This window comes from Lactuca virosa, chromosome 8 (assembly GCF_052849685.1).
Source record: "Lactuca virosa cultivar CGN04683 chromosome 8, Lactuca_virosa_CGN04683_v6, whole genome shotgun sequence".
NCBI lineage: Eukaryota > Viridiplantae > Streptophyta > Magnoliopsida > Asterales > Asteraceae > Lactuca > Lactuca virosa.
In genome coordinates this window covers 42766053-42838141 of record NC_136433.1, presented here as the reverse complement: position 1 = coordinate 42838141, position 72089 = coordinate 42766053, and the positions used below count along the sequence as shown (strand labels likewise).

Here is a 72089-nt window from a genome sequence, read left to right as displayed (position 1 = left end):
CCACCAAATCATGTCGTGACCGTTCCTTGTTCTGGGAAGTTTAGTCACAAAATCCATGGTAATGTCCTCCCATTTACCCATGGGTACAGGTAAAGGTTCTAAACTCCCATACGGTTTCTGATGTTGTGCGTTAACCCTAGCACATGTTACACACTCGGCCACATACTTAGCAACATCGAGCTTCATCGTCGGCCACCAGTAATAGGGTTTTAGATCCCTATACATTTTCGTACTGCCGGGATGAATCGAGTACATGGTTTTGTGAGCTTCTTCCATCAGAAGACCTCTTACTCCTCCTGTCTTAGGTACCCAAATCCTATCTTTGAATACCTTCAATCCTTGACCGTTTATATCAAACACCAACGTTTTTCCCAAACGTTCCTCCTTCCGGTCATTTTTCTCCAAAGCTTCCTCCTGAGCTTTCTTTATACTTTCCACGATTGTCGAGACGACTTCAATTCTCAGCGCTCTTGGCCTCTTCTTTTCAAGATTTACCTTCCGACTGAGAGCATCAGCAACAATGTTTGCTTTACCAGGGTGGTAAAGTATCTCACAGTCGTAGTCCTTGAGTAGTTCTAGCCAGCGTCGCTGCCTCATGTTCAGTTCCTTCTTATTAAAAAGATATTGAAGACTCTTATGATCAGTGAAAAGTTTGCATTTGGTACCATAAAGGTAATGCCTCCATATCTTCAAAGCGAATACTACCGCTGCCAACTCCAGATCATGAGTGGGGTAGTTCTTTTCATGCTCTTTCAATTGCCTCGATGCATTCTCTATCACTTTATCCCTTTGGGTCAGAACACATCCTAACCCAACTCCAGAGGCATCCTTATAAACTGCGAAGTCATCAACTCCTTCAGGTAACGAAAGAATCGGTGCTTCACACAATCTCTTCTTTAACTTTTCAAAGGCCTCCTCATGCTTTTCATTCCAAGCATAAGTAGCTCCTTTGTGGGTCAAAGCTGTTAATGGCGTAGCGATCGAAGAAAAGCCTTGGATAAATCGGCGATAATATCCGGCTAATCCTAAAAAACTTCGAATCTCCGTAGGACTTTTTGGTTGTTCCCACTTCATTACAGCTTCAATCTTTGCTGGGTCAACCATTATTCCATCTTGGTTAACCACATGACCTAAAAATTGGACTTCTTGAATCCAAAATTCACATTTGGAGAACTTTGCATACAGTTTCTCCTTTTTCAGAACTTCTAGCACTTCACGCAGATGCTTTTCATGCTCCTGCTTGCTTTTCGAATAGATCAAGATATCGTCTATGAATACTATCACGGATTTATCAAGGTATGGTTTACAAACCCTGTTCATCAAATCCATGAAAGCTGCTGGGGCATTGGTTAGTCCGAACGACATAACCAAAAATTCATAGTGTCCATATCTTGTTCTGAACACAGTCTTTTCGATATCCTGCTCTCTCACCTTTAGTTGATGGTATCATGACTTAAGATCGATCTTCGAGAAATAGCTCGAACCTTGCAACTGGTCGAACAGGTCATCGATCCTCGGCAACGGATACTTGTTCTTTATGGTCGCTTTATTCAGATCTCTGTAATCGATGCACATTCTCATGCTCCCGTCTTTCTTCTTTACAAATAACACAGGGGCTCCCCAGGGTGATGAACTAGGTCGAATGAAACGTTTTTCCGAAAACTCCTGAAGTTGTGTCATAAGTTCTTTCATCTCGGTTGGTGCTAATCGATACGGTGCTTTTGCTATCAGCGTCGTTCCTGGTAACAAGTTGATACGAAATTCTACTTGTCGATCAGGGGGCAATCCGGGAAGATCTTCGGGAAAGACTTCCGGGAACAAGTTGATACGGTGCTTTTGCTATCAGCGTCCTCACTTTACGTCCCTAAACACCTAACACAAGGGACCTAGCCTAAGGAATATCATCGGGATGGACACTACTGCTAAGGGGACTCCTCAGCCATACATGTCCTAAAGGCAACCATGAGGGGGATTAGAGTACGCCAATGAACATTTAGTTCATCAACACCTACAAGTTGCGAACTTGCTAGTGTACCACTGGACTGTCTAGAAAGGTCCGTGATCGTCATCTCTACTCCGCTAGACGACTACAACAACAACAACAACAACAACATCGAGGCCTCTCATCATTTTAACACCCATCGACTATTTCGTCTACCCATGTTCTACCCAAAATATTTGTAGATAAAATACATATACAGTTTAAAACTTGTATAAAACATCTATTCAACAGTCACCTCAAATAAACAATTAATATATTTACACATAGCACGTATTTTAAGGTAAATACTTCATATCTATGTGTAAAGTGAAAGTAACTACACACTCACATGATTTGATGATAATCGGGCAGCAATTCGTTTCCTAAAACGTTTGTTTCTAATAAAACCGGGAGTTTTATTCAGAAACCGGGCTCTGCGAGGGTCGGGCTTCGAAACCGAAAAGATAAATTTTCCGGGCTTCTCGGGTTCTTCGTAGCGTATTTCGGGGGTTATAATCGATATCGGGGCTTTGGGGGAAGTTGGAATGAAAAAAATATGGGTTTAGGGGCTAAAAGTGTCACTTTTCCAAAATATACCCGGGAGGTCTCGCACCCTCCTATTTATAGGTGCGAGCCTTTTTATCCAACGGTTGAGAAGCCTCCAGGTGGCATCAGATGAGAGAAGGGGTCACATGGGCTGCGCATGCGAGGGCCTCGCTGGCAGCCTCTGATTGGACCGAAGTCCGGGTCCGAGGAGGGGGGGGGGGGCTCGTGGCTTCTGCGTGGCTCGGATGCACGAGGGAAGGGGGCACGCGTCGCCTTCTCACTGGACCACTTCGGATGACTCAGCAGCTCGGATGACTCAGTAAAATTTCGGACAGGTGTCGGATGCGAGGCGAGGACACGTGGCCGAAGTCCACGTATGCGAGATTTCTCGGTTTTGACAATATTTCTCGATTTTCGCGCCAAAACTTTTAAAATCCATAACTTTCGCATACGAGCTCCGGTTTTGACGTTCTTTATATGCACGCGTAGGTAAAATTACACTCTACAACTTTCATTTAGACTTCGTCGGCTAATTTTGACTTTAATTTTTATATTATTATTTTTAACAGACCGGGACAGGAAATTCGTTAAAAATTCATAACTTCTTCATCCGACGTCCGTTTTCGTCTGTCTTTTTACCGTTGTGCTACTATTGACGAGACCTTCGATTGTCGTTTAGGTCGTGTCGGCTAAAAATCACTCGATCTAAAATTCGAGTTTTTAGCTGTCTACTGCTAAGCTGAAACTTCGAAAAATCATAACTTCCTCATACGAAGTCAGATTTGGGCGTTCTTTTTATACCTACTCGCGGTTTAACGAACACTACGAGTTTCGTTTAGATCACTAAGGCTAAAAAGTAGTTTATCAAAAACTCACTTTTTACGGCATTCAGCACCGTGCCAGTTTTGTCGTGAAACTTCGACAGGTCATAACTTCTTCGTTATAACTCGGATTTTGGTATTCTTTGTATATCCGTAATCCTTGTCACGACTACTACAACTTTCTTAATAGATATCGGCTTTATCTAATATTTATTTTCGACGCTCATTTTTTACTCTTAATTAATTAACTCGTAGTAATTAAGCATAAAACACATAAAACACATAATATTCAAATAATTCCTTTTTCATTTCTTCAAAATGAGTTACAAAAGTTAAACTAGACTATCACATCAATATTAATGCCCAGCCTAGAAACACGAGTGTTACATATTATCAAATCATTTCCGAAGAAATGTATTTTATTTATGTTAAAACATTGGTATTTCATCATTAATACAGGAACATAAGCATAACGAAATATTAGAAGCCTTATAATAATTAAACTAATAGCCTAATACTCCTTGAATCTCTCAGCAGAATGTATCTTTCGTATAGCCACATGTGATACAATAAACTGAGTGCGTCATGTTGGGAAACATGGTGAGTACATAGAGATTTCAATCCCACATTGTGATAATAATGTATATCTCAAACCTGCAAAACCAACTATTATCATTAACACAAATATATAATATCTCTAAAACAATTTATCTCATCCCGTCGATTCCCACGTATAGATCATCTACAATGATCTTACAAGATCTAGCCTAAAGGATCAATATGAACAACAAATTGACGACGCTACTTCGGAAATTCCCTGGCAGCAAACGAGGATTAATAAATACATCAAATGAGGGGAATGGAATAAGTTTCACCACAAACCACCATTCGTAAAACAACAAGACAATTAAGTCAGGGGTGGTTATTTAGATAACTGTGCCTAGCAGTGGTTTGACACTGTAATGTATTTTACCCCTAGACTCACCCTATCCAGCAATACAACATCAGATATACCTAGTAGTGGTCTATTACTGACACACTCTATTAGGCAGTTACGAAGTTCCCTCAATTACTTCATCAAAGGAAATGCTGACACACAAAGCTCATCAAAAGAAAAGTATGGGGAAATACTAATAAAGTACCCCCGTACGCTCCCATACTTTGACACACAATAGTGTCAAATTTGTACATGATAGTACTTCTGGCACATTATAATACTCTGGTATGGATAGGAATCGTACCCCAGAACATAATAATACCCGACAAAAGCAGCACCTGAGAAACAGAGATTTGAAAAAGACTTAGTACATAGAAAGTACTTTTGTAAGTAGGACATACTCGATCGATCATCAATCTCCTCGAATAGAGTTTCTACTCTCTATTCTGATCACACACGTACCCTTAATAAGACGTTACCCAATTTCCAACCTTAATTGAACTAAGCATCTCTTTTAAGTCTTATTTCATCACTAGCCAAGCCTACAATGCTTATAATCAACTTTCAATATCAACTCTATTTCGGCAACACTATCCTAATTTAGTGTAATAGTTTACACAAAGTATTAAGTATTAACATACATTTATCTTCTCATTTATAATACTTCTATTATTATTATCATGTAAATGCATCTTAACACATATAGAACCGTGTCTGGTTTGCATATCGTATATCATCAAATATACATATAACACATATTTCCAGATAATAATCATATAACTCACATATAAACTTTCAACATATATTTAATACTTTTATTAATACTTTTATTAATACTTGTATTAAAATCATATTCATGAAAGGAACTATGCACTCACTTGTTAAAGTGACGACTTAAAATTTGGCCAGTGCTTCGCTTCTAGCAACTGTCTTTTCCTTTGACATTACCTTAGCATTATTATCTCTAAGTTTTACTCTAATATTTACTGCGACTAATTATTAGTCTAGATTCATCATTAACTCAAAGTCTACTTTCATGATCTATCAAGTAAGGAACAACCAGGTAGGATCATATTGGAGGTAGGGTCTGTGTGGTATACGAAGTATACTGTTTGGAAATCTCACTTTAAATACCTCATTAAATCATAGCCTAGACATCATCCCCGTAAGTAGATCAATTAGTATAATGACTTGGAATCATTGATAAATCTTGTTTGTAGGTTCATAATAACGATAATGAACTTAAACATAAGTTATACTTAAAGTATGGTAAACATAACTCACTTACAATGGGGTTTAGTGAGAAACCGGGATCTGTGCGGGCAGAACTTTTGAGCCGAAATCTCTTCTTCTCGGGGCCTTCTGGCACTCTGGGACTCGCTACTAACACCTAAGAGGTGCTACATAAAAGATTAGAGGGTTTGGGGGTGTTTGAGAGAGAATGGATTAGAAAGGTGTGAGGAATTAAGTGATTTGCGCCTTCTATTTATAGAATGTCCAGGTGCACTTCACGTTGTGACATTTACCTTCTCGCCGTGACCTTGCGTAGGCACCAAGGCTTCGCCCGGTGCTAACACGTGGTGTAGGACGCATGTAAAACAACCATTATTAAAACGTTCATAACTTTCATATACGAGCTCCGATTTTGACGTTCTTTATATCCACGCGTAGGTATTGACAAGATCTACATCGTTCATTTAGACTTTATTTTGACTTTATTTTCAAAGTTATATTTTAACAGCCTTAGACAGTTAAAGTCCGATAAAAATTCATAACTTTGTCGTCAGATGTCCGTTTTCGACTGTTTTTATATCGTTGAGCTACTATTAACGAGATCTTCAATTCTGGTTTAGTTTGTGTCGGCTAAAAATCGATCGATCTAAAATTCGATTTCCGGGCTGTGTACTGCTACGCTAAATCTTAGAAAATTCATAACTTCCTCAAATAACGTCATATTTGGATGTTCTCTATATGCACGCTCTCGGTTTAACATATACTTCGACTCTTGTTTAGATCGCTAAGGCTAAAAATTATTTTGTCAAAAATTCACTTTTTCCGATACGCAGAGTCGTGCTGGTTTAATCGCAAAACTTCGACGGGTCATAACTTCTTCTTTATAAGTCAGACTTCAACGTTCTTTATAAATACGAAATCCTTGTGCCATATAATATAACTTTGGTTAAGATTATTTATCCTAAATAATATCCTATCAAAAAGTCATTTTTAACGCTTGTTATCTCTAAATTGACTAGCCCGAATCTGCGGGCGTTACAATTAACTCCCCCTTTGGATGATTACATCCCAGAATCATCAACAAAACAGGGATTGTATAATGACTCCATAAGCTATATTTTCATCCTATTTAATAACTGTAACTCTTATGTCTTTTCTAACGAGTTTCTAACTCTTGGACTTCTAGACTGCTGGCGATGCTCAATCTTGCACCCGCTCTTTATACTATGTTGGACTTTCAATCATAACCTTCGAGTTACAAAGTCGAGCCTTATTGGAGACTCCTGCTCCTTCTTAAACAAAATTAACTTAAGATAAGTTCTTTACTTTGATTATCGTAACCCGATGGATCATGTTCTAATGACCTCTCATTGTATGAAGTAATGCTTAGACTCAGGTCTTTTAGAGCCAAATTCCAGAATGGAAGATACCTTCCTTCATGTTCTAATGTGATATAATCACATTCTAGCATGTATCATTTCTAGCTACAGGCTCTTACTTTAACAGTGATCGCGATACTTCTATTGATCGCTTCGATTATCTTTCACTTAAATCTTCTAGCTTAAGTCGGATACTACATCGAACTTGTTTCACTAAGCCACGTAACATACTTATCTTAGTCAGACTCGATTTGATATAACCACTAGGTTCGCAAAAATAATCATCTTCTTAGTCATTACCGAAACGATGGTAACGACAAACATGAACAAAACGGAATCAATTACTAGCGCCTTGGTAACCTCGTGACTTTCCTTGATCCAAGTGTGAGTCCTGTGTTTCCAGTAGTATAGGCCTCTACTACCTTTCACACCTACTCATACTCGTCCCAAGTATTGTCTCCCAGTTCTCCAAGTCACCACACAAGAAAAATCATATAGCAACTTAACACATCAGATAACATAACCAAGGTTTACATTATTTCTTAAAACGATTACATAGATGTTCAAGTTCACCCTACACTAGGCCTCTTATAATAGGCTACACCACATGATACTATCTACATGGCTACTTTATATCTTGATCTTCGGATATATAGATCCTTAATCCTGGTCCATCGCATCCTCACCTGCTTCATTAAGGATCATCTGGAATGCTCTTTCCTTTGGCTTTGGTGGTACGTTTATCTTTGTAGCTCCTTCCCTCTTTGGTCAGTCTTGCTTGAAGTGTCCTTTTTCACGACACTTAAATCAGATTTCTCTCTTGGTCGTGCTTCGTTGGCATAGTGACCAGTCTTCCCGCATTTGAAGCCGGTCACCTCTTTAGAGCATCTCCCAATGTGCTTCCTTCTGCACTTGTCACACCACTTTTCATCATTGCTATCCCCATACCTCTTGTTGTTGGGGTTAGATTTTGGGAACCTATTTTTCTTTTCGGATATTAAAGACCCCTCAAATTTCCTCTTCTCGTCAACTTCAACCTTATTGGTGGTTCTGCCTTTGATCATTTCTTCAACAGACTTAGCAGCCTAGATGGCCGTCTTAAGAGTAGGTGTCTGGCATACTGGCACAGTGTACTCCCATGGTAGTCCCTTTGTATACTTATCGATTTTTGTTAGCTCATAAGGGACGATGCGCAAAGAAAACTCCATCTTGTCCATGAAGGCATTGGTATACTCATCAATGCACATGTTACCCTTTTTCAGTGTCAGAAACTGGTTCTCCAGCTCTAGCATGTTTTGGGCTGAGCAGAACTTGTGTTTAAAGTGTATTGTGACATCCCCTAATTTCTCGGCCAGAAAAGACCTATTTAATTTATGCTTTTAAAATAAAATTAGAGAAATTCTTTTAAAAGATGTTGCGGAATTGGTCCCCAAAACAAAACATGATAAAAGTTTATTAAAACCTTTCTTTAAGAAATATATAATTTCCTTTTATATCAAAACCTCGGGATGTCATGTTCCGATACAGATCAAAAGCATAAACAAGACATTATAAGCCTTACAACAGTTATTTACAACTACTGGCCTATAATCCAAAAATATCTCATCATCATCCGACTATGCTCGGGGTCCACTACCTGTAATAATAAAAAGCTGAGTGGGTCAGGCTTGGGAGCCTGGTGAGCATATAGGGTTTTCAACCCACAATAAATAAATTTATTATGCTTAAACATCAAACAATCAACCAAATTACCCCAACCCCATTATTTATTTCTTAAGGATTTACCCTAAGAATCAACTATCACTCATTCCTAAGGATTCATCCTAAGGAATAGGCACGAAGTCACATCGTCGCCGGGGTTTATACAACAGGCACTAAGTCTATAGCTGTCGGGGTTTAAACAACATGTGCTAAGTCCATAACTCTTATTTATCGACAGTATTATTCACGGGAATCCCCCCCTGTAATACATGCCAATGGGTTTTTAGAGTACAACTGATGAACATATAGTTCACACACTTACAGGTTGCGAGCCTGCTAATGTTCCACAGATCATCTAGAATAGTCCATGGTTGTCATCCATACTATGCTGAATGACGGGGGCCAACGTTTGGGTAAGTGATTCTCTCATAATTCACCACTCACCCTCAACTCATGATCTATATCACTTATCATCTCATTTATCCAACTCATCTTCCATCACACACCCACTATTTCATCTACCTATGTTTTACCCAACATTTTTGTAGATAAAAATACATATACAGTTTAAATTATTTAAAAACCTGTGTAAATCATTCCTTCAACATCCATCTCAAATAAACAAACAATATATATTCATACAACACGTATTTTATATAAAATACTTCATATCTATGTGTAAGGTGAAAGTAACTACACACTCACATGATTTAATGATAATCGGGCAGCACTTCGTTTCCTAAAACGATCGTTTCTAATAAAACCGAGAATTTTATTGAGAAACCGGGCTCTGCGAGGGTCGGGCTTCGAAACCGAAAAGATAAAATTTTCGGGCTTCTCGGGAACTTCGGGACGTGTTTCGGGTGCTATAATTGATACCGGGGCTTCGGGGGATGTCAAAATAGTGAAAATATTGAAAAAGGGGTGAAAAGGGCAAAATCTCCAAAACTACCCGGGAAGGCTCGCAAGCCTTGTATTTATAGGGGAGGTTCGGAGGTCGGTCGAGAGGAGTGAGTCAGCAGCGAGGGCACGAGGCAGCAGGAGGCGAAGGCACGTGGCTCGGACAGATGGCGCGCATGCGAGGTGCCAGCGCTTCGGACACGTCATCGGTTTCGGACACCTGTGTGACACGCGTCGCTCCTCGGACGCGCCACGACGCGGATGACGCAGCTGCTTCGGATACGTGGCCAGCTCGGAGCGAGGGTGACGTGGTTGGTCCGGATGAAGCTTATCCATGCGAATATTCTCGAAAATTGTGCCCAATCTTCTAAAATTCATAACTTTCGCAAACGAGCTCCGTTTTTGACGTTCTTTATATGCACGCGTAGGTAAAATTACGCTCTACAACTTTCGTTTAGACTTCGTCGGCTAATTTTGAATTTAATTTTTATATTATTATTTTTAACAGACCGGGACAGGAAATCCGTTAAAAATTCATAACTTCTTCATCCGACGTCCTTTTTCATCTGTCTTTTTACCGTTGTGCTACTATTGACGAGACCTTCGATTTTCGTTTAGGTCGTGTCGGCTAAAAATCACTCGATCTAAAATTCGAGTTTTTAGTTGTCTACTGCTAAGCTGAAACTTAGAAAAATCATAACTTCCTCATACGAAGTCAGATTTGGGCGTTCTTTTTATACATACTCTCTGTTTAACGAACACTACGACTTTCGTTTAGATCGCCAAGGCTAAAAAGTAGTTTATCAAAAACTCACTTTTTACGTCATTCGGCACCGTGCCGGTTTTGTCGCGAAACTTCGACAGGTCATAACTTCTTCGTTATAACTCGGATTTTGATATTCTTTATATATCTGTAACCCTTGTCACGACCACTACAATTTTCTTAATAAATATCGGCTTTATCTAATATTTATTTTCGACGCTCATTTTTATTCTTAATTAATTAAATCCTAGTAATTAAGCATCAAACACATAATTCACATAATTCCTTTTCATTTCTTCCAAAATGAGTTACAAAGGTTAACCTGGACTATTATGTCAATATTAATGCCTAGCCTAGAAACACGGGCGTTACATGTACCAAGAATTCTACCCATGTCAGTTATACTGGCTTATTGGGGCTTATGATCTTTCCTAAAGTGTTCCACGAACGAATAGCCCCACACCTAAACTGACGCACAAAATATGTGGTTTGTAGCTTGCCCTTGCAACCACATGTTATGAAAGCTAGCTCCATTTCAAAGATCCAGTCTATAACTCCGAATGGATATTCTTTCCCAGTAAAATTTGATGGTTTTCAAGTCGTAAAGTATTTATACTTGCATTCTTTCCTTTTAATTCCTCCATCCTGGTTATTTCTCCTAACCACTTGTGGTTCGTCTTGACTAACGGTTCGACTATAGTTTCCTTCTTCTAACTGTTCTATGTTCAGTTCAGGTTATACAATGGGTACAGTAGGTTCATCCCTATTATTAAGCAATATTTCTCTCATCTCCTCCCTTTGTTCTGCCATCATAGCCCGAATCATTTCTTGGACTCCTGCCATCGTGATTAACTCGGGTGCAACTGCTGCCTCTGGTGCATGCTCAATCACTTGTGGCTCACGCTGTTGGTTTCCATTAGCATTTCCTAATCCACTGCGAGTTCTCACCATTTTTATCTATACACTCTAGCAGATGTTTAATGTACAACGACGAGAATTAAGATAGTGAAAGGTTTATTTACGACAGACGTATAAATCTCCTTATCACTCCGAAAAGTTACATGCCAGTTCTAATACCATAATTAAATGTTTATAAATCTAAACACATAAAATTTCCAGATCTGGTCGGCAATAGACCATAGATCCGGTCAAACAATAGCGTCCTAGAGAATATAAGGTATCTTATAGCTAAAACATAAATCATTTAGCACATAAAATCAATTTAGGCATCTTTCCTAAAATAAACCAGTGCTCGTGTCTATTCATGCACATATCCTAAATATAGCAGACGCTCATCTCACAATCATCATTTAGCATTCTAAGGTTAAGTCTAGAAATCCCCATTTTCATAGCCAAAATGACCGATTTGTTTATGCTTATTTAAAAATTAGAGTATCCTTTTTGAATAATAATATTACATAATTTGTTCCCAGAAAACATGATAATGATATTATCAAAGCATTCCCGAAGATATGTATTTTATTTATGTTAAAACATTGGGATGTCATCGTCAATACAGAAACATAAGCATAATGAAATATTACAAGTTGTACAGTAATTCAACTAGTGGCCTAATACTCATTGAATCTCTTAGCAGAATATATCTTTCATAAAGCCACCTGTGATACAATAAACAAAGTGTGTCAAGTTGGGAAACCTGGTGAGTACATAGGGATTTCAATCCCACAATATGATAATAATGTATATCTCAAATCTGCAAAACCAACTATTATGATTAACACAAATATATCATATCTCTAAAAAAATTGTCCCATCCCGTCGATTCCCACATACAGATCCTATACAACAATCTTACAAGATCTAGCCTAAAAGATCAATATGAACAACAAACTGACGACGCTGCTTCGGAAATTCCCTAGCAGCAAATGATGATTAATAAATAGATAAAATGATGGGAATGGAATAAGTTTCACCACGAACCTCCATTCGTAAAAACAACAAGACAATTAAGTCAGGGGTGGTTTTTTAGATAATTGTGCCTAACAGTGGTCAGATACTGTGAGGCATTTTACCCCCAGAATCACCCTATCCAACAATACAATATCAGATATACCTAGAAGTGGTCTATTACTGATACACTCTATTAGGTAGTCTACAAAGTTCCCTCAATTACTTTGTGAAAGGAAATGCTGACACACAAAGCTCATCAAAAGAAAAAGTATGGGGAAATACTAATAAAGTACCCTCGTACGCTCTGATACTCCGACAAACAATAGTGTCAAAAAGGACTTTGTACATGATAGTACTTCTGGCACATTATAGTACCCTGGTATGAATAGGACTTGTACCCCAGAACATAATAATACCCCAGCACAAGCAGCACCTGAGATACAGAGCTTTGAAAAAGACTTGGTACATAGAAAGTAATTTTATAAGTAGGACATACTCCATCGATCATCAATCTCCTCGAACATAGTTTCTACTCTCTATTCCGATCACTCACGTGCCCTTAATAAGACGCTACCCAATTTCCAAACCTAATTGTACCAAACATCTCTTTTAAGTCTTATTTCATCACTATCCAAGCCTGCAATGTTTATAATCAATTTTCAATATCAACTCTGTTTCGGCAACACTATCCTATATTAGTGTAATATTTTATACAGAGTATTAAGTACTAACATACATTTATCTTCTCATTTATAATACTTCTATTATTATTATCATGTAAATACATCTTAACACATAAAGAACCATGTCTGGTACACATAGCGTATATCATCAAATATACATATAACACATATTTCCAGATAATAATCATATAACTCACATATAAACTTTCAACATATATTTAATAATTTTATTAATACTTCTATTAAAATCATGTTCACGAAAGGGACTATGTACTCACTTGTTAATGTGACGACTTGGAATTTGGGCAGTGCTTCGCTTCTAGCAACCGTCTTTTCCTTTGACGTAACCTAACATTATTATCACTAAGTTTTAGTCTAATATTTAGTGCGAATAATTATTAGTCTAGATGCATCATTAACTCAAAGTCTACTTTCATAATCTATCAAGTAAGGAACAACCAGGTTAGATCATATTGGAGGTAGGGTCCATTTGGTATACGAAGTATACCATTTGGAAATCCCACTTTAAACACCTCACTAAATCATAGCCTAGACATCATTCCCATAAGTAGATCAATCAGTATAACGACGTGGAATCACTGATAATCTTGTTTATAAGTTCATAATAATGATAATGAACTTAAACATAAGTTATACTTAAAGTATGGTAAGCATAACTCACTTACAAGGGGGTTTAGCGAGGAACCGGACTCTGCGCAGGTAGAACTTATGAGTTGAAAGCTCTTCTTCTTGGGCCCTTCTGGCGCTCCGGGACTCGCTAGTAACACATAGGAGGTGCTAGGGAAAGGCTTAGAGGGTTTGGGGATGTTTGAGAGAGAATGAGTTAGAAAGGTGTGAGGAATTGAGTGATATACACCTTCTATTTATAGGTTGTCCAGGGGCGCTTTGCATCGTGACACATAGCCTTCATGTTGTGACCTTGCGTAGGCAACAAGGCTTCGTCTGGTGCTGACACGTGGCACATGACGCAGGTAAAACAATCATTCTTAAAAAATTCATAACTTTCACATACTAGCTCCATTATTGACGTTTTTTATATTCATACGTAGGTATTGAGAATATCTACAAATTTCGTTTAGACTCTGTCGGCTAATTTTGACTTTATATTTAAAGTTATATTTTAACAGACTTAAATAATTAAATTTCGTTACAAATTCATAACTTTGTCGTATGATGTTCGTGTTCGACTGTCTTTATATCGTTGAGCTCCTATTAACGAGATCGTCAATTCTCGTTAGGGCTGTGTCGGCTAAAAATCGATCGATCTAAAATTTGATTTCCGGGTTGTGTACTGCTACGCTAAATCTTAGAAAATTCATAACTTCCTTAAATGAAGTCAGATTTGGACGTTATCTATATGCACGCTCGCGGTTTAATGTATACTACGACTCTCGTTTAGATCGATAAGGATAAAAAGTATTTTGTCAAAAATTCACTTTTTACGATACGCGGAGCCGTGCCGGTTTAATTGTAAAACTTCGTCGGGTCATAACTTCTTCGTTATAAGTCAGATTTCAGCATTCTTTATATGTACGAAATCCTTGTGACATATGCTATAGTTTCGGTTAAGATTAATTATCTCAAATAATCTCCTATCAAAAAGTCATTATTAACACGCATTATTTCTAAATTGACTAGCCCGAATCTGTGGGTGTTACACCAATATAAACGATCCTTGGACTTTGTAAACAAAAAGCCTTGTAGACCATTCTCCAAATCATCCCATTGTGTTTCACCGTCTCTTACATGCCTCCTCTTGAATGCCTTTGCAAAAATGGAGAACACAAGTAAGGATGCACTTCGTCCGTAACTGTACCATCCAAAAATTTAAGACTAGGTTCTTAAATTAATAAATTAAATAAATGAAATATTGTTTATATAGTTAAATAATCAAAGAATAATCATATCATTATTTTATATGAATTTTAGAAAGTTAGAAGTGAAACGAATAACATTTCTAAAGTTAAAGAACCAAAAGTGTCAAAATATGCAAAGTGAGTTGACCAAAAGATTGACTTAGTTAGTGGAAAGGACTGCTAAATTTACATAATGGATAGAGAAGGACTTGTTATGTCAAAAATTGAGTTAAATTCACAAATATTTAGTTTATGGTGGGAATTGGCAAAAATACTAAAACTAGAGGGACCAAATATGACAAATCTGAAAATAAGATGTAGCCATTCTTCCCTTATGGAGTAAGAACAAGTTTAAGCACCAAAAACCCTATCTAATGGAGATTCTTCACCCCTTCTCCATACAGGCTTGATTCAATTGAGGAATTGAACATCCAAGCAAACAAAGGAAGGAACAAAGGCTTACAAGGTATAATTTATTTTTCTCTTAGCCTAGAGATCGATTTTGTGAAGTGGGTAAAACCCTAATGTCGAATTTGATGAGATTCAATGATTAGGGTTTGGTTTTCTAACCTCCCTTGAGTGGTTTCCATGGTTATAATATCAATACAATCATCTCATTGATGGATTTGATGATTTAGGTAAAGAGCTCCATGAACCCTAGAAATCTAATTTGGGGATATTGCAATTGATGATGAAATTGGTTTGTATTATATGACCTAGATGATGTTTGATGACATTGAATCCAGTTGGAATACTCAAACACATCCATGATGGTAGAATCATGTAAAATCTTGGATTGAAATGGAGTTGGAGATAATATGATGAAATCAATGAATCCTTTGTAGTTGAGAAATTGATGAGTAAAGGAAGTTCAAATGTAACATCCGGATTTTTCTGGGATATTATTGTGTATGTTAATCTTGAGGTTGAAGGAGAGACTCGACGAGTTGAGGGTCCAACTCGCCAAGTCGAGTCGAGTTGCTCGCGTGGATTTAATGAGTGGACTCGACGAGTCAGAGGAGGGACTCGCCGAGTAGGTGCTGGGCAGAGAAACCCTAAGTTCCCGGGTTTGGGACCTATTTAAAGGCACTTATAGCCTCAATTATGGCTACCTTCCCCTGAGGGCAAACTCTAATTGCTATTGGAGCTAGAGAGTGAGAGTGAAGCTCATATTGTGGTTCTTGTGCATCATTTGAGGAAGAGGAGGAGGTTATCAAGCAGGGAGCTTGGTGGTTGTCGAGGCCAACAAAAATAAATAACCCTAAATCTTTTACACTAAAATAGTGTATAGTGGTAAAGGGATCGTATCCACAGAGATTGGTTCAATTTTATAACTCTATAAAAAATCTCTTTGCAAAAGTACTTGTAAAATGACAATAAAATAAAATTGGGGGTTTTGATCTTTTTGAAAAACTTAAATTAAAACTAGAATTAAACTAGAACTTAAATGAAAATTTTGGCAAAAATAAGAATTTGATGTGAAATCAATAAGAGAAAGATGGTTGACTTAAGGTTTCCTCACTTTGACTTTTGATGAACATATCATTAGAATCCAATGGCGCAATACTTGATTTAAACCCTTAATTTGGCTATAGTAATCCAAGGAGCTTGAGATTACCTAGACTTTTCTTAGTTGTTGAAATGGTTAGAGAAGCTCATAACAATTTCCTTAGTCAAAGTCACTAGTTCCAATAAGCATGTAATTAGTGAAAGTTAACTAGCATTAAGAACCAAAAAGTCAGCAAATCCAAGAGGAGTCAAAAGCTTCTACTACCATGTTGGAGAAAATGTTTTTATGATTGTGTCAAGTAAAACTAACACAAGAATCACTTGTTGCTTGCTAATTTGAAGATCCTTTACTTAATCAAGAAATTAGCCAACTAATCACCACAAACACATTTAAACTCATGAATAAAAACATACAAGCAATGATAAGATGTTAAAACACAAAAAATTTTCATAAAGATTCAAACATAAATTCATGGATTCTTCAATATTCAACAAAAGTTCAAAGGATTCAACAAAAGTCAACCAAGATTTGTTTATCCAAGCATGGCTAAACTCAAGAAAACAAAGTTAGTGAAGATTGTACCAAACATTTAGCAAGAATTAAGAGATGAAATGGTGAAGTTCTTGAGGGTTCTTGGCCTTCAAAATGCTCCAAAACTCCAGAGAGAATGCCTCCAAATCGGATGTAAAAGATTAGGCTGAAGAGGCACACCAACCTTCCCAATATAGAGCTCTAAATGAAATGCCGAAATTGCCCCTGCAGGAACCCACGCGGGCCGCGTGGATTCTTACGCGGGTCGCGTGACTATGACGGAGTTTTGGGCTTTTTCAAGTCTTTGGCCCCCACAGCTATTCCATTGGCCCAGTTCGAGTCTAATGAGCCTCTAGCCCATTTTTCTTCAAGATTTCTTCAATTTGAGCCTAATTTTCCTTCTCCAAATCACTCATAGCTTCCGTAAACTCTCGATTATCGATCTCTGCACACTCGAAAATTCTCCCGCACCTTGCAAATTTAAAGTTCAAATCTTCCAAGCCTTTAAGCAATTGACAAGCCCACTCCATGAATCACCTCCATAGCCATCAAGCCCAAAATCCTCATTGCTCTTCAAGTCCAATAGCTTCCCAAGAATCCCGCTCCGTTAGTCTTCAAAAAATCTGCAATAATGCTCAAGAAACTAGAAAGTACCCGAAATGGTCATAAAATAACAAAAAGGAAAATATGCATGGAAATTAACTAAAATGCGAATGAAATGTGCTAAAATAAACTATAAAAAGAAGTAAATAAAATGAAGCTATCAGAGCTGGAGGTGAGGCTGTTGGATCCAATGATTTCCTGTCCAGAGCTCCTGAGAAAGGTAAGAAGTCTTTACCTTTCTTCTTATTTTGGATAGATCTCATATCTATGGAGTTTTAGGGCTTTTTGCCATCTTTTGTTTGGGTTTTTGAGTAGCATGAGTTATTAAGAAGTCTAGACCTCAGATCTGGACCTTGTGAGGTCCTTAGAGTCTAGGTGTCCCAACTTTATTCATCCACATGAGGGTTTTTGGGCTTAATCATTCATGAAGGGCATGTATTAGCATTTTGGAGCAATAACATCATGCATGAACGTAAAGATTGAAGCTTTACGTGACTATTGAGCCTTGAGAGGACAGATCTAGTGTTTGGAGTGATAGATCTGTTTTAAATCGTTTGAATGAGCTTTGGGTCTGAATGAACTCACCGAGTCAATGAGCCGACTCGACAAGTTGATTAGGGTTTGTCCCGTAGAGCTGAATCATGCGATCACTCAGTGAGTTGGGAGTCAAATCGACAAGCTGAGTAAACCTTCATGATATTTATGTGGAAAACGATGGGACTCGACGAGTCACAAGGGTGCACTCGGCAAGTCGGGTCAAACATGGACTGTTGACTCGAGTTTGACTTCTGTTGACTTTGGGGTTTTGGTCAACATGAGTAATAGAGACCATGGAAAGGTAAAATGGCCTTTTACCCACTTCAAAGAGTTAGAGAGAGAAAGAATATCCTTCGGTTATCTGAGTCGTGAAAAGAGTATTAATTAGAGATATTCATCCTTTGTGTTAGGCGGAGGCTAGTTCGAGATCCGAGCGCAAGGTTATTTGATCACCTTCTTGCGAGGTGAGTCTTCTCACTATACTTTACCTAGAGTGGTAACGATGTGTGACCATAGGGTCTTATGTGCTTATTTGATCTGTGCATTTGCTTATGTGATATATATGCTATGTTATGTGTTACTGAGACCGGACCAGAGGGTCCAACGAGCTGTGAGACCAGAGGGTCTTCACTTAGACCGGACCGGAGGGTCCAACGAGCCATGGGACTGGAGGGTCCCACTGAGACACATAGACCAGAGGGTCTTACAGAGTTATAGCCTCGAGTGGCTAACGTGTTGTATGTGGTATTTTGGGGAACTCACTAAGCTTTGTGTTTACCGTGTTATGTGTTATGTGTTTCAGGTTTTCTCAGGATCGCGGGAAGGCACCGACTTAATTTTACACACCAGTGAAAGAGTTATGTTTGAGGATCCTAGATTTAAATCAAATAATTTTGGATTTGCGATTTATAAATTAAATAAATGAGATTTTCGTGAAATGTGTTATGAGAATTATGCGATTTTAAATGAAAATTTTATTTGAAAATTTACGGTGTTACATCAAATCATAAGATGTTGCTTGATTCTTTGATTGATATATGGAATTATTGTCCTTAAGGGTATTTTGGGAAATCTAAGGATAACTACATGATGATTGACCTACTGGAAGTGAATGAGATTCATGGATATGAATTGACACTCTAGATATGATATTGAAACATAAACATGAAGAGATGTTAGTGGAATTCTATCCCTAGTGATTGTTTTGTCTTAAAGGGCAATTTGGGAGGCATAGAATGGAATTAAGGATTCCATAGTTAGATAAAGTACTTGCAATAAGATTTATTGTGGTTTTATGTACTCCACAACACCTAATGATGTATTAGATTATTTGGGAATAAGTCATATTGGTTAAAGAGTGTTTGTGATCAACTTGAGCTCTTAACCCTTTCATTTGAGTGTTTGTAGGCATTATGAACTTAACATTTTGATAAAGGTCTTAATGATTAAGTCATCATGAGGATTGGGACTAATTGTGTATTTGAGAAGTTGCAAACCTTTATTTAATCCTTAATAACCACTTGGTAAAGTTTGGTGGCCAATAGAAGTCTAAGGAACAAGTTACAAAGCTTTTAGCAAAATTCTACACAAAATGGTGACCTGCAGTCATGACACGGGGCGTGTCAAAATGACATGGGGGCATGTCCTTTTGACACAGGGCGTGTCAAAGCGTTCTGTTTAGTGTATTTTTTTTCATGGAAGACCTAGTAAATGACCCCCGATTACCCCCAAATTTATATATAATATAATAGGTAGTAAATAAGCTTATGAGGAATATCGAAATGTTAAAAATCTATGAGGGTTATTTTGGTCATTTTTAATGACTTATGTCCATCCATGTTATATAAGATATGATTGAGAGTGTTGCTCTAAGGAAAGGAACTAGAAGATGACTAGCTAGCCTTCTTGTGATTGAAGTGAGTACGTGTTGGCATTTTGCCACTTTAGGTACATGGCAAATGATTTTTATTATAATGAAAATGCTTTGATATATGAAATATTTTGAAAAGAAAGTGTGAATTGTTTTTGGAAATAATATTTTGAAAGAATGCCTTGAAGGAAAGAATGTTTTGAAAACAAAGAACGTTTTGGAAAAATGCATGTTTTGATAACATGTTTGAAGGTTTTGAAATATAGAAGCTTTAATTTTGGAAATGAACATTTTAATACTGATGTATGAAATTTTTTAAGCATGAAAAGTGATGACAAGAAATAGAAAGTTATGAAAATAAAATGGAAAATAATATAAAGGAAACAAAGTAGAGAAATAACGAAAACTGACCGGGCTATGATGCCTCATAAGAGACACTAGAGGAATCTATTGGGGTTGTACCTTCCCTTCACGATGTAGATGACCTAATCAACATGATATCTTGGTGGATCAATTTGTTCTTTTTACCTTGGCACTAGGCTTAGATAGAAATCCAAGGGAATGATACCTTGGTGAATTGATTTTGTTCTTTTCATCTTGGCCTTTGAAAGCATGATGTCTTGGTGGATTGATTTGTTCTTTCCATATTGGTCTTGGAAATGGAAAATGGAAATGAAAATGGAAAAGGATTAAATGAAATGATATGATAAGACATGAAATGATAAGATATGAAATGATATTTTGATGTGTATGAAAAGAGTTTACCTTGAAAATGCTTGAAAATGTTTTATGGTCTAAAACTATGTTATGTTATGAATGAAATAATTTTCCATATAAATGCTTGAATGTTTTGGGTCACAAAACCATGTAACTCACAAGAAATTATTGTCGTACGTGTCTTTTTTTTAATGTCATGTATCCCAGATTATATTCAAATTGAAAGATGATAGATGGAAGTTCAAAGTTAAGAGATAGATAATGGTGCGGTACTTGTTAAGTTCCTTATTAATTGTATTGATGTAACTCTTATTTGTTTGTTATGGTTGTATTGGTGCTTAATGGTAACACCCAATGTTTTAAATTTATAAATGTTGTTGTGGGACCGGTTTTTGTCAAATGTGGGTTAACACCCGAATGTTTTAAAACCATTACGTTGAGAAAGTTTTGAAAAATTTAGGGTGTTACAGTTTGGTATCAGATCCATAGTTTAGAGAAGTTCAGATCATTTAACTCCTAGGATTAGACTTTGGTTATGGAAAGTGTGAATTAGTCATAGGATTTCTATGCCTTAGTTAGATAGAATCTTATGCAACATGTGAAAGAAAGGAATTGTCATGCTATATGTTTTATGAAGCTCTAGATAAGTTTTATAAGCTTGTAGAATGCTATAGTGAGTAATGGAATTAATACTAGTGTATGGATAATCTAAACCAGTGAATCAGAACCTTTTAGGGGCGAAGTCAAGGTCAGTTATGTTTGATGTGAGTATACTAGTATAGGGCCCATACTACTATACACACTTGATACATACCCAAACTTGGTGGAACCATGAAAGGGTTTTGTGAAACGTGGTAAAGATTCGAGTGAGTTAGGGACTTACTGAATGCACACATTGTATCAGATAAGAGTCATGAAAGAGTTTTGTGACATCCCCAATTTTACGGTCATAAAAGACCGATTTGTTTATGCTTTATTTGAAAATCAGAGTAACTTTTTAAAGAAAGTGTTGCGGAATTTGTTCCCAAAAAAATATTATAAAGAATTTATCAAAGCATTTCCGAATAAATGTATTTTCATTACATTACAAACCTCGGGATGTCATTGTCAATATAGATCAAAAGCATACACAGAACAACATAGGCCACAAAACGACATAGGCCTCAAAAACAACATAGGCCTGAAAAACAACATAGGCCTTACAACATTCTATTTATTTCTGCTGGCCTATAATCCATAATCTCTCATCAGATCATCACATTTATGCTCTTGTGTTACTACCTGTAATACAAGAAACTGAGTGGGCCAGGCTTGGGAGCCTGGTGAGCACATATGGTTTGCAACCCACAATAAATAAATTTAATTATTTTCATCAAATCATTTGTAACGCCCGCAGATTCAGGCTAGTCAATTTAGAGACGATAAGTGTCGAAAACGACTTTTCGATAGAAGATTATTTAGAATAAATAATCTTAACTAAGTTGTAGAATATGTCACATGAGTTTCGTACATATAAAGAACGCCGAAATCCGAGTTATAACGAAGAAGTTATGACCCGTTGAATTTTACGACAAAACCGACACGGCACCGCGTAATGTAAAAAGTGAATTTTTGATAAACTACTTTTTAGCCTTAGAGATCTAAATGAAAGTTGTAGTATACGTTAAACTGAGATCGTGCATAAAAAGAACACCCAAATCTAACTTCGTATGAGGAAGTTATGATTTTTCTAAGATTTGGCATAGCAGTGCACAGCTCGAAATTTGAATTTTAGATCGATCGATTTTTTGCCAACTCAACGTAAATGAGAATTGAAGACCTCATTAATAGGAGCTCCACGATAAAAAAACAGACGAAAACAGAGTCCGTATGTAGAAGTTATGAATTTTACGCAGTGATTTAACAATGTAATCTTCTCATACTGTTAAATTTAAAATAGGGCGAGAGTTAGCTGATGGAGTCAAAGGAAAGTTGTAGATCTTTTAATTACCTACGCGTGGATATAAAGAACATCAAAAACAGAGTTCGTATGTGAAAGTTACGAATTTTTAAAGATTGACTGTTTTACCTGCGTCCTACGCCACGTGTCAGCACCAGGCTTCGCCTTGGTGCCTACGCAAGGCTCACAACGTGAGCACCTTGTCTCACGACGTGAGGAGGCCCAGACAGCCTACAAGTAGAGGCGTAAATCACCCCCAAAACTCACACCTTTCATACCCTTTCTCTCCCATTACCTCCAAACCCTCTCCCCCCTTTCCTAGCAACTTCTAAGTGCTAGAGGCGAGTCCCGGAGCGCCGGAAGGCTCCGAGAAGAAGAGCTTTCGGCTCGGAAGTTCTGCCCCTGCAGATCCCGCCGTCTCCTAGCCAAACCCCCTCGTAGGTAAGATATGCTTACCCTACTTTAAGTATAACTTATATTTAAATATAGTATTGTTATTATGAACCTATAAATAAAATTTATCAGTGATTCAAAGTCGTTATACTGATTGATCTACTTACGGGGATGATATCTAGGTTGTGATATAGTGAGGTGTTTAAAGTGGGATTTCCAAGCAGTATACTTCGTATACCAAACGGACCCTACCTCCGATATGATCCTACCTGGTTGTTCCTTACTTATAGATCATGAAGTAGACTTTGAGTTGATGATGAATTTCGACTAATAATTAGTCGCAATAAAGATTAGTCTAAAAATTAGCGATAATATTCTAGGTTTCGTCGAAGGAAAATAGAATCGTTATAAGCGAAACGCTGTCCGAGTTTGGAATCGTTACTTTAACAAGTGAGTGCATAGTTACTTTCATCTTACACATAGATATGAAATATTTTATATAAATTACGTGTTATGTGTGCATATAACCTGTATACTTGCTATCTATGTTGGATGAACGATTTGATACATGTTTTAAATAATTTAAACTATAAATGTATTTTATATCTACGAATATGTTGGGTAAAACATGAGTAGATGAATGATGATAGATGAAAGATGATATGAGTGAACATTAGCAGCTATAGACTTAGTGCCTAATAAATAACATCGACAACTATGGACTTAGTGCCTATTGGATAAACGCCGGTAGCTATGGACTTAGTACCTATAGATAAACGTTGGTAGTTATGGACTTAGTACCTATTAGATAAACACTGGTAGCTATACCCGATGAATGAACTTTAGCAGCTATGGAATTAGTGCTTTACGAACGAGCATTGGCAGCTATGGACTTAGTGCCTGTCATATAAACCCTGAAAGCAATGGACTTCGGAATGAACGAATGCAGGATAGATGATTCTTAGGGTAGACCCTTAAGATTAACGAAGATAATGGGGATGGGTAATTGGGTTGATTGTTTGATGTTTAAACATAATAATTATATTATTGTGGGTTGAAAACCCTATGTGCTCACCAGGTTTCCCAACCTGACCCACTAAACTTTATTTGTATCACAGGTGTCGATATGAAGCTACTTTACACTGAGAGATTAAGGAGATGTAGATCACTAGTGTAAATGAATGTAAGGTCTGTTTATGCTTATGTTTCTGTATTGACGATGACATCCCAAATGTTTTAAAATGAAATAAAATACATTTCTTCGGAAATGCTTTGATAAAGTATTTATCATGTTTTCTGGGAACAAATTCCGCAACATTTTTAATAAAAGGGGTACTCTGATTTTTTTATAAAGCATAAACAAAATCGGTCATTTATGGCCATGAAAATGGGGATGTCACATCATTCAACCCGATCACCCATTCCCATTATCCTCACTTTATGTCCCTAAAACATCTATTATAAGGGACCTAGCCTAAGGATTTTTCATCGAGATTGACAACATTTCTTAGGGGATTCCTCAACAATACATGTCAAATAAGGCAACTATGGGGGGGGGGGTGGAGTACACCTGGCGAACACGTAGTTCAAATAAACACCTACAGGTTGTGAGCCTGCTAGCGTTCCACTGGACAACCTAGAATAGTCTGTGGTCGTCATCTATACTCTGCTAGATGACTGGATCATCGTAAACATCGAGGTCTCTCATCATTTTATTTCATCACACATCAACTATCTTATCTACCTATGTTTTACCCAACATATTTGTAGATAAAAATACATATACAGTTTAAATCATTAAAAACATGTATAAAATTATTCATCCAGCATAGATCTCATGTAAACAGATAATATGCACACATAGCACGTAATTTATATAAAATACTTCATATCTATGTGTAAGATGAAAGTGACTATGCACTCACCTGATAAAGTGGTGATTCCAACTTGGACAGGGCTTCGCTTCTTAACAATATGATTTCCTTTTACGAAACCGATAGGTTTGCTGGAAACCGGGCTCTTCGGGGCAGAACTTTCCGAGCCGAAAATCTCTTTTTTTCGGAACCTTTGGGCGCTCCGAGGCTTTCTTCTAGTGCTAGGTAAGTTTCCTAGGCTTGGGGGTGTTTGGGAGGTTTAGAGAGAGAGAGAGTAGAGAGATAGAGAGAGAAAGAAAGGGTTTAAGGTGTGAAGAATAAGGCAGCCTCGCACCACTATTTATAGGGTCGAAGCCTCGGTTACGCTGGGCGTACCCTCGCAGGTACGCTGCGCAGGGCGTACCTGCTTACGTGGTGCGTTCGTACAAGTGTGTGCCACTCATTGGATGGAGAGACGTGCCCGGAACGAGACCTAGTATGCGAGTATGCAGGGCGTTCCTGCTTCTACGCGGGGCGTTCTTGAGCAGCCTTGCAATTTCTTCCCCCGACTTCTAAAATCCATAACTTTCGCATACGAGCTCCGTTTCCGATGTTATTTATATCCACACGTAGGTAGAGACGTACTCTACAACTTTCGTTTAGACTCTGTCGGCTAATTTTAACTTTGTTTTTAAAGTTATATTTTTAACAGGCCGGGACAGGAAAAGTCCGTTAAAAATTCATAACTTTGTCATTCGACGTTCGTTTTCGTCTGTCTTTTATTGTTGAGCTCCTATTGACGAGATATTCGATTCTCGCTTAGGTTGTGTCGGCTAAAAATAGCTCGATCTATAATTCGAACTCCAGGCTGCACACTGCTATGCCAAATCTTAGAAAATTCATAACTTCCTCATACGAAGTCAGATTTGGACGTTCTTTTTATGCACGCTCTCGGTTTAACGTATACTACGACTTTAGTTTAGATTGCTAAGGCTAAAATGCACTTTATCATAAAATCACTTTTTACGTCACACAGCGTCGTGTCGGTTTTGTCGCGAAACTTCGACAGATAATAACTTATTCGTTATAACTCGGATTTCGGCGTTCTTTATATCTCCGGAATCCTTGTCACGACCACTAAAACATTATTCATAAATATAGGGTTTATCTATATTTTTATTTTCGGCTCTTATTTTCATTCTTAATTTATTATTTCTCATAAATAAGTGTAATGCACATAAAATCACATAATCCACATAATATTCAAGTAATTCCTCTTTATTACTTCAAAATTAGTTACATTTGTTGACCCTAAGTATTACATCATCATATCAATGCTTAGCCTCGAAACACGGACGTTACAATTCTCCCCCCTTAGGATGATTCCGTCCCGGAATCATCAACAAAATCGGGCTTGTAAAACGACTCCATACATTATCTCTTCATCCTAGGTAATAACCGTAACTTCTATATTCCTTCGAATGAGTATCTAACTCTTGGACTTCTTGACTGCAAGCGGTGCTCGATCTTGCACCCGCTCTCTATCTCATGTTGGACTTTCAATCGTGACCCTTTTTAGTCACAATCTCGATCCCTATTGGAGACTCCTTCTTCTTTTTAACAAACTTAATATAAGTTCTTTCCTTCTATTACCATAATAGACCGATGGGTCATGTTCTAATGACCTCTCATCGTATGATGCAATGCTTAGACTCATGTCTCTTAAGGTCAAATTCCAGAACAAAATATACCTTCCTTCATGTTCTAATGTGATATAATCACGTTCTAGCATGCAACACTTCTAGCTACAAGCTTCTTACTTTAATGACGATCGCGATACTTCTATTGATTGCTTCGATTATCTTTTACTTCAATTGTCTGGTTTAAGTTAGCTGCTACATCGATCTTGGTTCCCTGAACCACGTAACATAAGATGCTACCCAATATCGAAACTTAATTGAACTAAGCATCTCTTTTAATTATTATTTTATCACTAGGCAAGCCTACAATGCTTATAATCATCATTCAATACCAACTCTGTTTCGGCAACACTATCCTAATTTAGTGTAATATTTTATACAGAGTATTAAGTATTAACATACATTTATCTTCTCATTTATAATACTTCTATTATTATTAACATGTAAATACATCTCAACACATATAGAACCATGTCTGGTTCGCATAGCGTATATCATCAAATATACATATAACACATATTTCCAGATAATAAACATATAACTCACATATAAACTTTCAACATATATTTAATACTTTTATTCATACTTGTATTAAAATCATGTTCATGAAAGGGACTATGCACTCACATGTTAAAGTGACGACTCGAAATTCGAACAACGCTTTGCTTCTAGAAATTATCTTTTCCTTTGACGAAACCTAGTATCATTATCACTAAGTTTTAATCTAATATTTATTGTGACTAATTATTAGTCTAGATTCATCATTAACTCAAAGTGTACTTCAAGATCTATCAAGTAAGGAACAACCAGGTATGATCATATAGGAGGTAGGGTCTTTTTGGTATACGAAGTATACTGTTTGGAAATCCCACTTTAAACACCTCACTAAATCACAACCTAGACATCATCCCCGTAAGTAGATCAATTGGTATAACGACTTGGAATCACTGATAAATCTTGTTTATAGGTTCATAATAACGATAATGAACTTAAACATAAGTTATACTTAAAGTATGGTAAGCATAACTCACTTAAAAGGGGGTTATCGAGGAACCGGGCTCTGTGCGGGCAGAACTTATGAGCCGAAAGCTCTTCTTCTTGGGGCCTTCTGGCGCTCCGGGACTCGGTGCTAACACCTAGGAGGTGCTAGGGAAAGGCTTAGAGAGTTTGGAGGTGTTTAAGAGAGAATGAGTTAGAATGGTGTGAGGAATTGAGTGATTTGTGCCTTTTATTTATAGGTTGTCTAGGGGCGCTTCGCGTCGTGACACATAGCCTCCGTGTCATGACCTTGCGTAGGCACCAAGGCTTCGCCTGGTGCTGACACATGGCGCGGGACGCAGGTAAAACAACCAATTTTTAAAAATTCATAACTTTCGCATACAAGCTCCATTTTTGACGTTCTTTATATCCACACGTTGGTATTGACAAGATCTAGAACTTTCATTTAGACTCTATCGGCTAATTTTGAATATATTTTTAATGTTATATTTTAACAGGCTTAGACAGTTAAAATCCATTAAAAATTCATATATTTGTCATCCGACGTCCGTTTTCAACTGTCTTTATATCGTTGACCTCCTATTAACGAGATCTTCAATTCTCGTTTAGATTGTGTCGGCTAAAAATCGATCGATCTAAAATTCGATTTCCGAGCTGTGTACTGTTATGCTAAATCTTAGAAAAATCATAACTTCCTCTAACGAAGTCAGATTTGGACGTTCTCTATATATACGTTCTCGTTTTAATGTCTACTACGATTTTTGTTTAAATATCTAAGGCTAAAAAGTATGTTATCATAAATTTAATCGCGAAACTTCAACGGGTCATAACTTCTTCGTTATAGGTCTGATTTTAGCATTCTTTATATGTACGGAATCCTTGTGACATATCCAATAACTTTGGTTAAGATTGTTATCCTAAATAATCTTCTGTCAAAAGTCATTTTTAACGCTTATTATCTCTAAATTGACTAACCCGAATCTGCGGGCAGGTTAGCTGCACCTGATCCCAGATCGGCTGGGAAGAAGAACTAAGCATTTCTTATAAGGAGTGTGGATACCTTTCATGTCACAACGCGTTTTAAAGTTGTGAGGGCAGCAGATCCCATAAGAACTTTATAGTTAAGTGTGCCCGGACGAGAGCAATTTAGGGATGAGTGACGCCCTAAGAAGTTTTCGCGTCGTGATCCAAAGCCGACAATATTGTGATACGTGCCAGAGGAGGTTGTTACAAATGATATCAGATTGCACCTGATCGCACATCGGATGGGAAGGAGAACTAAACATTTCTTATAAGGAGTGTGGATACCTTCCCTGTCACAACGCGTTTTAAAACCGTGAGGCAGATACCATAAGAACTTTGCAGTCAAGCGTGCCCGAGCGAGAGCAATTCAGGGATGGATGACCCCTGGGAAGTTTTCGCGCCGGGAGTCCAAAGCGGACAATATTATGATACGTGCCAAAGGAGGTTGTTACGATTGGATAGGACTCCTTAAACATTGTTTTTCGTGATGATTGTGATCTAATTCGTCTTATTCAAATGTGTACTTTTCACCACCAACCTTTAACCTTTTATTAGATCACAATTTAGTCCCCATTCACATTCGTCAATGCCTATGTAATTATGGAGATTCATCAACAATTCCTCGAATATACCACTACAAAAAGGTCTAGTTCTTTCTGGATAGATAATTTACCACTTCGGACGTTTCTCATTGGTGTCAAATTGATTGTCTATAATAATAAATAAATTGTATGCCATGAGTCTAAACTAAGATTATATACATATACCATCATCATCATTGTGGCCTATTAGCCATCATTTGGTATGAATCACTTCAAACCGAAACCGACCCAAATTTGATTCTCATAAATTTCAACAGAATGATCAATCGTTTTAAGAAAAACACGATATACATAGACTAAAAAACGGTATCACATATATTTTTCCTTTCTAAATTATACTATAAATTCAAAACAAGACAAAAAATTCCTTCTCAAAATTAAGATTATCTTCACCAAATCTTTTCTTTTTTATTATTACAGTTTGGAGGTTGCAAGTTGTATAAGATCTTTCCTCAGTATCTTCCCTGACGGGTTCTTTGGGATGGACCCGATAAATGCTACTCTCCTAATTCGCTTATATGGAGCAACCTGTATAACATAAATCGTTACACAAAAAAAAAAATAACAACAATTCTGGTGCTTGCATATAGTTGATTTTCTATGTTTATTTGAGATTCTTGTAACTTTGTCATAAAATGTTATAATTTTGATGTTTATTTGAGATTCTTGTAACGATCTTTTTGTCTCTGGTGCAACTAATATGATTATTTTTCGTCCCAAGTATAACTGATTTTTGCAATTGGTACAAAAATAATAATAATTATACTCGGAACAATGACAAAAGACACTTTACAAAACCTCAAAACCAAAATTACAAAAAAAAAAAAAAAAAAACTTTTGAGAACCAAAACTGAAAAAGAAAAAAAAAAAATCTACAGCATCGAGCATTCAAGCCCATCAAAAGTTCTAATAGATAATATTACTTACTTGTGTAGAAACAAAGTCCATAATACCCTTTTCCGATAAATTACTTCCACTTTTCCTCATCACATATGCCATTGGAAACTGCCCAACGTCCTTATCAGGAAACCTAAAACACAAATCACTCAATTTATAATAATCGTTTTTGTTGATTAGAGTTTGGACAAAATCCATTACATTATCTGTCTTCAACTAAAAGGTCATTGTGCAAAACATTTCGAAATAAAACCATTGATAATAAAAAAGTAATATTTTAGACATCATTTATCTATAAACAAAAAACAGTTACCACATTTGATTTGCTTACATTTACAATTTTAATGAGTTTTTTTAGGTAGAAGACCGATAATGTAATGGTATTTTTGTAATTTCTAAACTTAAGTTGCGTAAAAAAAAAAAAAAAAAAAAAGGAAGCTTACGGGATGACAGCACAATCGTCGATGTCTGGGTGAGTTAGTAACAAAGCTTCGAGTTCTGCTGGTGGAACCTATTTATATCGTGTACATTAAAAAAAAAATACTACATTATGCATTAAAAAAATACTTATATTTATTAGGTTTTAAAAAAACTTTACCTATATATCTTAATCAAAATAATTTTATAAATTATATTATCAAGGATTTATAACCAAAATCAATTATTCCTATATAATTGATTATGTATTGCGGAAACAACCATTTAATTAAATAAAATAAAATTCCATTTAACACACATCCAAATAAATATTTGGATTTTGAAACTATTGAACATTTGAAATGGTTTTCCTATAAATATACATACTTCAATTATATGTCTTATTCAAAATATGTATTTCATTTTTAATTATTAAATTTGATAAAAACAAGTAACAATATTAAATATAGACTATAATTATGAAAAAAAAAATAAAAGTAAATAAGTTCAAAGTTGAAAAAGACCAATTTGCACTGGTAAAAATAGATGAAATTAGATGTTAGTGTAGGAATATATTATATTTGTCGGTTCAAAAAAAATTAAAATAATAATAATAATAATTACCTGATAGCCCTTGTATTTGATAAGTTCTTTTAATCTATCAACCACAAAGATGAAGCCATCTTCATCAATGTAGCAAAGGTCTCCGGTTCTTAGCCATCCGGTTGAGTCTAGAGTTGAGGAAGTTGCTTCTGGATTACTAAAGTAACCTACAATTATAACACCATGCATGAATTAATTAAAAAAAAAAAAGTGTATAGCCAATCATTTTTTCCAATTCTGATATTTATGTTCAGTTTTAAAAATTTATAAATAAATGATTAATATTTACAATAGTCATAAGAAAAACCACTTTACATTCCATGAGTAAATTTTAGTCCAGTGATTGGTCTTTGGTGCAATAGACAAACAAAAGATAAAATAAAGGACACATGTAAGTGGAACCACTTTTCTCTTTTATGCAACAAAAAAACATGACCACAAAAACCCACTAACACAATAGACAGATCTTATTGCCATGAGATAATTGTCGACTAGCTCTATGAATCCGAATCTATTATTCTTTACACTTATAATTGAGATAATATATTATATAATATATGTTATGTTAAAAGTTCTATTAAAAAAAAAATTACTTTTACATGTCTTTTAACAACTGAATGGTTAAGGTTAAAATGTTCACAAAAAACAAACATAAACCAATTACAACGAATAGTCAAAATAAGGTTAAAAGCCACGACAACGGCCTAACACTCAGTTTTAAATTCTATATTATATATTAAGTTAATGGCACTATTTTTATAGACAAGTAAAATAATTATTTTTAATGAGTTCGGAGAGAATTAAAATATTTTAAATATAGTCCCCCCCACATATTAATTAATTATATGTATGTTGTTACTGTTATATAATATTGATCATTTTAATTTTACCTTATAAAATTATTTTATTTTGTGTTTTAAATAGATATTATTTTATTGGGTGTTGCTAATAAGACACCCCTTAGACACCCTATTATCACTTTTATAAAAAGTCAATCTATAATCAACTACTTATAATCAGTTTTTTCGGAAAACAATGCAATTTCAACCAATAAAAATATTTTAAAAATTAATTAGGGTGCCATATGGTAAAACGGGATGTCTTTTTAGCCAACCCCTATTTTATTTTGTGTTTTAATAGTGGAGCCCACATCTTTCTTTTCACCGATTCATGTTTAAATGATGCAAAAGTTTCCAAATAATATAAGATTGACTATAATAATTATGTTGATAAGTTGGGATACCAAAACTTTAATAACCCTTTGAAAAATCGAAATTTTGATAGACTAGTATGGAGCAAAATCCAACTTTAATACTACTAACATGTTTCATTATTACTTTACTATTTCTTGAGAAAATAGTAATTGTCAATCAAAATAATTCTTCCATATATTGTCTTTTGCTAAATAAATGATTTTTTTTATTTAAAAGAATACCAAAATGATATGCAAACCTTTCCAGCAAAATATTGTCAAAAAAAGTTGTTTATGACTTTATGTCTAATATTATAAGATATTTAAATTTAAATCTTCACCGAAAGTGATGGTATATAACCTCTAGATTATTTATTAATTATTTAAAAGGGTGTAGTTGACTAGTTGTGACTTGTGTTATAAAAATTAATTAATTAAATACTACTCTTACCTTTCATAACTGTGGGACCTTTAAGCCAGAGTTCTCCCGTCCGATTAACCGGCAACGCTTTTCCGGTATCGGGATCAACAATTTTTGCCTCCATATTCGCCGATAACTTCCCCGCCGTCCCGTACCTCCGGCTCTCCTCCAACGTATCGGTTGACGCCCCTATTCCGGTAGATTCCGTCAACCCGTACCCTTGCATTATCGTAACTCCAGGGTACTTCTCCATGAACCCTTCTGTCAATTCTTTACTCAACGGCGCACCTCCACATAACACCCACTTCAAGCTTCCGAAATCGTACTTTTTTCTAATTTGATCGGCGTTGTTGACGAGGGCAACTAGTATCGGCGGCACGAGTGGGAGGTAGCTGACTTTGTACGTACCTATGGCGGACAACATCTCGTGGATATCGAACTTCGATAGAACCACCACCGTCGCTCCCGACGCAATCAGCCCCGTTGCAAAAGCTACCAATCCGTATATGTGAAACATTGGAACTGTGCAGAGGAATGTTTGTTGATTATCTTCCAATTGAAATCGTCCGAGAACTGTTTGAACCATGGCTATTAGATTCCGGTGAGATGAAATCACGCCTTTACTCTCTCCGGTGGTTCCAGAAGAGTACAAAAGAGTAGCTGTATCGTCCTGAGTCACTCGCTCCTTGACTCTGTTCTGATTCGGCTCCTTCTTCATCATTTCCTCTAGCGTACTCACAATCTTCCCCTTTCCGGTGCCAGATCCGATTAGTACAATCGGAAGATTCGAATCGGCGAGTTTCGGAAGGAGCTCGGAGATCGTGAACGCAAGCACTGGTTTCGAATTGGCGATTTGTTTATTGATTTCGCGATTGGTGTTGAGAGGGTTTGTGGTGGTGATAATGGCGCCGAGTGACATAACGGAGAGGCAGACAATGGGGAAGAAAATGGAGTTAGGGGAAAGTAATAAAACGACATCGCCTTTGCGGATACCGAAGTCGGCGAGTGACGACGAGACGGATTCCACCGCTCTCCATACATCGGAAAATGTAAGGCGACGACCAGTGGATGCGTCGATGTAGGCAATGGTGCCGTGGTGCGCACGCGCTGAGATGAAGGTAGTTACATCTAATGTTTCATTGGCCGGTAATGGTGCCGGTTTCCGCTTGCTGTAGAAGGTTGAGTTCGAGTTACAGTAGCCGCTTCTTCCGTCGATCGCCGCCATGCTGCTAACATACGCCATATGCGATAAAGTCTGTAATTTTCAATCGTTGAGAGGTGAACTTGGTTGAATTTACCACGTAATTGAAAATTCAGAGTGATGTAGATTCAATGCTCTTGATAATCGTAGTTATATATATCATGATTCATATGACTTCATGAAAGAAAACGCTTCTTTTGAGTTTTGATCATACGATCATTTGAAAGTATAGTAGCCAATTTTAATAAGAATTACACTTATCTGTGGGTATGACTATCTTTGACTACTTGTAGACGGATACGATTGCTTTACTCCTTTCTCATGAGTTTGTGGCCGTCGATTTCAGTCTAAGGCATCAGACACTGGTCAAATAACATCTATTTCTTATTAAACATGTGTTATTATTTGTTCTTGAGTAATTTACAGAAATGGTCCTTGTGGCTTTATGATTGTTGTAATGGCACTTCAATACTTTTTTTTTTTTTTTACTATTTGTTCCTTAGATTTACGTTTTGTTACGAAATTATAAATTACTTCTTCCTGCGTTGCGGCATATAAGCTGTGACTCTGTCAAACTAGAGATTATTTTTCTAATTTTTTGTAAAAAAAAATTGCATATATGAACATTTTTTTATAAATTACATGGAAAGTTTTTATTATTTATTTTCTATATAGAGATCAAACTACCCAACATACCAAAGTATATGGCAAAATTCTAAAATCCAAACATAAAAAAAATGCATTGCCACCTTTTTTTATAAATTATAATACTTTTTATGATTTATTTTCTACATAAAAATAAAATCTAGCCACATACAAAACTATTATTGTCAAAATCTAAAACCAAAAGTATACACAATAATTTCCCTACGGTCTACTTTAATAGTTAAACCTATTGTAAAATTACCTTTAGACTATAAGAATATTTTCAATGATAGTTTTTTTTTAAAGTAATTTATTATTTAAAAAATAAATTGAAAAGTTTTATTGTTAAAAAGAAGACTTTTTTGAAAGGTTATTCCAAATACATACTTTCCTAACTTTATATTTTTCTTATAGGTTTTGTCCATTTGATCTTATATTTAATAACATTCTATTTTATCACCTAATTTATATATATATTTTTGGAACTGACATATTTTTATTAAATAAAAAACCGTGCCTAGCAAGGTGCTAGGGGAAGAAGGTACAAGATAAAGGAGGAATTACATACAGTTAAAGGGGTTAACACATCATTCTACCCACCGAAGAGAGCAATGATTCCTCCTATACTTAGTCCATAAAAATACATTATTTTTTACCAAATCAACAACTTTGGTAGGTGAAGACGTAAGTTTCTTGAAAATCCAGTGGCATCTTGCCTTCCAAATATGCAATTTGGTTTCATAACAAATGTTGATTAATCCTTTTATTTTCTTTGGGCATGTCCCCCATTGAGCTACAAATTTCACGTCAATGTTGTGAAATTGGTAAACAGGTGTGCCACACCACTGAATTACCCATTCCCAGACTTTAGCTGCCATTGGGCAGTGAAGTAGTACGTAGGCAACATCTTCATCTTCGGCTTCACAGTAGGTACATGTAGGGGTGCAACTTGAATATCCTTTTTGATTAAGGCGCATGCAGTTGGGATTCGATCTAGGTAAGCTCTCCACATAAAACAATTAACCTTTACGGGGATGTCATGTGTCCAGGTTATTGCTACTTCTCCATGTGACATATCTCTCCGATCAATTCACAATCTAAGGGCATCCACATGAAAGACTACATCATTGGAGAGATTACAGACCCATCTATCGTTTCTTGTCACTAATTGAATATTACCGACCCTGTTAAGAAGTAAGTCAGCTTCACCTAGTTATATTTAGATATTAGATTTCTTTTATACTTTATATTTAGTTAATTATTATTTTTTTCTTATAGGTTTTGTAGTTAGAAAAATATAAAAAAAATGATAAAAGATTATGTAATCACAATGTTTTATAATATGATATTTTTTTAATTTAAAAAGTTTTGACAAAAACAACTCATTTTTTCGGATCTGATGAACTGCCATCATCATCTTCTGCTTTGATTTTAAACCCAAAAACCATTTACAAACTACCCCATTTAGTCTCTCTACCTAAATCAAACCATATTTCCCTTCATCTTCCTTCACCACCATTGTAAAAGAAAATTAAATTCTAAAACCTAATATTAATCTAAATTGATTTTATGCTATGAAACGATTTCTTATATGAAACATATGCCTAAACTTGACCTCAATCTGAAAATTCATTTTGTAAAGGAAGAGGAATAAAAAAAACCACAAAAGTTCTTGGGCTACCATTGTCCTATGTAAAACCCCCATTCAGGGAAGATGTATCAATTTCTGATCTGACCATCAAACTAAATTTGCATAGCAGGTGTGGGTATTGGACTTTCAGAGTCAGGGAGAGTAAGTGTGAGTGTTGGTAGTTGGGGTTGGAGTAATATTTCTGTACAAAGCGGTAATCTTTCTTCCTCCATGTCTTCATGTGATTGATAAAGGATTGAAGTTGAACATCTACTTCGTTAAAAGAAGCCCTAGATAACACAAATTTGTTCTATGGAAAAATTTGCTTCGCCATAAGAACACCCACCATTCCAACTACCACCAAACACCATCACTACTCCAACCACCGTGAACCACCCTCGAAAAACCCACCAACACTTACCTAATTTTGAATTCGATAGAAAACGGAAAGATTGTGATTGATTAGAGAATGAGGAACGAATCTGGGGCGGTTGTTGTTGCAATTTTTGTTGCCTGATTCGAGATTAAGAGTGGTTCAGGACATGGAAAGGATTGTGATCAATTATAGAAGAAGGAAGGATTGCGATTGATTAAAGCTTGATCGATTCAGGAGAAAAGAGAGTGCAGGACCTGCGATTTTTGCTGCCCAAGTCGATTAAGAACGAGTCGTAGAAAAGGGCAGCGGTTCTTGAATCTAAATTTTTTTTGTATTTTTGTTTGTATCTTTTCATAGTTGTAAAAGAGGTTCTTGAATGGATTGGTTTTTGCAATCTTGAATACTAGAAAAAGGTTATATATATATATATATATATATATATATATATATATATATATATATATATATATATATATATATATATATATAGAGAGAGAGAGAGAGAGAGACATACACACTAGTTGTTTACCTACGTCAAGCGACGACGGGTGCAAATAGTTTTTTCATAGATTAGTTTCTACAGGAGATTAGTTATCCTTTGCAAACAGGTTACTACATCTAAACAATTATCAATAAGAGTCATGCTAGCAGAAACGGAATCAATAAGAATTAAAAATAAAAAATTAGGATTTTTTACGAATGTACATGAACGCATACTTGATTATGTATTATTAATCGCGCAACACTTCTTTATACACCATATTTGATGTATAGACTTCACTATCGTTAATTTTTTCGTCAGACTTGACTAATACTTTTGTATTGGCACATGATATCCCTCTGGATAATTGTCACACCCCCAAACCGGAACGGCGGAAACGTTCGGGGGCGGAGGACGTCATGTAAGTATCACAACACATGCATTATAGTAATCAAAGTACAACCAACCATTGCATTAATAAGTATAAGTTTTACATAGGTATTTTAATTATTTCATATTCTAGCATCAAAGTAGATACAGAAGACAACAGGAGTCGCAGTACGGTACTAAGTAGCCTTCTCAAAAGCTTTGGGGGTGTACCTGTCTACTAGAGCCCTGAGAATACAAGTAAGTTTTGAAAGAGTATCAGCATAAAGTTGGTGAGTTCATAAGCATTTTGTTTTAGAAAGACGGTTCTCGGTTCTTTTGAAAAGTGTGATATCTTTCCCAAAAAAACCTTATACTATCTGGTGTAATAAATGTATAAACCTTAAGTAAAATAATATTTTGATTCTGTTGGAAGTGTTCCTCAAGAAAATCTCATATTTTCTTATGAAAAGCATGATTAAACCCATTTCTTCTATGACTTCTTGGTTCATACTAGTTACACATAAACCAAGGAGTTATGGAGGAAATATGAATATTCGTTAGTTGATTAATAAACCATCTGTTTATAAAATACTGACGTTTACCCTGGGAAATCCTGCATTTCCCTTAAGTGAAGGTTATTGAATTACCCGTTCTAAATCAGAAAGTACAAGTATCTACCATACTTATATCGTTTAAGCATTATTCCTTTTGAAAACCATGGTTACCCCCAGTGAAGTATATTAGTCTTATTACATAAATAAAACCAATTGAAAACGTGGTGATCTGAATCCTGAAAGTGTTGTTAATACCCTCCTGTGATCACTTAGTTATTAACTCTAAAGTTAGTTCGTTCGATTTATTATTACGTAAATACATCGTTGTTATCTACATTGCGAGCTTTATGACCATACATTAACTTGATATGACGCGAATCGGGAACCAGTATCCTTTATGACTTTGTCACCCGTAGACCTGCCGGTCCTACTGTAGCTAGCAGCAGGGTGCGGGATAGTCAGTCTCGTATAGATCTATACACAAAAATCACGCTCTCCCTCCAGGAGATTCTGGTTCATAATGGGGTAGTCCTCCACTTAGTTAAGTTTGTAAGAACCCAAGGACGTGTCTCCAATTACATTAACGACTTTACGAATAATAATACAGGAAAACCCCTTTTTGTTATTAACATGAATCCTTATAAAATAATATCTTTTGTTTCATGATTCATAAGTTCATTTCCTTAGTGTTGAAAACTGCTTTTCCAAGGTTCGTATCTTAACACGTTTTGTAAAACTGATTTCTATATTCGTTGTATATTGCTAACGGAAATATATTAAACAAAATGATATATTTGAACACAAGATTACTTGTGCTTTTACTTGTATTCCCCCCTAAAAACATTAAAAAATCGGAAAAATGTAGGGGTATGAACTCACCTCGAGTGAGTGGTTTGAATGAAAGACCGATATGAGATGCTGAGTGTCCAGTGAAGCCTCGAACACAATTAGATCATATTTAACATGTAATAACACATATAGGAGTCAAATTAGGGTATTTCACTACTAGACATGATGGGAAACCACTCTAGGGACTTGGAAACACTTGAACTAAGTGTCAAAACCACATGTGACTGAGTGAGGGAGGTGTACGGCCACCTTAAGGGTGTGTACGGCCATGTGTGTGCGGCCCATGAGTGTACGGCCGTACACTCATGAAGAGGTATGCTTTTGAGGTGTTTCCAAGGTTCTAACTAGTATCCAAGAAGTGTTCTAGGTCCCATGCTTAGTTGCAATGCAAGTTTGAGGCCTAAAATGATCATCAAAGTGGGTTTACGGCCCTAAGAGGTGTGTGCGTCCATACAAGGGGTGTGCGGCCGTACACCCTTCATGTTCATGTCCAATTAGTCGATTTTAAGGTGAATCAAGGCTAGGATCATGTCCAACTAGAAGATAAGGGCCAAACTCTCACTTTGGAGGGCCTTTAAGGGGGTGTACGACCAACCTTATGAAGGTGTGCGGTCGTACTCCTTCAAAGGGTGAATAACATGATGAACTTTGAAGAATCAAGGCTTAGATTAAGAGGTCTTTCAAGTATAACAAGCTAGAGGATAGAATACTCACGTTTTTGAAGCCTTGGAGGGTTCACGGTTGAAGAAACTTGAGAGAGAATGGAGTAGTGTGCAGCCAAGGGAAGAAATGAGTGAAGGAAGGGGTCTACTCAGATATATAGGGATGGGTAGGCTTAACTTGTTCTATCATGTTCATCCAACTAGTAGAATGCCCCCTTTTGAGGTTCCGTGCAACCTTTGTCTTGAAGTTCGCGGTAGGATTCATACATGGTTCATCTCTCAATGTCCCGTGTACACAAGTCGTATACAACTAAGGTTGACAAAGCGGTGGGATGAGTGACTCTGCCCCAGGTCTACAACCAAACAAGGAACAGGAGATAAGGCGGACGCACACATCCTAAGTCAGTAGAATCTTAATTACATACCACCCTTGTATGTACATTATTCATGGATAGGTTAACCATATTTGTCCCTAGCCTCTGTGCCTGAACTGGCCTTGTTGCTCGAATGGTAATCCCAGAACGGTCTACCGAGGATGCTTAAAGAAGGTTACGGGTGGATGTCATACTCTTCGCATGAATACTTTCGGGTTTGGAAGGGAGATGAATTTTCGAAGTTCGCATCTAGTTTGCCATTATGAGTGACGAGAGTTTTGGGATTCGAGCGGTTTAAGGCAAAGGGTCTCCTTAGGTACGTGCAGGTTTGGTATGACGTAAACTCAGTCGGACTAAGCAGAATGACGTCGTAGAATTGCGCGTTAAGTTAGTTCGGAGGGAGCGTTTTGTTAGAACATTGGTGTCTCGGGGCGTACGTCTCTGGTGTTTCCTGTTTTTGATTCGACGTTGGCGGGTACTACTAATACGAGGGTTCTGATACTTTGAAATTATGGACTTTTTATGAAATGATTCTTACTAGATCTCTCTATAATCGCTTGGTGTATACAAGTCATGTATAACCGACCCTATCGTATACACTAAGCCATCATAGTTTACCCAATAGGGCTTCAAATTTTATATGAATGTTAGGATTTTAATTTGAACGAAAAAGTAATCAGAACCATAAACAATTATTGGGGGTTTTGAAAGCGTACCAAAATATGGCAGGGTTCTTTGATGCTTCCCCATTCTCTGGGGTCAAACTCCTCCTGCTTCCCCGTCGTTCTTCTTTGTTGGACAATCTTTCTTGAAATGTCCCACTCCACCACATAGGTGACATATTGGGCTAGTCCCAACATTGGTAGTCGAAGTGATGAACTCGACCGGGGTCCTACAGATGCGGGCGGTGTGTCCCTTCTTGTTGCATCTAATGCAATGCAACACTCGGCAGACTCCATAATGATGGTAGTTGCATTCGCTGCAGTATGGGAGGTTTCCCAAGTATGGTGTGGTTGGTGTTGGAATAGCAGGGCTGACGGGGGTGTTGACTGCCCCAGTTCGTTGCCTTTCAGTAGGTCCTTGAGTTGAACAACTCCCTTTCTCGTTCTCGAACTTTCGTTTCAGGATATTAGGTTTGAAGTCCGATATGTCTTTACTAGCAGGCACTTGTTGCTGAAATGGGTTATCACCACGATCAGGATTGCCGTTAACATTTCCACTAACATTCGCGTTGTTAGTATTAAGGAGAGTCATGGTAGCTGCTACGGCTGCTGTGACTGCAGCTTGAAACGTAGCTGAATCCATTTGAAGGATTGGTGTTTTACTGGTGGGTTGAATACGTTTCTTCGGAGGCATGATCTGCTATATGTTGAGAAAATGAGCTTGTGAGCAACAATGGTTGCCTCTGGATGTATTCTAAATGTTTATATATGTATGAAAATCTTCCATATTATTATCTGGTTTTCAATGATTCGACCTACATCCCTATGATGTAGTCCTAGCAAGAATAGAAGTAAGTTTCTAGAATGGTTAGAGACCGAGTGTCATCGAAACTAAGTTACCTTCGATTGATGGATATCGATTTCCAACTTTCGAAAAGATTTGAAAACAATTCATAATAAAGCTTACATAAAATAGACTTATGAATCCTTTGCTGATCAGCTCATTGAGTTGGCTGGATAACTTTTGCATTTCCGCCGGCGCTAGATGATATGGAGATTTAGCTACAGAAGTAGCTCCGGGGATTAAGTCGATACGAAAATCGACTTGACGCTCGGGAGGAATCCCTGGAAGATCTTCGGGGAAGATATCAGGAAAGTTGCAGACTTCGGGAATGCCGTCGAGGTCTTTAACTTTTTGCGGTTTATCAACAACATGAGCTAGGAATACATGACATTCCTTCCGCAGGTACTTCTGGGCTTTGATGCATGAAACGATACGAAGGTTCGAACTGAGTTTATCACTGTAAATAGTGAGGGCTTCACCAGAGGGGAGATTGAGACGAATCGTTTTCTCGAAACAAAGGTTATCAGCATGATTGAGGCTCAACCCATCCATGCTGATTATAACATCGAAGCTCTTTATGGATAATGGCATGAGATTGATGGGAAAGGAGTGATCGTCTAGGGTAAGAGTACAACCTATGAATATGTTCCGAAGATGAAATAGTGGTACGACTTTGATAAATTTACTTAGTTCATGTTACCGATCTAAGATATATTTTTGCTAATGATGATCTTTTACTGAAATAATATTGTTGTCACTATAGTTGGTATTAAGATTACACAGAGTTCGGAAAATTTGACCTAGGAATAGGTCTACCACATACCAACAGAGGGAAAATTGACAACATAAAGAACTAGTGAAACAGTACTTGCAAGACAGGAATGTCTACAGGGAAAAGAGCTACTTAGAGCATAGATATGAAGGCTACTCTTTAAACCAAAAGGAAGGATGAGTAGAGTATTTCCTATCGGCGACGGGCACCCCTCAGATGAAACCTTACTTCGACCAACTGACGCTCCACACCAAGTAGGCGTCTCTCGTATACTGACTGGAGTGCTCGGAGCTCTATGACTTCAGCTCGGGTTGCAGCTAACTCTCGCTGCAGAGCTTCATTGTACCTCATAGCTCTCCCATGAGCAACCTCAAGGCGACGAATGCGATCCGTGATGGTGCCTGAATCCTCTTCGAGTTCCACAGTTCGCTGAAGGGTTGCCATACCTAGCTCAACATTGCGAGCTACTCGGCGTATCAGGATTGGAAGGGCCCTGTCTGTAGGACCTGCTTCGTCCAGATTGTAGAAGTTGCGGTTTCCATTGTATGGGAGGGGTTGTCCTTGCTCGTGGCTCCACCTATTCAAACTCCCAACCCACATAGGCGTTGGACCTCGGAATTCAAGTCGGTGGTTAGGATTTGGTATTGGGGCCAATTGAGGTAGGTTCTCGACTTCGGGTTCTGAATCAGCCTCTTGTTCGGCGAAGTCATCGTCCAAAGGAATTTCATGATTTTCTTCTAGCTCTTCCTCAAGCCATCCATTATTTCCTTGGTTGGGAAAATACGGGTCGTCAGGAAGATTGAATCCAGCCATGCTATCTACGCGAGACTCGAGGTGAAAGGGATAGTCAGAAACGTTGAGTCTAATAACACTTCTATAGTATTATAATTGCATGCTTGATACTTTGTTGTTATCTTATAGTAACTAAAATAATCCTATAGTATTTTTAATCTTTATGTTTGGTTCTAGAATTCCTCGGGTATCTAGGTAAGTTTTACACTTGTTGCAACACTACAATCACTCCCAAACACATGTTGGTCATGTCTCGAATGAATATAGTTGATCAGGCTATATTGACCCTAGACATGATTACATAACTGCCCAGGTTTAACCACAGTGTCTAACATCCAAATACTTTTGTTTTGTTCTTCTTGTGATTCTCGTTCTACTATATACATATTCTGAATATATTTATACTTTTATAAAATATTGGTATATTTTTAAAGTATAATTCTTGGTCAGAGTGTTTTTATCCCAATGTGTTTATAGTTGTGTATCTTTTATGATTGATTTAATGAGTTCACTATAAACATTGCTCTGATACCAATCTGTCACACCCCTAAACCGGAACGGCGGAAACGTTCGGGGGCGGAGGACGTCATGTAAGTATCACAACACATGCATTATAGTAATCAAAGTACAGCCAACCATTGCATTAATAAGTATAAGTTCTACATAGGTATTTTAATTATTTCATATTCTAACATCAAAGTAGATACAGAAGACAACAGGAGTCGCAGTACGGTACTAAGCAGTCTTTTCAAAAGCTTTGGGGGTGTACCTGTCTACTAGAGCCCTGAGAATACAAGTAAGTTTTGAAAGAGTATCGGCATAAAGCTGGTGAGTTCATAAGCATTTTGTTTTAGAAAGACGGTTCTCGTTCTTTTGAAAAGTGCGATATCTTTCCCAAAAAAACCTTATACTATCTGGTGTAATAAATGTATAAACCTTAAGTAAAATAATCTTTTGATATCTATTGGAAGTGTTCCTCAAGAAAATCCCATATTTTCTTATGAAAAACATGATTAAACCCATTTCTTCTATGACTTCTTGGTTCATACTAGTCACGCATAAACCAAGGAGTTATGGAGGAAATATGAGTAAACGTCAGTATTTTATAAGCAGATGGTTTATTAATCAACTAACGAATATTCATATTTCCTACATAACTCCTTGGTTTATGTGTGACTAGTATGAACCAAGAAGTCATAGAAGAAATGGGTTTAATCATGCTTTTCATAAGAAAATATGAGATTTTCTTGAGGAACACTTCCAACAGATATCAAAAGATTATTTTACTTAAGGTTTATACATTTATTACACCAGATAGTATAAGGTTTTTTTGTGAAAGATATCGCACTTTTCAAAAGAACCGAGAACCGTCTTTCTAAAACAAAATGCTTATGAACTCACCAGCTTTATGCTGATACTCTTTCAAAACTTATTTGTATTCTCAGGGCTCTAGTAGACAGGTACACCCCGAAGCTTTTGAGAAGACTGCTTAGTACCGTACTGCGACTCCTGTTGTCTTCTGTATCTACTTTGATGTTAGAATATGAAATAATTAAAATACCTATGTAAAACTTATACTTATTAATGCAATGGTTGACTGTACTTTGATTACTATAATTCATGTGTTGTGATACTTACATGACGTCCTCCGCCCCCGAACATTTCCGCCGTTCCGGTTTGGGGGTGTGACAATAATGCCACATAAAGTTTGCCATGCGAGAAAACCGATTCTGGAAGATAAATACATACATTTGAAATTATTTGTACATGTGCTTTATTGATTGTTAATGTGAAACATAATCGAATTCAAAATTGTTTTCTCTCCTGCTTGAATGTGAACATGTCATCTTCAGACGAACAATGATTAGTTTCAATTCAACGATTAGTTTGTTTTAGGAAACATGCCACATTAAAAATAAGACACAATGTATTGACAAATATCACTAAGCATTAGTTTTTTTTCCGATGGATAATGATTAATTTCAATAAAGTGATTTGTATGCTTTTGGAAATATGTCATATTAAAAATAAGAGACAATGTTTTGGCAAGTATCACCAAACACAATGGGGCGGACGACGATTAGTACGCTTCTTTTATTTGTAAAAAATAAAAGTGTGTTGTTAGTAGTTTTATGGCTGGTTGAAAAATAGTTTCCTCCAGACTAATCTTTTTTAGGGGACCTGAAATTTATTTCCTTAGTTGGTCGATTTTTTAAAAGCAATTAAACAAATGACCCAAAATGACTACGAAAATATGTTTTTGGATAAAAAAATTTGTGGTTATTTTGATGATAGATTGTATTTTCCCTTTCGAAGAAAATCTATATTTTTTATTCCAACAAAAAATGATCAAATGACAACTTTTGCCTTATAAATCCTCTTATGTTAAGCTAAATGTGACAATTAGCATGTGGAACACAAGTTAGATTACCCAATCCAAATTTGAATGTGAAAAAATAATAAGAACATGATGTACAAGGAAAACTATTACTTTAAAGATCCATAATCTATTTTTTTCTTTTTTTCTAGATGTAAACATATATTATCATAATTCAGAGTAAAACATGTATCAAATAGACACCATAATTATTTTTTCCTAACATTTAGATAGTTATAAAGATCCATAAATATATCATGTAATCAAGGAATTCATCCATGAACTCTTAATGAAGCTTTGTTAATCGTGAAAAGATGGCTGGAATTATTTCTTTTTAGGAAATAATTTGTATATGAATTATCCGGCACCAGGAACCTGCCACAAACAACTAACCAATAGCATAATTAGATGAAAATAAAAAGATATAAAAAATAAAACTTAACTCTGAAGGCATGCCTTCCAAATAAAATTGAATAGCACACATTTTTGTTTAACATAGATCATTATAGAAATATTCAAATGAATCATAAAACAATTTTAGAAGAAAAAAAGAATAATCATTTGTGTGTGTAATATTTTCATAGTTTTGACATAAAAATAAAACCTTAATAGTGAGAAGATTGCTATTTTAAAATGCATTTTGTCCCAGTTTGAAATTTTTGACCACAACATACAAATAGCCACACACACAACCACTCACATACACATAACCATATATAGCGATACACACACATACACAACAGAATACAATGCATGTGTATGATTGTATATGTGTGGATATGTGTGTGTGTGTGTTTCACCCTTATTTAGATAGTTTTGATATAAAAAGTAACCATATCAGTAAATACATTGCTATTTTAGCTTGTAATTTTGTTCCATTCTAAAATTTTGACATCAAAACACACACATACACATATACACATGGTCACTTGCACACACATAGATGGTTGGAGTATTGCAAAGAACAGATGCAAATAAGAAGAAAAATAGTAATAGTAAAGGAAATAAAAATAGTGAAAGGTAGATATAAACCTGCAAAAATGGAAGTAAATCTAAAAAACAGGATAGTAAACACATGCCCCGTCCTTTCTAATGAACCACCTTTCTGATAAAACCTATGTAGATCAGCACAAACTCTTATCTGTTAGCCAATATGTTTATGGCCCACATGTTTATGGACACTTTAGCCTTTAGCTCATTAGGGTTTGGTTCTTAGCTAATATTCATTCTCCCTTTTCTTGTTTGTAGCTCTTAAGCTTTTCTATCAAGAACACTTGTAATTTTTATCTTTCAATAAGAATGTAGTTACATTATCATGGTATCAGAGCGGAGGTTTGATTTGTTGTTCGAAGGTTTTGTAGCAGCCATCTGTGGCGTGGATCGAAAATTTATAGGGTTACTATTGTTGTTCGTCTGCCATTGTTGGTTCGTTTGCTGCTTTTGCTGGTTTGATTTATGATGGTTTGATTTATGCTATTTGACTTCTGCTTGTTCGATTTGCTGCTTCCACTGGTTTGTTGTTTTTCTTGTTCTCTGATTTTTTGTCTATTATTTTTGTTGTTCTTTTTGTGGTTATCAATCTATTGCCAAAATGATTGGTAAGGATAATTCCCTTCAGTTAATCAATACTCAATTATATGGAAAGAATTACACGTATTGGAGCTATGTTATGAAGAACTTTTTTCTTAGGAATAATATGTAGGGGTATGTCACTGGGGTTAAAGCCAAACCTTTAGTGCCTCAAGCTGAGAATTTCGATTTGTTGGTTGATACTTGGGAGACTGATAACTCCAAGGTCGTTACTTGGATTAACAATTTACACAATCCATTGGTATGCAACTGACTAAATATGACACAACAAAAGAAGTTTGGAATCATTTGGAGAGATTGTATACTGAGTCCAACTTTGCTAAACAATATCAGTTAGAGTTTTAAATCCGTGCACTTCAACATAATGGTATGAATATTCAAGATTTCTATGTTGTTATGTCTGATTTGTGGGATCAATTGGCTCTTACTAAATCTAAAGAGTTAAAAGACTTTGAGCCTTATATTTCTACGAGGGAAGAATAACGTTAGGTTCAGTTTTTGAAGGCATTGTGTTCTGATTTTGAAGGCATACGTGGAAATCTTCTTCATCATTCCCCTTCCCTCATTGGGTTATGTTTTTTATGAGTTGATGGTTGAAGAAACTCGTATCAAGTCTCACGCTGATAAATGGTCTAAAGCAATCTCCACTTCTACTTCACTCTTGTTGTGCTTGTTTTTTTTCCACTAATCAGTCTCGAAAAACTCCAAGGGTTTCTTATGATGAGTGTGCCTTCTACAAACAGAAAAATCATTGGAAAGCTCAGTGTCCATTGTTAGTTAACAAGGGTAAATCTGGTCAGACTCATTCGGGACAACAACATAGCATTTTGTGAGTGAGCATTTTCGCGTACTTACCTAAGTACTAACAAAAGTCCTGAGATTATAACCAGAGTCTCTTGGAGGGAGAGTGTGAGTTTGTGTATAGATCTTTATGGGACTGACAATCCCGCACTGCAACTGTTAGCTACAGTTAGGCCGGCAGGCTTGGGTGACAAAATCATTTCGATTCCGACGCCTGAAGAACGTCGTTCAGGCAATTCAATGGTCAAGTATGGTTATAACAACTCATAAATTTGGTACTAAATAATACGACTAATGTATGAACGACAAACAACTTCACTTCGCTTAGTTTTATTATAAATAAAACTACAACAATGTACGAAACTCACAACAGTATAAACTAAAACATTTGTGTACGGGATTTCAACTCTTCAATTAGTTTTATTTTAAGTAATAGAACAATATTATACATTACTAGTGGTAGCCAGGGTTTTCAAACAAATTTCATACAAAGGTTTTCATACGGTACATTTCTTTACATAACTACTGATTGTATATAGAGATTTCATACAAGAGTTCTCATACAAAACAATATAATACAAAACAGCTGGTGGTATCCAGGCACACATTCAAAGACATTCATATACAATTACAGAATATAGTAACAAACATACATTTTGGTCTTAAGGCCTAAGACTACTTTTCATTACTAAAGAAAATACTGGATTTTCTTGAGAACATGCAAACATTTTACAGATTCACATACATGTTTTCATTACAAAAACATACTTATGAATTCACCAGCTTAAATGCTGATACTCTTTCAAAACCGCTTGTATTCTTAGGGAACTAGTAGACAGGTACACCCGCAGACTTTTGAGAAGACGGAGCACATAGAGTCGCGTCTTTTATACTTTTGTTACACTTTTGCTGTTATACAAACTATGTATCGAACATATGTAAATACCTTATATATATTCAATGTAATGGTTGTGTTTACTTTGGTTACTATGATGCAATTATTGTGATATTGTACATGACGTCCTCCGCCCCCGAACGTTTCCGCCGTTTCGGTTTGGGGTGTGACAAATTGGTATCAGAGCATTGTTTATAGTCAACTAAGTATATCAAACCTTACAAGATATACAACTATAAACACTATGGGGCCAAAGCGCTCTGAACTAAAAGTATACTTTTAAAAATATAAGTATTTTATAAGAAGTATACAAGTATACATACATACCAGAAGCAGTATCACAAGAAGAAGAAAACAAAAGTATTTAGATGTTGGACACTGCTGTTAAACCTGGATAGTTATGTAATCAGATCTGGGATAAATATAGCCTGATCAACTATATTTATTTGAGATACGACCAACATGTGTTTGGGAATGATAGTGGTGATGCGACAAGTCTAAAACTTACCAAACTCCATACAAAAGAGATCAATAGAACAAAACACACAACCTAAAATACTATAGGAGTATTTTATCTAGAGCCAAACACATTGTAGACATTTCATTCCAAGTGTTGCTATTTATTTTCTAGCGATTGTTTACTTGTATTAGTAGACTTCCTCTGTAAAATCGCTTAATAGAACACTTTATCTATCAGGTTAAGATATATCTTGTTCAATATTACCTGACTTCTGACCACTATAGAGGACTTATCTTCATTTTTCCTCATAAATTATTTTAGAGAAAGATGCATCCAAAGAAGAAGTCCAACCGAAAGAACAACAATCCTCCACCGCCGTCACCTCCTCAGTTCGACCCTGCTGTGTTCCAAGCAGCAGTTACAGCCGTTGTGGCTGCCGCCATGTCGCAGATCAATTTTAGCGACACTAGTGGGTCGGGTAGTGGTACCCATACCCTTAACCTCGATGGTAGCCAGGGACACACGAAGGAGTGTTCCTACAAGGATTTCATGAATGCAAAGCCCAAATCCTTTGACGGCAAGGAGGTGTCATTGCTCTAACTCGTTGATTCGAGAAAATCGAATTAATCTTCGAGATCTGTGCGTGCCCCGAGGAAAGCAAGGTGAAATTTGCCGCATGCACCTTCACCGATAGAGCACTAACTTGGTGGAACAGCCAAGTCAAATCCCTGACTCTTCCAGTGGATAATTCCATGAGTTGGGAGGATTTGAAGGAACTGATGCTTGCTGAATACTGCCCACGGGGTGAGATGCAAAAGTTGGAACAAGAGCTGTGGAACCTGAAGATGAAGGGTTCCGACATTACTGCATACACTGCTAGATTCAGTGATTTGGCTCTTCAGTGTCCCAGGATGGTCACCCCGGAAAGCAAGAAAGTTGAGAGATACATATGGGGATTGACACCCCCAACTCAAGGGAACGTCTTGGCTGCTAAACCTCACACATTCGACAGTGCCAAGCGTTTGGCGCAGACCTTGATAGATCATGGGGATAGCCATGAACCCGTAGCAGCCGCTCCCGAACCACCTAAAGAGAGTGGTGGAAAGAAAAAGTTATGGAACAAGCGCAAGGGCCAGCCTTCACAAGAGCCCTCCAAGAAGCAACAGACAGTGGCAGTTCACGCTGCTACCGTTCCTGCTGTTGTTCCTACTACTCCAACAACTCCCAGTCGATATGCTGGAAACCTACCCCTATGTAGAAAATGCAACTTCCATCACTTGGGAGTTTGTAGAGAAATGCAATGCAAGACCCGCAACAGAAAGGGGCACACCACCCGTTTCTGTAAGACTCCAGTGCAGCCAACCAACCAAAACCCCGGAGCTGGAATAGGCCAAGCTTGCTATGGGTGTGGAGAAACCGAGCATTACAAGAGGAATTGCTCTAAAGCAAAGACTGTTGGCAACACGGGGAAGGTGCTAGCTATGGGCAGGAGGAGGCAGTCGTTGATCCCACCGTAGTCATCGGTACGTTCCTCCTCGAGAACTCTTATGCATGCATTCTCTTTGATAGTAGTGCGGAGAGAAGTTTTGTTAGTCATGCATTTAAACACTTACTCAAACACAAATCCCAACCTCTAACCGAAACATTTACCGTCGATATGGATAACGGTAAGAAAGAGAGCACTAACGTCATATTCATAGGTTGTACCCTTACTCTAAACGACCACTCTTTTTCCATTGACCTTATGCCGGTTTCCATAAAAAGCTTTGATGTCATCATCGGCATGGATTGGTTGAGCCCCAATCGTGTTGATATTCTTTGTTACGAAAAAAGTCATTCGCCTCAATTTGCCATCTAGCGAAGCCCTCGTTATCTATGGCGACAAACTCAGCACGAACCTTTGTATCATTTCGTGCATTAAAGCCCAAAATACCCGTGAAAAGAGTGTCATGCATTCTTAGCCCATGTCATCAATGAAAAACAAGAATTTAAAGACCTCGAGAGCATCCCCGAAGTCTGTAACTATCCCGATATCTTCCCCGAGGGTCTTCCAGGAGTTCCTCCCGAACGCCAAGTCAAGTTCTGAATCGACTTAATTCCCGGAGCTACCCCCGTAGCCAAATCCCCGTATCGTCTGGCTCCAACGGAAATGCAGGATTTATCCAGCCAACTTAACGAACTGCTCAGCAAGGGATTCATTAGACCAAGCTTCTCACTCTGGAGAGCACCGGTCTTGTTCGTTAAGAAGAAGGATGGATCTTTCCGGATGTGCATAGACTATCGTGAGCTAAAAAAACTTACTATCAAGAACCGCTACCCTCTACCCAGAATAGACGACCTCTTCGATCAACTTCAGGGAGCGAGCTACTATTCAAAGATAGACCTGCAATCGGGGTACCATCAGTTACGAGTTCATGAGAGTGATGTTCATAAGACAGCTTTCCGAACTCGATATGGTCACTACAAGTTTGTAGTGATGCCCTTTGGTCTAACCAACGCACATGTCGTATTCATGGACCTGATGAATAGGGTGTGTCGCCCATTCCTAGAAAAGTTCGTGATAGTATTCATAGACGATATACTTATCTATTCACGAAGCGAGGAAGAACACAACCATCACTTAAGACAAGTTCTAGAAACACTGAGGGCAGAAAAGCTTTATGCGTAATTCTCTAAGTGTGAGTTTTGGATTAGGAAGGTAACCTTCTTGGATCACGTGGTTAGCAAAGAAGGCATACACGTGGACCCTTCCAAGATTAAGGCAATCGAGAATTGGTCAGCACCGAGAACGCCCACAGAGATCCGTCAATTTCTGGGACTTGCTGGCTACTATCGCAGATTTATTCAAAACTTCTCTAGAATCGCTAAACCGCTTACTACCGTGACTCAGAAGGGTGTAACATTTAGTTGGGGAGAACAACAAGACACTGCGTTCCAGACTCTGAAGCAAGCCCTGTGCAGCGCACCTATCTTGTCTCTTCCTGAAGGGACAAAAGTCTTTGTAGTTTACTGCGATGCATCCAATCAGGGGCTAGGTTGTGTACTTATGCATCGATGAAAGGTTATTGCCTATTCCTCGAGACAACTAAAGACACACGAAGTCAACTACACTACTCAAGATCTTGAGTTGGGAGCAATGGTCTTTGCACTAAAAATCTAGAGACATTACCTCTATGGAACCAAGTGCACTATCTTCACCGACCACAAAAGCCTCCAGCATATTTTTGACCAAAAGGAGCTTAACATGAGGCAACGGAAATGGGTAGAGCTACTCAATGATTATGAGTGTGAAATACGCTATCATCCCGACAAGGCCAATGTGGTAGAAGATGCCCTCAGCCGGAAAGAGTACTCTGGTCGCAGAGTGAACGCACTAACAATGACAATCCATTCCCATCTGTCCGCCCAAATCAGAGAGGCTCAACTAGAAGCCTTGAAACCAGAGAACATGATGGATGAAGCCTTGAGGGGAATGAAGAAGAACTTAGAGATCAAGGGAGACGGAGTTTACTATTTCATGAACCGGATCTGGACCTCAAAGTTCGGTGGTTACAGGGAGATTGTCATGAACGAAGCTCATAGAACTCGATACTCCGTTCACCCAGGTTCAGATAAGATGTATCTGGATCTCAAGAAACTCTATTGGTGGCCAAACATGAAAGCAAAGATTGCTACCTACGTGGGCAAGTGCCTAACTTGCGCCAAAGTCAAGGTAGAATATCAAAAGCCCTCAGGTTTACTCCATCAGCTAGAGATACCTGAGTGGAAGTGGGAGCGGATCACAATGGATTTCATTATCAGTTACCCAAGACACCTGGTGGTCATGATACTATTTGGGTGATCGTCAACAGACTGACCAAGTCCGCCCACTTCCTGCCAATCAAGGAAACATACAAAATGGAGAGACTGACTAGGACCTACATCCAAGAGATAGTACAGCTGCACGGGGTGCCCGTATCCATTATCTCAGAAAGAGATAGCAGATTCACCTCGAGATTTTGGCAGTCCATGCAGAAGGCTCTTGGAACCAAGTTGGACATGAGTACAACTTATCATCCTCAAACGGACGGGCAGGGTGAGAGAACCATTCAAACCCTTGAAGACATGCTCAGAGCGTGCGTTATCGACTTTAGCAAGTCATGGGATACCCATTTGCCCCTGGTCGGGTTCTCCTACAACAACAGGTATCACACGAGTATTAAGGCTGCTCCATTCGAAGCCCTCTATAGCCGTAAGTGCAGATCCCCACTGTGTTGGGCTGAGGTGGGTGACACGCAGCTAGCTAGAGGTCAAGTCCCTGATAACACTCACACTAGCCCTGAAATCATTTGAGAAACCACCAAAAAGATCGTGCAAATCCGAGAACGACTAAAAGCCTCCAGAGATAGGCAAAAGAGCTACGCCGACAAAAGATGAAAACCTTTAGAATTCCAGGTTGGTGGCCGCGTTCTATTGAAGGTCTCACCCTGGAAGGGCATGATACGCTTCGGAAAGCGTGGAAAGCTAAATCCAAGATACATTGGGCCTTCCGAGATCATCGCTAGGATTGACCCTATAGCCTACAAACTCCGGTTACCCCAAGAGCTTAAGAACATTCATCCCGTCTTCCACGTGTCAAATCTTAAAAAGTGTCTATCCGACGAGACTCTTGTAATTCCACTCGATTAAATCGAGATCAACGAGAGTCTTAACTTTGTGGAAGAACCAATCGAAATCTTGGATAGGGAAGTCAAACAAACGAAGCAAAGTCGCATCCCGATAGTGAAGGTTCGCTGGAATGCCGAGCGGGGACCCGAATTCACTTGGGAGCGAGAAGATCATATGCAACAGAAGTACCCACATTTCTTTCCCTAGTCCATAATTGTACTCATTTTAGAATTTCGGGACGAAATTTCCTCTAACGGGAGGATGATGTGACAACCCGATACTTTCTAGTCAACAAAAGTCAATTTCCGTTAAATAAAATTTCGAATTTTATTTGTTCCGTTAAGTTCTTGTGGGTTAGAAAATAATCTAAAATATATAATTAGAGGTTATATAAGTTTTCAGAACCAAAAACACACGAAAAATCAAGATTTCCCTCGAAAAAATAGCAAAACTCGTTCAGCTAGACGTTTACGGCCGTAAATCCATGGGCTGTAAACCCCTGGGCCGTAAACTCCAGGGCCGTAAACCCGTTTACAGCCGCAAACCCATCTTCGGCCGTAAACCCATCCAGTATAAAGGTTCTTCCCGGAGAGATTCTCTGTAACGCCCGGGTTTCGGGGCTAAGCATTTTTAGACGATGTAATAGTCTATGTCAACTATTGTAAACTTTTTGAATTAATAAAGATGAAATATTTGAATACTATGTGAATTATGTGTAGTTGTGTGCTTATAATTTAATTATAAAGGTATAATTTATAAAGAATAAAAATAAAAGTCAAAATTAAAGTGTGAGATAAGCCCGATATCTTTACATAAAGTTGTAGTGGTCAAAACAAGGATTCCGGGGATGTAAAGAACGCCGAAATCCGAGTTATAACGAAGAAGTTATGACCCGTCGAAGTTTCACGACGGAATCAGCACGATACCGGGAAGCGAAAATAGTGAATTTACGATAGAGCGACTTTTAGCCTTAGTGATCTAAACGAAAGTCGTAGAATACGTTAAACCGAGAGCGTGCATAAAAAGAACGCTCAAATCTAACTTCGTATGAGGAAGTTATGAATTTTCTAAGATTTGGCTTAGCATTGCACAGCCCGGAACTCGAATTTTAGATCGAGCGGTTTTTGGCCTACGCGACCTAAATGAGAATTGAAAATCTCATTAATAGGAACTCAACGATAAAAAGACAAACGAAAACGGAGTCCGTATGTAGAAGTTATGAATTTTACGTGGACATTTAACAGTATAATCTCCTCGTACTGTTAAATTTAAGGTCGGTCGAGAATTAGCCGACAAAGTCAAAATGAAAGTTGTAGATCTTATTTTTACCTACGCGTGGATATAAAGAACGTCAAAAACGGAGCTCATATGTGAAAGTTACGGATTTTAGAAGTCAGAAGTGTGCTGTGCGAAAATGGGTGATGTGGCACAATCTTGGCCATTGCTTTCTCCCCAAGTCTTGCCACCAGATGGTGACATGTGGCACCAAGTTCAGCCATATTTCACCCTATAAATAGAACCTCTCCCACCCTCATTTTCTTCACACCTTTCTCATTCTTTCTTTCTCTCACCGGTTTCTCTCTCTAACCCCCCAAACCCCCCAAAAAGCCTAGGGAACCTCCGTAGCACGAGGCGGAAGCCCGGAGCGCCCGACGGCTCCGAAAAGAAGAGCCTTCGGCTCGGAAACGCTGCTCCAATCGAAGCCTGGTTTTCTATAAAACCCGTTGTAAGTGAGCTACGCCTACGCTATTTTTAATATAGCTTTTATTTAATTATAGTAACATTACTAGGACCTTAAAATAATTATTTGGGCTATTATTATGAGTTATATAGAGTGTTATTTAACGCTTATATAATAGTAATAATATCTAGACTATTAATTAGTCGCGGTTAACGTTAAAACTAAACCCTAGTGGTATTGATACTAGGTTTTGGTCAAGGAAAAATTGTTTTGAGATAACGAAGTGCTGTTCGAGTACCGAGTCACCACCTAATCAAGTGAGTGCATAGTCACTTTCATCTTACACATAGATATGAAGTATTTTGTATAAATTACGTGCTACGTGTGCATATTATCTGTATACTTGCTATCTATGTTGGATGAACGATTTTATACATGTTTTAAATGATTTAAAATGTATATGTATTTTATATCTACAAAATGTGTTGGGTAAAACATGGGTAGATGTAATAGTTGTTGTGTGACAAAATAAAATAATGAGAGGCCTCGTTATAGATGTTATTGATGATCCAGTCATCTAGCGGAGTATAGATGACAACCACGGACTATTCTAGACAGTCCAGCGGAACGCTAGCAGGCTCGCAACCTGTAGGTGTTTATTTGAACTGTGTGCTCACCAGCAGTACTCCATCCCCCACATGGTTGCCTTATTTGACATAAATTGCTGAGGAATCCCCGAAGCATGTGTTGTCACCCCGATGAAAGTCCTTAGACTAGGTCCCTTGTGTTAGACGTTTTAGGGACGTAAAGTGAGGATAACGGGAAGGGGTAATCGGGTTTGTTTGGTTGACAAAAATAATAAACTTATTTATTGTGGGTTGAAAACCCTATGTGCTCACCAGGCTCCTAAGCCTGACCCACTCAGTTTCTTGTATTACAGGAAGTGGCGCATGAGCATAGATGTTTGGATGAGAGATAAGGGATTATAGGGCTGTAAATACGAAATAATGTAGTAAGGCTTATGTTGTACTCTTTATGCTTATGATCTGTATTGAACATGACATCCCGAGTCTTTTAATGAAATACATTTCTATGGAAATGCTTTTGATAAATCTTTATCATATTTTTGTATTGGGACAAATTCCACAACTCTTTTATTTAAAATGTTACTCTGATTTTCAAACAAGCATAAACAAAATCGGTCTTTTCTGGCTGTGAAAATGGGGATGTCACGTTCTCCATTTCTCATCTTTTTCACCTGAAAACTCTCTCAAATTGCTCCCAAGAATCTCCCAAGAACATTCATATCTTCAAGAACAAACCTTCAAATCTTCATTTTTTCACCAAGAACACCAAGAACAACCTTCATATCTTCAAAGGCTGTAAACCTAGTTCACGGCCGCAAACCCAGTTCACAGCCGTAAACCCGGTTCACGGCCGCAAACCACTTTGAACCGAGAACCTTGGCTGAAAACCCTCTTTTTTCCACTTCAAACAAGTCTCGGTAACATTCCTTACCCAAAAACAAGTGTTTTCTAACACTTTAAATTAATGGTTTCGCTAATTTAAATACAATTATGTGTGTAATTATCATTAGGACACTGTTAATCCCGCGTACTCCAACTCGAGGGTCATCTTTCCAGTTTTGCTGTCAAGCACGTGCACATAATCAACAGTGAGTTCATACCCCTACATTTTTCCAGTTTTTAATGTTTTTAGGGGGGAATACAAGTACCACAAAATACATTTTTGGAACATTTCAGTATCTCCTAAACGATTTCGAAACTACCATATGCTGTTTTAAGTTATCCTAATTTAATTTGACAAGTAATCAATCATTGTTTTCACTGAGACGTATTTTATACAATCATAATTATATGAACCTTTGTAACATGCAGAGCAAAGGAACATTTTCAGAATACTTATTTTACAAAGGGAATATACACATATAAACTATAATAGGTATAGTTTATGGAGCACTTACATTATCAATACACGAAACATAGAAGCAATGCAAATAAACATATAAACTATAATAGGTATAGTTTATGGATCTTACAAATAGTCATTTAAATTCAAAGGATTCATTTTATTCTACACTTAATCGTCAATATAGCATTTTGTGAGTGAGAATCTTCGCGTACTTACCTAAGTACTAACAAAAGTCTTGAGATTATAACCAGAGTCTCCTGGAGGGAGAGCGTGAGTTTGTGTATAGATCTATACGGAACTGACAATCCCGCACCGAAACTGTTAGCTACAGTTATCCCGACATGCTTGGGTGACAAAATCATTTCGATTCCGACGCCTGAAGAACGTCGTTCAAGCAATTCAATGGTCAAGTATGGTTATAACAACTCATAAATTTGGTACTAAATAATACGATTAATGTATGAAAGACAAACAACTTCACTTCACTTAGTTTTATTATAAATAAAACTACAACAATGTACAAAACTCACAACAGTATAAACTAAAACATTTGTTTACGGGATTTCAACTCTTCAATTAGTTTTATTTTAAGTAATAGAACAATATTATACATTACTGGTGGTAGCCAGGGTTTTCAGACAGATTTCATACAAAGGTTTTCATACGGTACATTTCTTTACATAACTACTGATTGTATCCAGAGATTTCATACAAGAGTTCTCATACAAAACAATACAATACAAAACAGCTGGTGGTATCCAAGAACACATTCAAAGACATTCATATACAATTACAGAATACAGTAACAAACATACATTTTGGTCTTAACGCCTAAGACTACTTTACATGACTAAAGAAAATATTGGATTTTCTTGAGAGCACGCAAACATTTTACAGATTCACAGACAAGTTTTCATTACAAAAACAAACTTATGAACTCACCAGCTTAAATGCTGATACTCTTTCAAAACCGCTTGTATTCTCAGGGAACCAGTCGACAGTTACACCCACAGACTTTTGAGAAGACGGAGCACATAGAGTCACGTCTTTTATACTTTTGTTACACTTTTGATGTTATACAAACTATGTATTGAATAAATGTAAATACCTTATATATATTCAATGTAATGGTTGTGTTTACTTTGGTTACTATGATGCAATTGTTGTGATACTGTACATGACGTCCTCCGCCCCCGAACGTTTCCGCCGTTTCGGTTTGGGGGTGTGACACTCTTTCCTTCCATTTTGACCTACCAACTTTACCAACCTGTCAATTATTCAAAGCACATTTCAAAGAAAACTTTAAAATAACAAAACTTTAAAGTTCTATAACAAAACAAAGGGAAAAGGGAATATCAATACACTATAGTAACAGATGTGTTGACAATGCTGTCTTCTTTAAATCGTTTCCTAAACTCCTACCAAATAATATGACATTGCTATAACCGGATAGGTCTTTCAAAGTACGTTGCTACAATAAGAAAAATATGAAAGTTGGATAATGTAATCAACCAATCGATAAACATACATTACTATTTCTTGCATTTAACTGATTTTCATTTTAAGAAATTTTTAAAAAAAATATTGTCTTATTCAAATACTTGTATTTTTTGTTCAATTTTAGATGAAAATACCATTTAGGAACCATGTTTTGGGACAAAAGGTATCCTTCATGCCTCTTGGTATTGTACAGGTGTAAAATCCAAGTTCTGCAACAAAAAAATAAAAGATACCTTGAAAATATTGGAGCAAAATAAACATTGAACAAACCAATTAGAGCTCGAACATGTGATTATAAAAAAGGAACCAGTTAGAGCTTAAACTTGTGATTACTTTGAAACAAATATTAGGAATCAAACTTGTTTGAAGTTGGACCTGTTAGAAAAACAATTACCAAATACTTGTACTTGTTGGTCCCATTCCTTCCTTGGTTTGGTTCCCAACATATATGTAGATGTCAATTCTCAGGTACCCATTCTTCTGTTGAGCATCTACATGGATAGTCCATCAACTAATATGCATTGGTAAATCAAATTTTGCCTCTAATAAACAATGCCAAAAGGGACCACTGACAAACAGGGGAAGGGAAGGAAAAAAGTTGAAATAAAAATAGAAAATATAAACTAAATTAAGATACTATAATAGACAAACAAATGAAACAACCATCCCAATCCTTGGATCCAAATACTCATTAAGTAAAAAAGAAACAACATGTTATATTCATAACAGATGTAGATGCAACTCCTGATGTGTCAAATGAACGAATGGTTCTTAGCAACCTAAACCTATCTGGATTTGTCAACGTACATGAGTCAAGGGCAATATTGTAATTTAGCATAAGGATATTTTAGTAATTAATCATAGAGTTTGTTACAGTTCTGTTTTAGATGTTTGCATATAGTTAACTTCTATATGAAGTATAAATGATGTAATGTTCATAGTTTTTACAATCAGTGAAAGATTCAAGCTATTCTTTCTCATTCTTTCATTGAAGATTTACATGGTATCAGATTGATCCGTTTTCTTCCGCAAAATTTCTTCTCAACAGTTCTTGATTCAATCATGTCTACATCAGATCCTCAATCAATCGATCCTACAAATATTTCTGTTTCAAATCCATTTTGTCTTGGATCTTATGATAGTCCAAGCTCTGCTCTCGTTTCCACTCCCTTCAATGGCGTTGGCTTCACAGCTTGGAAACGATCCATGGTTATTGCTCTGTCAGCGAAGAAAAAAATTGGCTTTATTGATGGAACAATTACTCAACTTGCGTCTAATTCTCCTTCATATCCTGGATGGTATCATGCTAATTCCATGGTAATTAGCTGGATCCTCAACTCTCTTCACAAGAATATTGCAGACAATGTTCTATTTCTTCAAAATGCATCAGCGATCTGGGATGAATTAAATTAGAGGTATTCACAATCTAGTGGTGCTTTGATTTACCAAATCCAACAAAAACTCTATTCAATTGCACAAGGATCAGATGATTTCTCTACCTACTACACCAAATTAATAAAGATCTGGGACGGACTTCGAGTTGTTCAAGATCTTCCTGCATGTTCTTGTACTGCTGCTCCTCATTTTCACAAATTCCTTGATGAACAACGCTTAATTCAACTTTTGAAGGGGCTTAATGACTCATACAAGATAATCAGAGGGCAAATACTAATGATGAAACCTCTTCCCTCTCTCTCAACTGCGTATGCGATGATTGTTAAATAAGAGCAAGATCAATGCTTCTCTTCACATCAACACTAATACAATTGCAATGCATATTTCTTCCAATCAGTCTGAGAATTTGTCCAAACAATCATTACATTGCACTCATTGCAAGAAATCTGGTCACACTAAGTCTCAGTGTTATCGATTGGTTGGATTTCCCCCAAATTTCAAGTTTACAAAAGGAAAGAAAGAAGAAATCAAACATGTTGTTCATAATGTGACAAACGATTCTTCACTGAATTTTTCTCCTGAACAGTATCATCAACTTCTTCAATTGCTCAACAACAACAATCTCAACAATCTGCCATCTTCAAGTCAGATAAATTCATCAATTTATGAAGGAACAATGAACTTGAATGGTAATAATTTTTCTTTTAAACGATTATGTGCTAATGTTTATAAGTCATCCCATCTTCTACATAAACATCATTCATGGATCATAGATTCTGGTGCAACAGATCACATTTGTTCTAATCCGTCTTTTTTCGTGTCTATGTCTAAACTTGTTCAACCAAAGTTGATTGGACTTCCTAATGGAAATAATACTTCTGTTCGTTATATTGGTGATGTCAACATACATGAGTCAATAACATTGCATGGTGTCTTGTATGTTCCAAATTTCAAGTACAATCCTGTCTCAATTCCAAAATTAACATCACAACTTCACACTTTTGCCATTTTCACTGATTCACATTGTCTTCTACAGGACCCTTCCTTGAAGAGTAATTTTGCTCTTGGGATCTTTGGATCAAGGGTCAATGATCTATACGTTTTTGATCATCATCAACTCAAAAGCACACTTGCTTATTGTTTTTTTGTTTTTACACCATCTTTGTCTTTACAAACTTCTGTAATAAAAACTAGTTCAGATTCAGATACAATGTTATGGCACAAGAGATTAGGACATATTCCTGTTGAAAAACTAAGAACTCTTTCTTTGATATCATCAAAATGTAATGTTCCAACTATAGATTCATGTCTTGTTTGTTCATAAGCTAAAGAACATCGTCTTCCTTTTCCTGTTAGTGAGTCTTATTCAATTGCACCATTTGATCTTATACATGTAGATGTATGGGGACCTTATAAGCATTTAACACATGATGGTTTTAAATATTTTATTACCATAGTTGATGATCACAGTCGCCATACCTGGATACATCTTCTCTTTCACAAGAGCTATGCATTTACAATGCTTAAAGCATTTGTCAAATTTGTAAAAACTCAATTTAATTCTGTGGTCAAGGTTATTAGAACTGACAATACCATGGAACTTGGTTCAAGCATATCAGGCGTATCTTTTTTCCAGGATAATGGTATTATACATCACAAATCAACACCATTACGCCTCAACAAAATGGGATTGTTGAACGCAAACACAAGCACATTTTAGAAACAGCTCGAGCTCTTTACTTTCAATCTGGTGTTGGTGTCTCTTATTGGGGTGAATGTGTTAAGGTTTCGGTCCATCTTATTAACAGAATGCCTTCTAAAATTCTGCATGATCGAAGTCCTTATGAAGTGTTACATAAAATGAAACCATCTTACCAACACCTACGAAGCTTTGGATGCTTGTGTTTTGTTTCTACAACGCTATCTAAAAGAGACAAGTTCCTGCCACGAGCGAATCCATGTGTTATGATTGGTTATACAACTGGACAAAAAGGATATAAAGTGCTTGACCTGGTAACCAAAGACATCTACATTTCACGAGATGTTAAGTTTTTTGAAGACATTTTTCATTTACATTCTTCTACAACACCTATCAACACTTCTTCATTCAATTCTTGTCTTCCCACTGAATCTTCTGATGATACTTCTTCACAAAGTATTGATACTTCTGTTCCTTCTCCTTTACCTGATCCATCCCCAGATCATCCACCCTTGAGAAGGACTACTCGTGTAAGACAACCTCCTACACGTATTCAAGATTACATTTGTCAAAATGTATTTTCTGAACACTCCCATTTGTTATGTTCTCATACTCTTACCAACTTGTGTATTGGTTCTTCACAAATAAATCCTCATAGTTATTCTATGAATGTTGTTACATTTGATGAAAATGATCCTAGTACTACATCAAAACCTGCATTTTACAATGAAGCTAAAGGACAACCACAGTGGGAAGAAGCCATGCAGAAAGAGTTACATGCTTTAACAACAAATAACACATGGGATCTTATTACTCTTCCTAAGGGTAAAAAACCTATTGCATGTCGTTGGGTTTACAAGATTAAATTTCGCACAGATGGTAGCATTGAAAGACATAAAGCACGCTTAGTGGCTAAAGGATTCACTCAAAAAGAAGGTGTGGACTTTCATGAAACATTTTCTCTTGTTATCAAATTCAACACTGTTCGGTGCATTGTTTCTCTTGCTGTTAAACGCGGATGGAATATACATCAATTTGATGTTAATAACGCGTTTTTGCACGGTGATTTACATGAAGAAGTGTATATGTGTATTCCACCTGGTCTTGAAGTCTCTAATCCTACTCTTGTTTGCAAACTTAACAAGTCGTTATATGGACTGAGACAAGCTTCGAGGCAATGGTATGCAAAATTGTCTCATTTTCTATGTTTAAAGGCTATAAATGATCATCAAATGATTATTCATTGTTTCTTAAGAAAACTACAACCACTATTGTATTGTGGCCATTTATGTGGACGACATACTAGTTACAGGTGATGACACTGATGAAATATTGGATCTTAAAAAGTCATTACATGAGAAGTTTCAAATAAAGGACTTGGGATATATCAACTATTTTTTGGGTCTTGAGTTCAATAAAGTTGATTCTGGAATGATTGTTCATCAACAGAAATATATCAAAGAACTCTTGAAAGCATATTCCATGATTGATGCAGTACCTGTTACAACACCACTTCCTCCAAAACTTCATATTTCTCATACAATGGATGATCCTTTACAAGATCCAACGATTTATCGACAGCTTATTGGCAAATTAAACTTTCTTTTGCACACCAGACCATATCTTGCTTTCTCAATTCAGTTTTCAAGTCAATTCAATCAATCCCCAAGTCAATCACATTATGATGCTGCTTTACATGTCTTGAAGTATCTCAAAGGATCTATGACACAAGGGTTGCATTTTAATAATTCACCCACATACAATCTTGAAGCCTATTGTGATTCAGATTGGGCGTCTTGTCCTCTCACAAGAAGAAGTGTTAGTGGGTTTTTCATTCTTTTTGGTGATACTCCCATTTCTTGGAAGTCAAAGAAACAAGTTACTGTTTCTTTATCTTCAGCCGAGGCTGTATCATTCTATGCACCGAGTATGTGCTGAATTAGCATGGATAAGTCGCCTCTTAACAGAGTTGAATGTTCCATACATAACCGCAATTCCTTTGAAATGTGATAATCAAGCTGCTATCTACATTGCAACCAACCCAGTATTTCATGAGAGGACGAAACATATCGAATTGGATTGCCATTTTGTAAGAGAAAAGTTGCAGGCTGGTCTTATTACTTTGTTTCATGTCAATTCTAAGCAACAATTAGCACATCCCTCTATGGTCCTCAACATCAACAAGCAGTCTCCAAGCTTGGTTTCCTTCCGTATCCCCTAGCTTGAGAGGGGGTGTCAACGTACATGATTCATGGGAAATATTGTAATTTAGCATAAGGATATTTTAGTAATTAATCATAGAGTTTGTTACAGTTCTGTTTTAGATGTTTGCATACAGTTAACTTCTATACGAAGTATATATGATGTAATGTTCATAATTTTTACAATCAATGAAAGATTCAAGCTATTCTTTTTTATTCTTTCATTGAAGATTTACAGGATTAGCCAAGATCTTGATAATGATTAAATTTCTTAATTTAATCCGTAAGGGCAGTGACAGCTACAGATCACGAAGGGGATCTAGGGTTTAAAGAAGTTAGAAATGAGAGAAAATGTGACTTTAGAGAGAGACATATTTGCAAACGAGGAGCCTTCAGCAGGAAGACACCAGAAATAGTAAAGTGTTGAATTTCGTAATATACAAATAGCAAGAAGATTTTAGACATTTATATTTAACAAAATAACAAATTGGCGTGTAATGATATTAAATAAATCATCAAGTAAAGAACTTCAAGTGATGTTTGATTTTTAGTTTTAGTTTTTTTTTTAAAGAATCAAACTGTAGTTTTTGGGTGTTAGTTAGTTCGATTTTAGTTTCAACATGTGACTTACCTCGTTGCTTGCAGGAACAAGAAACTAATCCTTGGGGGTCAATCAGTGATAGGAGACATCAGGAACCGCAATAATCCCAAGGCTTTTCAGTACAAAATCCCCGAAAACGCGAGACATGGCAAGCCCCGGTGAGTCATGATGAGGTAACCACACTCGATCTATATGTGGTTCTTCTCTCAGCGCCATCACCCTACCATTTGACTTTCTTATTCGATCTGCTTCCGCTGCTCAAAAGTTTAATCGTTACTTCATATAAAAACACAACCCAACCCAAATGATCTCAGAATAATCATATAATATAAACACTTACAAGGTACACTTGGTTTGAGATCAATGGTCAATTGCACAGGCGTAATTCCATTTCCAACAATTGTTCCTATCACCGCTCTCGAATCACCATGGCCATCAAACACCCCACTAAATGCTCCATCTTCCATTCCATAGTCCTTCATCAAGAATCATATCATCATTAAGAATAAAAAATTGATATATATATATATATATATATATATATATATATATACCTATTGAGATTTGGCACATACGATCTAAAGAAAGAAAATGGTGAATTTGAGTAATGAATCACAAAGAGTGAGATAGGAAACCTGGTAAAGAATGGTAGCATCTTAATTGAATCCTTTGGATCCTTGATGTGTATGGATGGAGCGAATTCTTTTATTGGAAGGGGTATGTTGGTAATATATGATGTTGTCATGGCCATAGTCAATCTCATGAATCTCTGGAGATGCCCTGGATATGCAGATAGCCATTACAGATTTTAATAACCAAAGGCTTCATAAGATGCACATCATGAGTGAGAATACAAAAATGTTGCGAGCGTAGTATGGTAAACTCACATGAGACTTACCGGGAGGGGTTGTTTGGCTAATAGAAGTAGTGTCTGAGAAATTACTATGACCCTTGACTGTATTATAGTTTGAGCACAATCAGCACCATCTCATCCCAAATATGCCACCAAAGCATAACCAAAATTACTCCTAATATTAGTCGTTCAAACAGTTAACAAAACATCACTAACAAATATGGTAGTATTTTCGTTTCCACGGAAACTACATAAAACATATATACTTTCACTTGCAATTATGGGTTAACCAAGGGCGCCGAAGGAAGTTCTATTCCGAATGGATAAATTATCTGAGACAATCAAGATTATAAATTTAATTGGAATGATTGAAAATACAAAAAGTATGGCCATAATTGTGGTACTAAAGAATACATGTGACTTGGGCTCTTCTGGTGCAAACTTGCAACACCAGAACCATTCAGATTGAAAAAAAAAATCTAATAAACTGGCAGCAAATATACAAATTTGAGAAAAATATTAAGTTAATTAAAATGATGAAATTAGAAATTGTAGAATTTGAGTACTGATACCTACCGGGTGATCAAAGAAGCAAGGGTATCGTGAGATTTTATGTTTACCATCTCTGGTAGTCGTCCCACTTCTTCCTACATTAAAGAAAAAGTTGTAATGAAACAAATTGTAGTACTTACAAAAAATTAGAAAGAAACAAAGTACACGGATGTGATTTTGGGGGTGAGTCGTCAATTTATATATCAAATGCATATGTTTTCAACATTATCAAACGAAGCTACATCTGTGGAACTTGTTTACCGTCTACAAATGCCTTTCCAAAGTGAGCCTTCTTTTTAGATGCATTGTTAGCAACAATTTAACATAAAATTTTTGTGAATTGAAACTTGAAAGATCAGGGAAATCATGATCAAAAGTCAAATTAAAGTTGGAAAACCAAGGGCATTATCAAACAATCAAACCCTGTTGAAATGAATAAAAAACATATAGCAAGCTTTCAAATAGAAAAATATAATATCGAAATTACCAAAAAATGTATTAGCATGGGAGAAAAGTGTTACATTAACCTTATATATTGCTCCGGATGATCAAGGAAGAGGGAATTGAAGTCATACCTCAACTACCCTTTTTGTTACTTCAAGTTTAAGCATTGCTTCCTGTAGCTCTGGAATCGAACATTTCATCGAACACATGGCGTGCAAACGAAATAAAATTCCAATTAATAAGAAAATCTTTGAATATAACCAATAATACACTGAAAATGATTCAATAATCAGGAAACAAAATCGTACCTATAAATTAGAAGTATCCTCAGAACAAAAAACATCTCTTTAATCTCGTCAACTTCTCAGATGACTAAGCTTCAACTGGTGTGCGACCTGAGACAGAAGGTAGAAACATATTTGTTGGCGTTGATGGTGACGACATAATAGGGTTAGGGTTTCTTGTCTTGAAAGAAGGTAGAATATAGGTGATAGAGGGGGTGGCGATGGCGGTGGCTATATTAGGGTTTCAAAAACTAGATGTTCATTATTGTTTTCTTGAGCATACACATGTGCGATTATGGTTTTGAGAGGAGAAACAGAGGTAGAGATAAGTAGAGTTGCAGGACATCGATCATCCAGTGTAGAAGGATAATAGAGGAAGGGATGCCCGGTGACATTCTATAGGTTGTAGTGGCGGCGGAAGGCGAGTGAGGAGGGTGGTGGTACCGAAGGTCCACCGGAAACTGAAGCAAGTAAGGAGAGAGATAAAAGAGATGTGGGTTTGACGGCGTCTGATGTTGTGTCGATGAGGTTAGGGTTAAGATAGGGTGAAGATACGATGAGTTACACGGTATGATTGTAAGCTTAATAAGATTGTACATCATGTTGTAATAGGTATACCTCTTAAATTTCAAGAAATAGACAATTTTGATTTGTATCTTCAATTTTTGGAAACTTAGAAAGTTCGTCTGTCAAACCCTGATCAATGAACCTACAAAATTCTTCAAATTGTATTTGATTAAATCCAGGTATTGTGGACATTGCGTCTATCCTAGATTTTTTTGAAATTGTCAGTTATTTATATTCACCCATCTCAAATTCTCCAAAAACAAAAAAATATACCATTTTGGCTGGCTCATTATCCATCAAATCCTATAGCAATGATGGAATTTCGATTCCATGAATCTTTTACTGGAATCTATGAGATAGGTGGAATTCAAATTTATACCTTAATTTCAATTTAATTTAAATTGTCATTTTTAAGAGATGAAAATGGAACGGAATTGAAAAAACAGTCCTAGAAACATAATTCTCCTGCTTAGTCTTACTATGCTTTGCGATTTTTTTTCTAATATAAAAACTGAGTCAGTTTCTTATATCATAATGTAAAACGGTATTGATATTCTAATCTACTTGAATATTAAATACCATAAAACTAAAGGAATGTTGTATTGATGAACCCGACGGATATACCTAATGTCTTTTCTCTTTATTTTATTTTTTATTGCCCTCCTGTCGTCAATTGACAGTATTATATATATATATATATATATATATATATATATATATATATATATATATATAATTTGATATGACTTTGATATGATTTAGGGCTCAATAAATTTCCCAAATCAGACATTGGTAAATCAGTTTTTTGTATCTCCTGCTCTGCTGATTCAGAGGTACCGTATCTTGGATCCAATGCAAAACTCTTTCTTAATGAGAGAGATAAAGATGAGAAAGACCAATGAAATAAAGTTGAAAGATTGTATAGTTTAATGGTAAAGTTTGATTAACATTAACCCTCAGAAAAGTTAATGAGTTTTTCGGTTTGATTCATATCCTATTCGTCTTCTAAAGGTGTCCCTTGGCTGATTTATATTAAGTTAAGGTGGCCTTAGGCCTTATTCCCTATTGTATTTGTATTGTGTAGTGCTTTTTGACTTCCTAAAGGTGGCCATAGGCCCCTATGGTCCAGTGGTTACGACCTCTCTCTTTCACGGAGAAAACGAGGGTTCAAGTCCCTCTAGGGGTATACCAAGACCATAAGAGTAGGATTTTATCAAAAGTGAAATGTATTTGTCAAGTCCGCCTGGTAGACGAAAGGAAGTTGATTATGGAACGTCTAATTAGGCGTTGGGTCGATGCCCGAGTGGTTAAGGGGACGGACTATAAATTCATTGACAATATGTCTACGCTGGTTCAAATCCAGCTCGGCCCAAAAATTCGCCAATATACTATCAAATGGTAGAACCCTATTGCTCTTAAGAAATACATGATAAGAGAGAATAAAAAAGAATCCAAACTTTCTATTAGATCTCTTCTTATTTCCCTGGGATTGTAGTTCAATAGGCAAGAGCACCGCCCTGTCAGTCCCGACGGATCAAATAAGTACATCAATTCACCTCTCCATTTTATGTGAAATGAAAGAAGGGACAAAGATCATAATTTAATTCTGAAGGGGTTTCCCCTCTTTTTTCAGGATTCTGTAGAAGAAAGAACAAACACTAAACTAAAATAAAATGAAATGAAAATAACTAAAATAGTGAAGTTGATAGAATATTCCATCTTTTCTCCCGTGACTCCTCTTTCTCATACTTCTTTGTCTTCCAAATAAAATTGGATCATTCAAATTTACAACCTAATTCCTCTCTTTTTCCACTTCGCTTGTATTTTTTGTTGGTGTTTTGTAGTTAATCGAAACGGACGAGGATACTTCATTTGATGGTTCTATAAGGAAGACTAAGGTAGGTTATAGAAAAGAAAGAACAGAAAAGAAGGATAAATAAAGGAATTTTTGATTGGTCCGGGAATCCAATCTAGGATTATAAAAGATCTTCGTATGTTATACTATTCAATTCTCGACGACGAATTAATTTAATAGCTCAGATATTGTTATTCATGATACTGATCCGATTCAAGATCATCGATAGGTAATGCATTCATTGAATTGACGGGTGAAAGATTTATCATCTTTATGGGATTAAATCCCAAGTTATTGTGAAATAAAAAAACGTTGATTGAGATTATGGAAGTAAATATTCTTGCATTTATTGCTACTGCACTGTTCATTTTAGTTCCTACTGCTTTTCTATTCATCATTTACGTAAAAACAGTCGGTCAAAATAATTAATTACTTGAAGTGAAACTTGACTTCTGAGTTCTTATCAATAGTTGAAGAAATCAAATCAAAAGAATTATTTTTTTGCGTTTTAAATGAAATCAACGGACTATAATGAGCGCTATTCTATGAGATCCGAGAGTATGGTAAGAAATTTCTTACCATACTCTCTATTAGTGTTATAGTAGTGTATAAAGTTGTACTTTACTTTCTAATAAAGTTGGTATACTATATTAGCTTCTATCTTCAATATATGTAGTGATTAATCCATATATGAAATTAAAGTAGGACCCAATTCTCTTTCTTTCTGAAATATTTGTTTTACTGAATAATTGTTTTACTGTTATATAATACATTTCACCACTAGAATCCAATGGAATTTCGAAATGAATAAATTTTGATTTGAAAATTATTTCAATTCAAATAAAAAATAAAAAATGTGTTGCAGAACAATCTATAAAACAATTGATACCATTTCATTCCTAAACTAAATTAGTAGTCCTTCTAAAGTCCACTTCTTCCCCATACTACGAGTGAAAGGGAAAATTTAAAGACTACCATTAAAGCAGCCCAAGCGAGACTTACTATATCCATGTCAATTATGTTCCTTATCTTTATGATAGAAATATTCCATTATTGTATTGCTCACTAATAATAGTAGAATCCATGGTCCTTAGTCAAAATGGGATTCTGTCCGAACACTATTGATGAACCAATCAAATAAATCCATTTCTAAAAAATTCCTATATGATTTCTGACCGGGAAAGACTAAACACAACTAAAATACACAATGACGCTACAAAGGAATGTTACTAATGAAACATATAGTAATAAAAAAATAGGGCCCATTCTTTGTTGCCCTTCAAAGTAAAAATAGATCAATTGCTATCTATTACATACTTTTATTTCCTATTTGATCTAATCCGTACCCTTTCCTTTCCCGATTGTCTCTCTGAAGCAATTGGGAGATAGTATATTATACTCTTGACGAGGGGTTTCAATTTTTTTTTTCACTTTTCTATAAAAAAGTAAATTATCCATCCAATCTCAATCTAATAGTGATTGAATGCCTGAACACTTAGAGATTCTCGCGAGTCTATATATGTAGATTACATAAAGGACTTTCCACAACTAGTTAGCCGCCGACGGCTATTCCAATGAAATTCAAGATCCAATCAGTAGACATTAGCAGTAGAAGGGAATCGGGAAGTCTTGCTTCGACCATTATAATATAATCTTTCTTTGAATTTTAGATTGAAAGATTTCCAATCTTTTACAAAATCCCCAAAACAGATGTTTAGAATCAACCAAGTATCAACAATCGCCTTATCTGTTGGGTGAAATTTGGGTGATTTATATCAGCAGATAATAAATTTTGATTCGTTTGTTGATGAGGCGGCACCCAGATTTGAATTGGGGAAAAAGGATTTGCAGTCCCCCGCCTTATCACTCGGCCATGCCGCCAAAACGATACACAATAAGATAAAATTTTTTGGGTTGGATTACTAAACTTTAGTTTGTTGTACTTGCATCCCTTTTTTAATTTCATCCTTTTTTTTCTAAATTTATAAAAATTCTAAAAGAAACCCTTTTCCCCTTTTGTTTGACCACTCATTCGATTGATTGTATAGTATCACAAAACATAAAATGTAGAAAAACTTTCCCTCGCTTTTCTATTGAAAAATCATATGTATATTTTCATTCAAAAAAGCCAAAATTTATGACACAAAATTTATGACAAATGGGAACCATTAACTATTCGTTGACTGAGAATTCCTGAATGATTCTTGGATTTGAATCTAAAATTGGGGTTGCCTAATGACATAAAAACTACAAAACATACTTAGTTGATTCTTGATCATTTCAATTTCCATTATAATGAAAAGTATACGTATATGTAAACCCCACAATGGAAATTCTTACACAGATACCAAATTGGGTATCTTTTTTAGAGTATGTTTCCTATACCTATAAATATATGGAATTCGTTGGAACAAAAACAGGTTGGGCTGGGTATTGACTGGGCCAGGCCCAAAAGGCACTTCGAACAAAATAAAAGCAAGAAGGTCTTCTTTATTTATCTTTCTATTTGGATCTTTCGAGCATCTAAATGAAATTGTTAATTATATAATAACGATAAAGAATGTGAAAGAAATACTTTCGTTAATCCTTACTTGATGTGTAATGTAGCATAGTAATTATCTTTTTCAATTGGGAGAGATGGCTGAGTGGACGAAAGTGGCGGATTGCTAATCCGTTGTACGAGTTATTCGTACCGAGGGTTCGAATTCCTCTCTTGTCGTTTCCGTTGATGACTTTTTATTTTTTTCTTTAAAATTTCGCAAACCCCTTTTAAATGATTTTTTTACTAGTTAAACGTATGGAATATGAATATATAAAATAAAATCTTAAGAAAATTGTAAATCAAGCAAGAAAAACGAAAATTTTATTTTATTCTTCACATCCTGGATCATTGGATAGGAATCCAAAGATGAAGAGAGAAACAAAGAATATTACTACTGTGTAAACGAAAAGTTAGAGTAAGCATTACACAACCTCCAATATCATTTTTTGAAAAAGAAAAACTA

At 36.6% G+C, this 72089-nt stretch overlaps 1 protein-coding gene and 2 non-coding genes across 3 annotated transcripts; 2 read left to right on the top strand and 1 right to left on the bottom strand.

Moving 5' to 3' along the window:
• Positions 1-29224: 29224 nt before the first annotated feature.
• Positions 29225-33987, bottom strand: LOC145129527 (peroxisomal OPC-8:0-CoA ligase 1-like). The gene is made up of 5 exons (XM_079064277.1): positions 32570-33987; positions 30948-31093; positions 30350-30417; positions 29937-30039; positions 29225-29537 (listed from the first exon to the last, which is right to left on the bottom strand). The coding sequence occupies exons 1-5, from the start codon at positions 33780-33782 to the stop codon at positions 29424-29426; spliced, it is 1644 nt and encodes a 547-aa protein (XP_078920403.1). The 5' UTR covers positions 33783-33987; the 3' UTR covers positions 29225-29423.
• A 34356-nt stretch (positions 33988-68343) lies between these two features.
• Positions 68344-68415, top strand: TRNAE-UUC (transfer RNA glutamic acid (anticodon UUC)). Its single transcript has one exon. It is a non-coding gene; the product is annotated as a tRNA-Glu (tRNA).
• A 103-nt stretch (positions 68416-68518) lies between these two features.
• TRNAY-AUA (transfer RNA tyrosine (anticodon AUA)) lies at positions 68519-68601 on the top strand. The gene has a single exon. It is a non-coding gene; the product is annotated as a tRNA-Tyr (tRNA).
• The last annotated feature ends 3488 nt before the right edge of the window (positions 68602-72089 follow it).

What these genes read in the sequence shown, in the direction of transcription:
- LOC145129527 (XM_079064277.1), bottom strand. Translation starts at nt 33,782, where the DNA reads ATGGCGTATGTTAGCAGCATGGCGGCGATCGACGGAAGAAGCGGCTAC. An exon ending in AGGTCCCACAGTTATGAAAG is followed by an intron (nt 31,094 to 32,569) that starts GTAAGAGTAGTA and finishes TTATAATTGTAG; the next exon opens with GTTACTTTAGTAATCCAGAA. An exon ending in GACGATTGTGCTGTCATCCC is followed by an intron (nt 30,040 to 30,349) that starts GTAAGCTTCCTT and finishes TTTGTGTTTTAG; the next exon opens with GTTTCCTGATAAGGACGTTG.